General features: G+C 41.8%; 1 protein-coding gene and 1 long non-coding RNA gene across 2 annotated transcripts; one reads left to right on the forward strand and one right to left on the reverse strand.

Moving 5' to 3' along the window:
- Window positions 1–3,949: 3,949 nt before the first annotated feature.
- Window positions 3,950–8,622, reverse strand: LOC117519521. Its single transcript, XR_004563323.1, has 3 exons — window positions 8,461–8,622; window positions 8,011–8,088; window positions 3,950–4,011 (listed from the first exon to the last, which is right to left on the reverse strand). It is a non-coding gene; the product is annotated as an uncharacterized LOC117519521 (long non-coding RNA).
- A 12,335-nt stretch (window positions 8,623–20,957) lies between these two features.
- Window positions 20,958–57,810, forward strand: zmat3 (zinc finger, matrin-type 3). The gene is made up of 6 exons (XM_034179477.1): window positions 20,958–21,249; window positions 38,730–39,481; window positions 39,832–39,972; window positions 49,609–49,772; window positions 51,978–52,081; window positions 57,050–57,810. The coding sequence occupies exons 1-6, from the start codon at window positions 21,126–21,128 to the stop codon at window positions 57,256–57,258; spliced, it is 1,494 nt and encodes a 497-aa protein (XP_034035368.1). The 5' UTR covers window positions 20,958–21,125; the 3' UTR covers window positions 57,259–57,810.
- The last annotated feature ends 9,348 nt before the right edge of the window (window positions 57,811–67,158 follow it).

The raw sequence follows: 67,158 nt of genomic DNA on the forward strand, positions 1-67,158 counted from the left end.
AAATATCCCTGTCTTTGAAGGTGATCCATTAGAATATAGACTCTTCATTAGGGCATTCGAGAATGGTGTGGAGAGTAAAACAGAGAGCAGCAAGGACCGCCTGTACTTTATGGAACAGTACACCAGCGGCCAGCCACGAGACTTAATTCGGAGTTGTTTGCATATGGAACCAGATCAGGGTTACGAGGAAGCAAAGAAACTCTTAAAGGAGCATTTCGGAAATGAATATAGGATCTCTGTGGCTTACATTAACAAGGCTTTAAGTTGGCCTGCAGTCAAGGCAGACGATGAAGCTCTTAATACGCTTGTTCTCTCTCTCACCAGCTGTGGAAACGCAATGATGGATATGGAGTATATGGAGGAGTTGGATAATATCGCCAACATGCGTGCCATTGTCAACAAGCTTCCATATAAGTTGAGAGAGAAGTGGAGAAGCGTTGCTTTTGACATTCAAGAAACAAAGTCTCAAAGACCAAAGTTTCAAGCCCTTTTGAAGTTTATTAACAAACAAGTCAAGGTAGAACTACATCCTGTGTTTGGAGATATAAAGGATATCAGCAAAGGACAAACCAAGTCATCAGCCATCCTCATGGCAGAAAGGAAAACTAGGAAAACAATTTTCACCACAACTGCGACACCTGTGACCAATCAGACAGGTGTCAGCACAGAGGTCAAAGTGAGCAAGAAGTTTCCATTCAGTTCTGACAGTGCCTTCACAAAACCCTGTCTTTTTTGTCAAGGTGAGCATGGTAAGGCAAACTGTAAGAAAATGAGAAAAACCCTTCACAAAGAGAAGTTAGACTTTCTTCGTGAAAAAGGATTATGCTTCAGTTGCTTGAAACGAGGGCATATGAGCAAGCTCTGCACAGAGAAACTAAGCTGTGAACTGTGCCTATTGACACATCCCACTTTGTTGCACATGAAGAGTAAAGAAAAGTTAACAGTGAAAGAAGACTCCCAAGCTGATGCTGAGAAACTCTCTGTAACTAGTGGGTTTGTGAGTACAGCTAACACATTCTATTTGGGTACAGGGACCGGTGACACAGACAGTATCCTAGCCATCGTTCTGGTTCAAGTAAAGGCCAAGAAGGGTAGTAGAGTGGTTCATTCCTATGCTTTCTTGGGTCCAGGCAGTACTGCCACATTTGTACCGAAGAGCTAATGAATGTGCTAAACCTTCATGGAAGAAAATCAACATTCTCTTAACTAGTATGGGAGAACAAAAGACTGTTCCCAGCCATCTTGTATCAGGCATAGAGGTGAGCAATATGGAAGGCTGCAACTTCATAGAGCTACAAGAAGTCTTTTCTCAAGTCACAATACCAGCTGATAAAAGAAACATTCCACTACAAGGACAAGGATGTCGACAGATGGCCTCATCTGGGGGGTGCGTATCCCTCACATTGATGCAGAAATAGGTCTGCTGATTGGAACAAATGTGCCAAAGGCTATGGAGCCAGAAGAGGTCATCAAGAGTGTTAATAACGGGCCTTACACAGTCAGAACTATTCTTGGCTGGACAGTGAATTGACCTTTGAGAGAGGGCAGCTGTGAGGTAACAAAGGATGGTATAGTACATGTTACATCAAACAGGATATCTGTAGCCAAGCTGGATGATGTGGAACCAACAGTTCAAATATGACTTCCCTGAGGGTAGCCCTGATGAACAGCAGGAGATGTCACAGGAAAACCTCAGATTTATGGACAGTGTCTCACAGTCTGCCAAACTGATAGAAGGTCATTACTGTATCAACTTACCTCTGAAAAACAAGGAGCTCTGCATGCCCAGCAACCGCGCTATGGCAGAGCAACATGCCTTGAACATGAGGAAAAAGTTTTTCAATAACTCTTCTTTTCGTGAGGACTATGTCACCTTTATGAGTGATATGATCACAAAGGGCTATGCTGTGAAGATTCCGGATGTTGAAATCAGCCGCAAGGATGAAAAGGTCTGGTACATTCCACACCACGGAGTGTACCATCCTAAAAAACACAAGCTACGCGTGGTGTTTGATTGCTGTGCTTCGTACCAGGGAACCTCTCTTAATGACCAACTACTTCAAGAGCCAGACCTCACCAGTACCCTGATTGGAGTCATCACCCGATTCCGCCAAGAACCAGTGGCTCTCATGGCTGATGTGGAGGCCATGTTTCATCAAGTAAAGGTCCCACCAGATGATACTGACTTGCTGCGGTTCCTATGGTGGCCAAATGGTGACACAAGCAAGGATTTGGAGGAGTACAGAATGGTTGTGCACTTGTTTAGGGCCACCTCCTCACCAAGTTCTGCTAGCTATGCATAAGGCGATGTGCTGAAGACAACAGGGATCTGTTTGACACTATAGTAGTTGACACTGTATTGCACAACATTTATGTTGACGACTGCGTCAAGTCAGTCAGCTCTAAAGAAGAGGCTGTCTTGTTGTGCCACAACCTGAAAGCGATCTGTCAGCAGGGAGGTTTTAACTTAACAAAGTGGATTAGCAACTGCAAGACAGTTCTTGCAGCCATACGCCATGACGAGATAGCTAAGGAAGTGAAAGATCTCGACATGGATCAAGACTCACTCCCCACAGAGAGAGCATTGGGAGTACAGTGGTGCATCCAGTCTGACCAATTCAAATTCAGAATAGTCATCCAAGACAAAGTGCCCACCAGATAAAACATTCTGTCCATGATAAGTTCCATCTACGATCCACTCGGAATACTGGCACCAGCGATTTACCAGCAAAAAAGATGTTGCAAGAGCTGTGCAGGCTAAAGTTGAACTGGGATGATGTACTTCCATCTCATTTTGCTCAGCAGTGGTCTAACTGGATACAGCAACTTCAGCTGCTAGCCGACTTTGGAGTGGACAGGTGTTTCAAACCCATACATTTTGGAGATCCATCACTTTCTCAGCTTCATCATTCTGTGTGTAGTGAGGAGGGCTATGGAACAGTGACCTACCTTGTCCAGCAAAACAGTACCAACCAGGTCCATTGTGCCTTTGTAATGGGAAAGGCTAGGGTTGCGCCACTCAAGCCTACTACCATTCCTCACCTGGAGCTAACAGTAGCAACCATGGCTGGATGATGGACAGATGTTAAGAAGAGAGCTTCAGCTGCAGCTTGCAGACTCTGTGTCTGGACAGACAGTACATCTGTGCTGAAATATGTTAACAATGAGAGGACAAGGTTCCGCACATTGTGGCCAACCGCGTGTCAGAAATACTGAAGATATCTTCAGGGTCTCAGTGGAGGCACGTCAGCTCAGGTTTAAATCCAGCCGATTATGCTTCGAGAGGACAGAAAGTAGAGGCCTTTGTGCAAAACCGAACCTGGATTTCGGGACCAGACTTTCTCACAGCGTCATCTGAAAGCTGGCCAGAAAACCCAGATCACCTGAAAGACCTCACAGCAGTAGATCCTGAGTTAAGAGAAATGCAGCAGTCAATGTGTTGCACTGACACAAAGCATGAATGCTATGACACAATTAACAGAGCATTATTCCTCATGGACCCACCTTAAGAAAGCTGTAGCATGGATCCTCAAGGTGAAAGACACATTGCTGTGTTTAGCAAAGAAGAGAAAGGAGCAAAGATCAGAGATCGGGCCATCCACCAGTGACAACCAACAGAAACAACAGCTTCACAAAATTATGGTGAGCTTCAAGGCAAGTCTGAGCAAAAGGATTCTATTTTGGTCCTTTGAAGTCAAGCGTGGAAGAGTTACTGGGAAGAGATATGGCGCATCTTTACCTGTTTAACTATTCAAGCTATCCATTTGGAGGTTGCAGCATCCCTTGACCCTGACTCTTTCATACACGCACTCCGTAGATTCATCGCAAGAAGAGGCCAAGTGTCAGAGTTGCGTTCAGACAATGGGACCAATTTTGTGGGGGCAAAGTGGGAACTCAAAAAGGCCATCCAAGAGTGGAATACCTCCAAAATAGAGACCACTTTGCTCCACTGGGAGGCATCGTCCTGTTTGTCTCCCTGATCAGTCACACAGATTAGCTGCAGAGTGCAACCTGAAAGAAAATCACAGGTCCAGCATATGTAAAATAAAAGAACTGTAGTCAAAATAAGTAGTTTTGCCATTGCATGAAGTTGGCACCGCTGAGGAGAAAAAATAAAAAAATAAAATAAAAATAAATCCACCGAGCTACTGAGTCACTCACTGAAAAGCACATGAATAAAGTAAATTGTGGTACACTTGCACTTTAACCCAACCCAGTAGTATTACAGATATAATGTGAAGTATGTATTTATCAACTTAAAAACGAAAACAAAAACATTTGGTTGGCTTTATTTTGTCATAAAAAAGTAGCTTGCCACAAGCTGAAAATGTTTTTCTGGGTTCAGTGTTTTTATTGCAATTAATTAGTTCATTATTGCCTTATTATTTTTATTAGTATGGCATTATTGTCATATTAATGAGGAGGAAACAAAATTTTCACTCACAAAGAATTTAAAACAAAGCACACACTGAGGCAGATCTCTAATCTGTGACCCTGATCAGGATGCTGCAAAGCACTTTTGGACAAAAGAGGAAGCGTCCTCAAAAAACAGGAAGTAGGCGAGGGTGGATGCTGGCTGAGACACAAGCTTGCTTTGAAAACTGAAACAATTACAACTAGGCCATAAATCTCAGGCCTCAAAGTCCCACGTCGGCCTCACTAACAACCAATATGCTTCCAGTTGTACTATATTACAAGACAAAGTGGTTTTAAGTTTACTCATGAAACAGTGATTGATTTGAGCAAAAAATAATCACAGCAATTTACAAGATCAATCAAACAAAGAACAAAAACTACCTTGTTGTGATGGTTAGTTCCAAAACCAGGATACAGACAATGGTGAAATAATTAAATCCTTAGTTTGCAGAAAATCAATCAACAGTAGTTTTAACTATAAACCTGCCTAGTCCATGTTTGTCAACCTGAAAGACTGAGCCACAAGTGTTTGACGAAATAAAATATATTTGTCAGTTTATCCACCACATGTACCACACAATATTAAAGGATAAATCAAATCAGAAGCTTGTGCATTTCCAAAACTGGCCACAAATTCTGGAAAGGAGAATTGTAACTCGACTATAAGGGGATGTCTCAGCTGCCTAGGATTTTTCGGTTTCTTAACACCTATCGTACAGTAAACTGAACATCTTTGTTTTGTGAATATAACAAGACACTTGAAGACAACATCTTGGACTTTGAGAAAATCTGAAAGACATTTTCAGCATTTTCTGACTTTTATGGGCCAAATAACTAATTGATACAGTAGAGAAAATAACCTACAGATTAATTGATAATTAATAATCATCAGTTGCAGTCCTAATTCAGTAGTGGCCACATATCAAAAATGACTAAAAAACAAAGAAAGAAAGAAATAACATCCCAAACACTTATGCTCACAATTGTACGAAGATGACTAGTCAACTAGAAACAAGTACTGTACTTTCTGAGGTATAAGTCATACCAGAGGATAAATTGCAGTGGAGTATAAGTCACACCTGTTTTCTGTATCATCAGCTCTTAAATGTGGGATTTTTGTCTATTGTTGAAGTGCACTCTGTATTATATCATATACCTATAAATGATACGCCAATAAGATTGGATAAAACACTAAAGAATAAATAGTAATACACCCTTTTCGCGGATGGATAATATTTTTCATACCACCCGAGTAATCAGCCAATCAGGAGCGGAGCGGCGCCACGACGAAGAGGCGTGGTCAGAGGAACTGTGAAATACTGGTGAGTCACTATTCATAATTTCTTACGTGTCTAACCTCGTAGGTTGATCGTTAAAAAAATTTGTTAGTTCTAAAAGCCATCATAATTATTTATAGGAAAACGTTCTACTTTTTTCTACTAACGTTTGAACTTTGAGTGGTTACACAGGACAGAAAAGTGAGAAAATGTTAATGCTTGTTTGAGAAAAGTGTATAAAGTGTGTAGTGAGGGTGTTACAGCCTTAAAACATCTATAATAATTGTAAAAAAACACTGACTACTTCGCAGATTTCGCCTATCGCGATAAATGAAGGACCACTGTATATGATAAAATCGTTATCAAGTTGTTCACCAATGAATATGGCTTTTTACACCCTTTAGAAAACCATACAACATTTATCATTTATAGGTATATGATAAAATTATCAAGTTGTTCACCAATGAATATGGCTTTTTACACCCTGACTAAACCATACACCGAGGCCGAAGGGTGTACGGTGGTGTAGGTGTATGAACTTGATAACTGATAATATGGCTGCGATGCTATGCGCACTGATTGACTGATTACCGGTCGGATATTTTCCCATATCCGGACCAGTTTCCATGACAATCTGTCCGCAATGCATATTTCTGTTACAAACCAGGAAGCTAAAAGCACAATTAGAAAAACGAAGTTGGGCATGTACATGATACATAAATAACAGCATCAGAAAAAAAACACACACATATTGAAAGCTTACCAGCTAACAACCGGACCATCTGTGAGCAAGTCATGGACGTGAAGAAAGTGCAACACCATCAGCAGTATATTCAGGTGAGACTGTAAGTTTGTGTGTTTATATATATAAAACAACCATATAAAAACTATATCTTGCTTGCTCAGTCTGTACGGGGATATCAGACCTTAGTGTTTTCACACAGACCTCACCAACGCTCAGTCCGTACTTACACCTCAGTCTGATATTTGCCCATACAGACCTCTCGTCAGTTAATAATCCTTTATTATTTCTGCTTATTCTTTTATTATTACAGTTTATTTTGTTAGTGCTTTGATTCCTGGGAAAGCCCTATTTAAATAGTGATTCTAATTATTGTTACTATTATTAACAATAAATGCATGATTTGTCTGGATATAAGTAGCACTAGGGGATAAGTCTAAGTCGCAAGACCTCCCAACCTCTGGGGGGGGGGAATAAAAAAAACAAAGCGATAAATACTGCAGAAAACAAGGTACTTCTTATTTGAGAGACTCACTGTCAAATCACATTTTCATTATCATTATTATCATCTCGAATATAGCTGCGCCCCTGAAAGAAAGTTATATGGTCAAAATAAAAAAATAAATAAAACACATCAGTCTCAGGTTGCATGATTGTGAAAAGTTTACGACGTTCCATAGACTTTCATTTGCGCGGTGGATAGCGGGCTTTACTCTTGTTAACCAAAATGAAAAGACATCAATAAAACAATGAAGGTTGGAACACATTTAAATGCATACTGATACTGACAGGCACATTTATACTCTGAAAAAACATACTTATTTTTTATTTATTAATTATGTTGTCCAGTATTTCTTTTCTGTTCCAGCGACACCCCCCACCCCCATGACCCTTAAGTAAGCAGTTGAAGATGAGTGAGTGAGTATATTACTTTTCTCAATAATTTGAGGGGGAGGCAGGGTGCACCCTCTAGTGACCAGCCACCCAGTTTAAGCACAGATTACATGATTTCAGGCATCAATGGGTTATCCCATTTTTATTTATTTTGTTAAAATCACAGACAACTGGCTATCAAAAAAAATTGCTAATGGGAGACAAGCTTAATGTCAGTTTGCTAACATCGGCTTCTTCAATAGCACTGCCTGGGTAGTACGACACCATTTAATGCAGTTGTTTCATTTAACAATGAAAACATTCTAAATTAGAAATTCTCAAGACGCACATGCAAGACCAGAACTTGTGTAAAACTAGCATGTAGGTGGTTCAATATGGTTCCATAAATTTAAAGAAATACATATTTTTAAACAACAACAACCACTAAAAAGAACAGCTCGGTAAAAATAGCCAAGGTGAAATCATTGTGTGCCCAAACAAGACAAGTATTTTAAAATATTTTAGTTTGCATAGACAACATATTCTGATAAACACTACTGTATATTTGAATATGGACAGTGTGGCAATGTGAGCCCAAATTAGTCTTTTTAATTCTTGATTATACAATGAATTAAAAAAAAACTTTTTTAATAATATTTGCAGCACTTTGTGAGAGAGAGAGAGAATATTGGTAATGTTAACCTGAGAGGAGCAGCTCTCTTATTTTGATGGGACGGTTCCAGCTTCCATGTTTCAATCCATCTTCAGTTCACACAGTCACTGAAATAAGTGTTAGAGTGACAGAAAATTAAAACACTGTTGTGCATTATATATATATATATATATTTGTGTGTATTATATCTCCACACCGGCTAGCAGTAGGTTAGCTAACGTTAGCTGTTTGGCAATGACAATTCAGGGATAGCAAATACAAAAACAATCCGTAGAGGATTTTGAAGGCAGTGACGAAAACCAATAATTAGACTACGAAGTAAGATGAAAAATAAATTCTACATTTTCTGTTCTGTTTCGCCAGCCATCCTCGGGACAGGTTAGCTTGCTAACAGCCTGTCATTAATATGCTGAAAATTGAAAATTCACGAAAATTTGTGTGGTAAAAGATACAAGTGGAGCTGATGTGACATATCCGACCTTTTCTTGCTGAATGGATGGTCCAACACCAGCCCGCCAGCTAGCTACCTAGCTAGCCGGCTCCTTCGGTGCCAGCGGCCGGGGAGCTGGCGGCTCCCGGCGGCTGGCAGAGCGAGTTCTTCTCGTTCGGCTCTCACAGTCTCTGCGCCTGTTCACGCTGACAGCAGACCCCTACTCTCACCCACCCACATAAATTATCCGCTGCCGTTGTGTTGTTGGTAATTAACAAGCAGAAGACAAAGATAATTAGTTTGTGTCCGTGTCCAGTCAGGGGCTCAAACTGAGAGACAGTCAGCCGAGCGGCTGCGACAAAGCAGCAGCCCACGCTGCTCTGCGGCTGGGCCTCCAGACGAACGATTGATTATTCGATAACCAACCATCGCCATCGAGTCATTTATCAAACAAGCATTTTCTGGTTAAGGCTTTTCAAATTTAAGGATTTGATGCGTTATTCCTCCTCTGTCTTAAAAGAAAGAATTGGATATCCAGTTTGGACAAAACTTTATGTCATAAGTAATGTTTTGAAGTAAAACAGATTATCTTAAAAATATTTTAATTTATATTACAACACGAATGGAAAATTCAGTTATTTCATTAGCTTTATATTTAGTTACTTAGGCTTTTATTTAACTTTAAATGTACTTATTTTTACTTTAGCTTTATCCATTTATTTCAGTTATGGCTTTATTTCAGTTATTGTTTATTTCAGTTATGGTTTCGCTGCTTTTATATTAAAGTTGTGTTCCAGTTACATTTCGTTACATTTATTACATTTATTTTCGGGTATCTTTATTACTTCCATTACTTCTATACTCAATACTTATATTTATTTACTTTTATTTATTTACCACAGCGGACTCCCCCCCACCTCCATGGTACAACAACCAATCCAATCTACCTCCATATATACAAGGTTGGGTAGGATTACTTTAAAAGAATACATGTGGATTACATGTATGTACATACATTTGGATTACTTGTAATCTGATTACTTTTGGATTATATTTCAAAGTAATCCTACCCAACCTTACACACACACATATATACACACACCACACACACCACACACACACACACCACACACACCACCACACACACACACACACACACACACACACACACACACAACCCCAATTCCAGTGAAGTTGGGACATTGTGTAAAGTGTAAAATATAAATTAAAACAGAATACAATGATTTGCAAATCCAATTCAACCTATATTGAGTTGAATACACCACAAAGACAAGATACGAGGTCTGTCAAAGTATAGGTCCTTTTTATTTTTTTCAAAAACTATATGGATTTCATTCATATGTTTTTAAGTCAGACATGCTTGAACCCTCGTGCGCATGCATGAGTTTTTCCACGCCTGTCGGTGACGTCATTCGCCTGTGAGCACTCCTTGTGGGAGGAGTCGTCCAGCCCCTCGTCGGAATTCCTTTGTCTGAGAAGTTGCTGAGAGACTGGCGCTTTGTTTGATCAAAATTTTTTCTAAACCTGTGAGACACATCGAAGTGGACACGGTTCGAAAAATTAAGCTGGTTTTCGGTGAAAATTTTAACAGCTGATGAGAAATTTTGAGGTGATACTGTCGCTTTAAGGACTTCCCACAGAGCGGGACGTCGCGCAGCGCTCTCAGGCCCGTCGTCAGCCTGTTTCAAGCTGAAAACCTCCACATTTCAGGCTCTATTGATGCAGGACATCGTGAGAGAACAGAGAAGTTTCAGAAGAAGTCGGTTTCAGCATTTTATCCGGATATTCCACTGTTAAAGGAGATTTTTTTAATGAAAGACGTGCGGGCGGATTGCAGCATCAGCTCGCAGCCGCTGCGACGCTCCGCCACAGGAAAAACCTCTGTTGGAAGCCTTAAGGACAAGTTGGAACATGTCCAGCTGTTAGACAATTTCTCATATACTCACTCCACTGAAAGCCATCAAAAGCCGCCTGGATTTTACAAATGGTTATCAACACGGAGGTGTTTTTCCTGTGCCGCCGCACCGCGCCGGCTGCGTCCCGACGCGCGGACCCGTCCACACGTCTTTCATTTGATCAAACAAAGCGCCAGTCTCTCAGCAACTTCTCAGACAAAGGAATTCCGACGAGGGGCTGGACGACTCCTCCCACAAGGAGTGCTCACAGGCGAATGACGTCACCGACAGGCGTGGAAAAACTCACGCATGCGCACGAGGGTTCAAGCATGTCTGACGTAAAAACATATGAATGAAATCCATATAGTTTTTGAAAAAAATAAAAAGGACCTATACTTTATTGACAGCCCTCGTATTAATGTTCAAACTGATAAACGTTACTGTTTTTGTGCAAATATTTGCTCATTTTGAAATGGATGCCTGCAACACGTTTCAAAAAAAGCTGGGACAGTGGTATGTTTACCACTGTGTTAAATCATCTTTCCTTCTAACAACACTCAATAAGCATTTGGGAACTGAGGACACACATGATTGGGTATAAAAGGAGCATCCCCAAAAGTCTCAGCCATTCACAAGCAAAGATGGGGCGAGGATCACCACTTTGTGAACAACTGCATGAAAAAATAGTCCAACAGTTTAAGTACAATGTTTCTCAATGTTCAATTGGAAGAAATTTAGGGATTCCATCATCTACAGTCCATAATATAATCAGAAGTTTCAGAGAATCTGGAGAACTTTCTACATGTATGCAGCAAGGCCGAAAACCAACATTGAACGCCCATGACCTTCGATCCTCGGTGGCAGTATGCATAAAAACCGAGATCATTGTGTAAAAGATCTTACCGAGTGGGCTCAGGAACACTTCAGAAAAACTGTTGGTCAATTTAACACAGTTTGTTTGCTATGTCCTACAAGTTGCAAGTTAAAACTCTACCATGCAAAGCGAAAGCCAAACATCAACAACATCCAGAAACGCTCTGCCTTCTCTGGGCCAGAGCCATTTGGAAATGGACAGATGGCAAAGTCGAAAAGTGTGCTGTGGTCTGATGAGTCCACATGTCGAATTGTTTTTTTGGAAATCATGGACGTCCGGTGTCCTTGCAGGGTGGTGGCCAAGTGGGTAATGCACTTGGTTTCAGTTCGGAGGGTTCTGGGTTCAATCCCACCCCTGCCATGGTGGAGTTGCGTCGAGGAAGGGCAATCCGGCGTAAATCCTGTGCCAAAATCAACATGCAGATCCACCTTGGATCTGCTGTGGCGACCCCGAGTGCAAATAAGGGAGCAGCCGAAGGGACTTACTATGGACGTCGTGTCCTCCAGAAAAAGAGGGAAAAGACCATCCAGATTGTTACCAGAGCAAAGTTCAAAAGCCAGCATCTGTGATGGTATGGGGGTGTCTTAGTGCCCATGGCATGGGCAACTTACACATTTGTGATGCATCATCAATGCTGAAAGGGTCCATCTGCACTCTTTACGTGTATTAATTGCACCTGTTTGAACTTGTTACCTGTATAAAAGATACCTGTTCACACACTCAATCAATCACACTCCAACCTGTCCACCATAGCCAAGACCAAAGAGCTGTCTAAGGACACCAAGGACAAAACTGTAGACCTGCACAAGGCTGGGATGGACTACAGGACAACAGGCAAGCAGCTTGGTAGAAGACAACAACTGTTATGATATTTACTAGAAAGTGTTAGAAACACAAGATGACTGTAAGTCTCCCTCGGTCTGGGAATCCATGCAAGATGTCACTTTGTGGTGTAAGGATGATTCTGAGAAAGCTCAGAACTACACAGGAGGACCCGGTCAATGACCTGAAGAGAGCTGGGACCACAGTCACAAAGATTACATTAGTAACACATGATGCTGTCATGGTTTAAAATCCTGCAGGGCAGCACATGTCCAGGCCCGTTTGAAGTTCACCAGTGACCATCTGGATGATCCAGAGGAGGCATGGGAGAAGGTCATATGGTCAGATGAGACCAGATAGAGCTTTTGGAATCAACTCGCCCTCTCGGCTGAATTCCTTTGTTTCACATGCTGCTCGAGACGGCGCGCGTTGCTTATCAACAATTTTTTCTGGACCTGTGAGGAATATCCGAGTGGACACTTACAAATGGTTTTCAACACGGAGGTGTTTTTTCCTGTCGCGACCCCCCGCGGTCAGGTCCGGCCCGACATGCGACTCTGTCCGCACGTTCTTTCATTACAAAATGTCCGTTAACAATGGAATGTACGAATAAACTCCTCATGCCGACTTCTGCTGAAAGTTCTCTGTTCTCTGATGACTTCCTGGATCAACAGAGCCTGAAATGTGGAAGTTTTCAACTTGAAACGGTGAGACGCTGCCGCCTCGAAGCGCAGATCGCCGTCAGGCACCGTGGGCCATCCTTACAGCGACACTACCAGACCAAAATCTCTCATCAGCCGTTAAAATTTTTACTGAAAACTTGCTGAATTTATCGAATGGTGTCCACTCAGTTGTGCCTTACAGTTTTGAAAAAAATTTTGATCAAACAAAGCAGCAGTCTCTGAGCCATTCCTAAACATGAAAAAACGACGAGAGGGTGGGCCACTCCTCACTCAAAGACTGCCCACAGGCGAATGACGTAACCGACAGGGCATGAAAAAAACTCTTGCATGCCCACGAGGGTTCAAGCATGTCTGATGTAATCACACGTGATTCAAATTCATATGGTTTTTGAAAAAAATAAGGTCGGATACTTTTCTAATAGACCTCGTATATATATATATATATATATATATATATATATATATATATATATATATAATCCCAATTCCAATGAAGTTGGGACGTTGTGTAAAATGTAAATAAAAACAGAATACAATGATTTGCAAATCCTCTTCAACCTATATTCAATTGAATACACCACAAAGACAAGATATTTAATGTTCAAATTGATAAACTTTAATGTTTTGTGCAAATATTTGCGCATTTTGAAATGGATGCCTGCAACACGTTTCAAAAAACCTGGGACAGTGGTATGTTTACCACTGTGTTACATCACCTTTCCTTCTAACAACACTCAATAGTGTTTGGGAACTGAGGACACTAATTGTTGAAGCTCTGTAGTTGGAATTCTTTCCCATTTGTGCTTGATGTATGACGTCAGTTGTTCAACAGTCTGGGTCTCCATTGTCGTATTTTGGGCTTCATAATGCGCCACACATTTTCAATGGGTGACAGGTCTGGACTGCAGGCAGGCCAGTCTAGTACCTGCACTCTTTTACTATGAAGGCACGCTGTTGTAACGTGCAGAATGTAGCTTGGCATTGTCTTTCTGAAATAAGCAGAGACGTCCCTGAAAAAGACATTGCTTGGATGGCAGAATGTGTTGCTCCAAAACCTGGAAGTTTATCAATCAATCAATCAATCAATCAATTTTTTTTTTATATAGCGCCAAATCACAACAAACAGTTGCCCCAAGGCGCTTTGTATTGTAAGGCAAGGCCATACAATAATTATGTAAAACCCCAACGGTCAAAATGACCCCCTGTGAGCAAGCACTTGGCTACAGTGGGAAGGAAAAACTCCCTTTTAACAGGAAGAAACCTCCAGCAGAACCAGGCTCAGGGAGGGGCAGTCTTCTGCTGGGACTGGTTGGGGCTGAGGGAGAGAACCAGGAAAAACACATGCTGTGGAGGGGAGCAGAGATCGATCACTAATGATTAAATGCAGAGTGGTGCATACAGAGCCAAAAAGAGAAAGAAACAGTGCATCATGGGAACCCCCCAGCAGTCTACGTCTATAGCAGCATAACTAAGGGATGGTTCAGGGTCACCCGATCCAGCCCTAACTATAAGCTTTAGCAAAAAGGAAAGTTTTAAGCCTAATCTTAAAAGTAGAGAGGGTGTCTGTCTCCCTGATCTGAATTGGGAGCTGGTTCCACAGGAGAGGAGCCTGAAAGCTGAAGGCTCTGCCTCCCAATCTACTCTTACAAACCCTAGGAACTACAAGTAAGCCTGCAGTCTGAGAGCGAAGCGCTCTATTGGGGTGATATGGTACTACGAGGTCCCTAAGATAAGATGGGACCTGATTATTCAAAACCTTATAAGTAAGAAGAAGAATTTTAAATTCTATTCTAGAATTAACAGGAAGCCAATGAAGAGAGGCCAATATGGGTGAGATATGCTCTCTCCTTCTAGTCCCCGTCAGTACTCTAGCTGCAGCATTTTGAATTAACTGAAGGCTTTTTAGGGAACTTTTAGGGCAACCTGATAATAATGAATTACAATAGTCCAGCCTAGAGGAAATAAATGCATGAATTAGTTTTTCAGCATCACTCTGAGACAAGACCTTTCTGATTTTAGAGATATTGCGTAAATGCAAAAAAGCAGTCCTACATATTTGTTTAATATGCGCTTTGAATGACATATCCTGATCAAAAATGACTCCAAGATTTCTCACAGTATTACTAGAGGCCAGGGCAATGCCATCCAGAGTAAGGATCTGGTTAGACACCATGTTTCTAAGATTTGTGGGGCCAAGTACAATAACATCAGTTTTATCTGAGTTTAAAAGCAGGAAATTAGAGGTCATCCATGTCTTTATGTCTGTAAGACAATCCTGCAGTTTAGCTAATTGGTGTGTGTCCTCTGGCTTCATGGATAGATAAAGCTGGGTATCATCTGCGTAACAATGAAAATTTAAGCAATACCGTCTAATAATACTACCTAAGGGAAGCATGTATAAAGTGAATAAAATTGGTCCTAGCACAGAACCTTGTGGAACTCCATAATTAACCCTAATCTGTGAAGAAGATTCCCCATGTACATGAACAAATTGTAATCTATTAGACAAATATGATTCAAACCACCGCAGCGCAGTGCCTTTAATACCTATGGCATGCTCTAATCTCGGTAATAAAATTTTATGGTCAACAGTATCAAAAGCAGCACTGAGGTCTAACAGAACAAGCACAGAGATGAGTCCACTGTCCGAGGCCATAAGAAGATCATTTGTAACCTTCACTAATGCTGTTTCTGTACTATGATGAATTCTAAAACCTGACTGAAACTCTTCAAATAGACCATTACTCTGCAGATGATCAGTTAGCTGTTTTACAACTACCCTTTCAAGAATTTTTGAGAGAAAAGGAAGGTTGGAGATTGGCCTATAATTAGCTAAGATAGCTGGGTCAAGTGATGGCTTTTTAAGTAATGGTTTAATTACTGCCACCTTAAAAGCCTGTGGTACATAGCCAACTAACAAAGATAGATTGATCATATTTAAGATCGAAGCATTAAATAATGGTAGGGCTTCCTTGAGCAGCCTGGTAGGAATGGGGTCTAATAAACATGTTGATGGTTTGGATGAAGTAACTAATGAAAATAACTCAGACAGAACAATCGGAGAGAATGAGTCTAACCAAATACCGGCATCACTGAAAGCAGCCAAAGATAACGATACATCTTTGGGATGGTTATGAGTAATTTTTTCTCTAATAGTTAAAATTTTGTTAGCAAAGAAAGTCATGAAGTCATTACTAGTTAAAGTTAATGGAATACTCAGCTCAATAGAGCTCTGACTCTTTGTCAGCCTGGCTACAGTGCTGAAAAGAAACCTGGGGTTGTTCTTATTTTCTTCAATTAGTGATGAGTAGAAAGATGTCCTAGCTTTACGGAGGGCTTTTTTTATAGAGCAACAGACTCTTTTTCCAGGCTAAGTGAAGATCTTCTAAATTAGTGAGACGCCATTTCCTCTCCAACTTACGGGTTATCTGCTTTAAGCTACGAGTTTGTGAGTTATACCACGGAGTCAGGCACTTCTGATTTAAAGCTCTCTTTTTCAGAGGAGCTACAGCATCCAAAGTTGTCTTCAATGAGGATGTAAAACTATTGACGAGATACTCTATCTCACTTACAGAGTTTAGGTAGCTACTCTGCACTGTGTTGGTATATGGCATTAGAGAACATAAAGAAGGAATCATATCCTTAAACCTAGTTACAGCGCTTTCTGAAAGACTTCTAGTGTAATGAAACTTATTCCCCACTGCTGGGTAGTCCATCAGAGTAAATGTAAATGTTATTAAGAAATGATCAGACAGCAGGGAGTTTTCAGGGAATACTGTTAAGTCTTCTATTTCCATACCATAAGTCAGAACAAGATCTAAGATATGATTAAAGTGGTGGGTGGACTCATTTACTTTTTGAGCAAAGCCAATACAGTCTAATAATAGATTAAATGCAGTGTTGAGGCTGTCATTCTCAGCATCTGTGTGGATGTTAAAATCGCCCACTATAATTATCTTATCTGAGCTAAGCACTAAGTCAGACAAAAGGTCTGAAAATTCACAGAGAAACTCACAGTAACGACCAGGTGGACGATAGATAATAACAAATAAAACTGGTTTTTGGGACTTCCAATTTGGATGGACAAGACTAAGAGTCAAGCTTTCAAATGAATTAAAGCTCTGTCTGGGTTTTTGATTAATTAATAAGCTGGAATGGAAGATTGCTGGTAATCCTCTGCCTCGGCCCGTGCTACGAGCGTTCTGACAGTGTGACTCGGGGGTGTTGACTCATTTAAACTAACATATTCATCCTGCTGCAACCAGGTTTCTGTAAGGCAGAATAAATCAATATGTTGATCAATTATTATATCATTTACCAACAGGGACTTAGAAGAGAGAGACCTAATGTTTAATAGACCACATTTAACTGTTTTAGTCTGTGGTGCAGTTGAAGGTGCTATATTATTTTTTCTTTTTGAATTTTTATGCTTAAATAGATTTTTGCTGGTTATTGGTGGTCTGGGAGCAGGCACCGTCTCTACGGGGATGGGGTAATGAGGGGATGGCAGGGGGAGAGAAGCTGCAGAGAGGTGTGTAAGACTACAACTCTGCTTCCTGGTCCCAACCCTGGATAGTCACGGTTTGGAGGATTTAAGAAAATTGGCCAGATTTCTAGAAATGAGAGCTGCTCCATCCAAAGTGGGATGGATGCCGTCTCTCCTAACAAGACCAGGTTTTCTCCAGAAGCTTTGCCAATTATCTATGAAGCCCACCTCATTTTTTGGACACCACTCAGACAGCCAGCAATTCAAGGAGAACATGCGGCTAAACATGTCACTCCCGGTCCGATTGGGGAGGGGCCCAGAGAAAACTACAGAGTCCGACATTGTTTTTGCAAAGTTACACACCGATTTAATGTTAATTTTAGTGACCTCCGATTGGCGTAACCGGGTGTCAATACTGCCGACGTGAATTACAATCTTACCAAATTTACGCTTAGCCTTAGCCAGCAGTTTCAAATTTCCTTCAATGTCGCCTGCTCTGACCCCCGGAAGACAATTGACTATGGTTGCTGGTGTCGCTAACTTCACATTTCTCAAAACAGAGTCGCCAATAACCAGATTATCAAGTTACCAGATTATTATTAAGTTTATCAATTTGAACATTAAATATCTTGTCTTTGTGGTGTATTCAATTGAATATAGGTTGAAGAGGATTTGCAAATCATTGTATTCTGTTTTTATTTACATTTTACACAACGTCCCAACTTCATTGGAATTGGGATTTTATATATATATATATACGAGGTCTATTAGAAAAGTATCCGACCTTATTATTTTTTTCAAAAACCATATGAATTTGAATCACGTGTGATTACATCAGACATGCTTGAACCCTTGTGGGCATGCGAGAGTTTTTTCACGCCTGTCGGTTACGTCATTCGCCTGTGGGCAGTCTTTGAGTGAGGAGTGGCCCACCCTCTCGTCATTTTTTCATTGTTTAGGAATGGCTCAGACTGCTGCTTTGTTTGATCAAAATTTTTTTCAAAACTGTAAGGCACAACTGAGTGGACACCATTCGATAAATTCAGCAAGTTTTCAGTAAAAATTTTAACGGCTGATGAGAGATTTTGGTCTGGTAGTGTCGCTGTAAGGATGGCCCACGGTGCCTGACGCCGATCTGCGCTTCGAGGCGGCAGCGTCTCACCGTTTCAAGTTGAAAACTTCCACATTTCAGGCTCTGTTGACCCAGGAAGTCATCAGAGAACAGAGAACTTTCAGCAGAAGTTGGCATGAGGAGTTTATTCGTACATTCCATTGTTAACGGACATTTTGTAATGAAAGAATGTGCGGGCAGAGTCGCATGTCGGGCCGGACCCGACCGCGGGGGGTCGCGACAGGAAAAACACCTCCGTGTTGAAAACCATTTGTAAGTGTCCACTCGGATATTCCTCACAGGTCCAGAAAAAATGTTGATAAAGCAACGTGCGCCGTCTCGAGCAGCATGTGAAACAAAGGAATTCATCCGAGAGGGCGAGTTGATTCCAAAAAGCTCTATTCTGGTCTCATCTGACCATATGACCTTCTCCCATGCCTCCTCTGGATCATCCAGATGGTCACTGGTGAACTTCAAACAGGCCTGGACATGTGCTGCCTTGAGCAGGGGGACCTTGCTGCCCTGCAGGATTTTAAACCATGACAGCATCATGTGTTACTAATGTAATCTTTGTGACTGTGGTCCCAGCTCTCTTCAGGTCATTGACCAGGTCCTCCTGTGTAGTTCTGAGCTTTCTCAGAATCATCCTTATACCACAAAGTGACATCTTGCATGGATTCCCAGACCGAGGGAGACTGACAGTCATCTTGTGTTTCTAACACTTTCTAGTAAATAATCATAACAGTTGTTGTCTTCTACCAAGCTGCTTGCCTGTTGTCCTGTAGTCCATCCCAGCCTTGTGCAGGTCTACAGTTTTGTCCTTGGTGTCCTTAGACAGCTCTTTGGTCTTAGCTATGGTGGACAGGTTGGAGTGTGATTGATTGAGTGTGTGAACAGGTGTCTCTTATACAGGTAACAAGTTCAAACAGGTGCAATTAATACACGTAAAGAGTGCAGAATAAGAGGGCTTCTTAAAGAAAAATTAACAGGTCTGAGTGAGCCAGAATTCTTGCTGGTTGGTAGGTGTTCAAATACTTATTTGCAGCAGTAACATACAAATAAATTATTAAAAAATTATACATTGTGATTTATGGATTTTTTCTTTTAGATTGTCTCTCACAGTGCACATGCACCTAAGATGAAAATTTCAGACCCCTCCATGATTTCTTAGGGCCCTGTCCCACTGGCGTTTAGGAGGATTTGCGGATGGAATGCGCACAAAAGTGGCCCACATCCGCCAAACAACCGCAATAACCGTGTAACATTCCTGTATGAGTCGGCCGCCATCCGAACACGTCCATGATCATCTGTATCACGAATGTCCGCAGCCAGGATTTTTGAGCGGCTCAAAAATCCTGCTGCGGATGAGATCCGCATCACTGCCTGAACACATACTGGAGACATACGCAGGACATACACGACCAACGTGCCGCATATCCCCTGTCATCCACTGATATCCGCAACCGACGGGTTGGCGCGGCTTGGCGGCGGACCGGGACAGCGTGCAAAACAGATATGACACGTGCCCAGCACGGCCACATCACGGTCGCAAATGGTATGTCGCACATGCAGACAGAGTGGGCACGGATGAAGCGAGTGCATCACGGCCACTGTGCCCCTCATGGGGGCGCCTCCGCAGTCGCCTTCGCTTCTGTTCCCTGTTATATCCGCTTTTCTTCCTCATGTATTCGCTGATCCACCCCGGGACATTTGTCATTTCCGCCCACCTTTGTTGCAGACGCTCAGCTTTTGTCTCCTCATTTCATGCGCAAATCCTCCTAAACGCCAGTGGGACAGGGCCCTAAGTGGGAGAACTTGCAAAATCACAAGGTGTTCAAATACTTATTTTCCTCACTGTATATATTAGTATACAGTACATAGTTCATATTTAAACATTTTTTTTGTGGTGTATAAGATGTCTTGTTTCTTTTGTGGTGTACAGCAGCTCTACGAGAACACCCCCGATTTCATTGTACGCACCCCCCTGGTACAATGACAATAAAGGCTATTCTATTCTATCCTATTGTATTCTTGGACTTCTGTGACCTGTGTACATAATTTCATTGACACTCTATCATGGGGAAAAGAAAGAAAGAAAGAAAGAAAGAAAGAAAGAAAGAAAGAAAGAAAGATAGATAGATAGATAGATAGATAGATAGATAGATAGATAGATAGATAGATAGATAGATAGATAGATAGATAGATAGATAGATAGATAGATAGATAGATAGATAGATAGATAGATAGTGATTAGGTGCAGGCAGCCCTATACTTTGTATTTTTAGGGTGGCTCTGGCCCCTGAGCGCCACCTCCAGTGGTGCCGCCACTGCAATGCAGGTGCATCTACCTTCTGATTGTGATAGAAATTTGCCTGCAAAGCTGTTTCTCGGGACCAGCATTCGGAAGCGTGGGCCGAGGCGGCTGCTTTCAGAGTGTGCCACAGAAGTGTAACATATTTATTCACTGTGTCATGATTTGCCACCCAGGCAAATCAGCGGCGGCAGCATCGGAAACGGACCGTACCAACCAGAAAAAAAGGTGCACCGGGGCAAACACATCGCAAAAAAAAAACTCAAATTCCCCTGCAGGACACTTCTTTGTAAGCATAAAACGTGATATCCAGCCTATGTTTTATTCTGCAGTTGGGGATGTGTGCGCTTTAATGGTGTGGTTTTCTGCGTAGGTTTCGTTCCTGTGCGTAAATCCCCCCCTCAGCTGGCGCCGCTGCTACTGCTGCTGGCTGTCATCCCGTCTGACCGCCTGGATCTTTTTTTTTTTTTTTTTGGAGAGGGAGAAGTTGGAAAAAGGAGATGCAAGTGCGATGATGGCGCTGCAGCTGAAGAGCGGGGATGCCGCGTACTATCACAGTGCCGAATTCTGCAGAACTTACGCCTCAGCGCCCATCAGCTACGGGGACAGCAGCCATTATCTCACCCGCTTACCAGGTAAGGAGGCTACCCGCAGGCTGCCAGCGCTCTGTGCGCACGGATGGAGAGAAATCTAAGGCAGTGATATCTGCAGATTGCACAAGGGAGAGCGATTGTCCCGGTGCTGCTGCTTGCTGCTGCATCAGCAGCAGCAGGATCGAGGTTCCATTCTGCAGCTTATAGATGCTGCGACTCAAAATCAGAGACCCTGGAGAGCTGTGCGCCTCACAGAGGTCTGATCAGAGGTCGGGCTGCAACCTGAAACCGATATAAGAACCTTTTGCTTCTGCACAGCTGATGATGACATGTGGCAACTAGAAAGGTACTCAGAGAGCACATATTCTTTAGCCGAGGCTGAGAAAACCTGGAAAAGAGAACTGGGGTTAAATGTAATGTAGTTTATGTCACCCCAAGCTGTATAGGAGTTTTCACGTGTCAAAATCCAACCCCTTGTCTGCGTTATGACACCTAGGTAATGGCTCAAGTACCTGTTTGGGTAATATACAGCCACAACGTGGCCACTACTGTAGCCACGAAGGCTCAACAGGAAGCCTGAACAGGAGTCAGTTAACAGCGTTCTGGTGAAACAAGAAGTTCACAATGGGGAATCAGGTGGAGGAAGTGATGGGTCGTAATCCAAGGCTGCAGCAGCTCCTCAGACCCCAATCGGTTGGAATTTCCCAGGCATCGGACCAGGCTAAGGATCTGTCAAGGGCAATGTATTTGTTGTTGGGCAACGTTTTTCCCACAGTAAACAAATCCATGCACAGTTGTCTCTGGATCAGCCTTGGATGCAGAATCCTGTCCGGGAATTGACCAAGAAACGTTTCCTCACCACCGAGGGATTGCCACATTATTTCACAAACGGGTTTCAGTAAATGAAAGTAAAGTATGATCAGTGTAAATTTTAAGAAATTGGTTGAATTAAATCCAAGATCAAGTTGCAGGAGCCTATCCCAGCAGTCATAGGGCGTGAGGCAGGACAGGACGCCAGTCTGTCATAGGGTCACAGGGTCACATATAAACAAACAAACACACTCAAACCCACACACACACCTGCAGACAATTTAAAGTTTCCAGTCCACTTAACCTGCATGTCTTTGGATGTGGGAGGAAGCCGGAGCACCCGGAGGGAACCCACGCAAACACGGGGAGAATACGCAAACGCCACACAGAAAGACCAGAGGTGGGAATCAATCCCATGACCTTCTCGCTGTGAGACAACAGTGACCACCAACAGCCACCATGCTGCCCTCGAAATAAACAAGTGCATCTAAAACAAATTTAAATATCGCTGAAAAAGTTCACTAATTTTCAGGTATTTCAGAAAGTGAAAATTATATTTGTTCTAGATACTTTTTTTTATACCCACGTATTCCAAGTGGGTCAAAGGGCTGCTGGAGCATACCCCAGCAGTCACAAGAGGAGAGACGGGGTACACCCTGGACAGACTGTTAATCTGACGCAGGGCCACATATAGACAGACAAACACATTCACAGTCTATTTAAAGTCACCAATTCATTTAACCTGCATGTGTTTGGAAGCAGGAGGAAGCCAGAGCACACGGAGGGAACCAACGCAAACACCACACAGGAAGGATCAGGTGGGAAGGGACCCAGAACCTTCTTGTGAGACAACAGTGCAGAGCACTAAGCCTCATTATCATCCATTTTCTATACCCGCTTACACTAATTAAGGGTCACGGGGTGGGGGGTGGAGCCTATACCAGCAGTCATAGGGCGTGAGGCGGGCTACACCCTGGACAGGACGCCAGCCTATCACAGGGCCTAGACTCATTATATATAAACTAAAATGTTTCAAGCATTTTTTTTTTTTTTTATATATTTTAATTTGGATAATTGTGGTCTACAGCCCCATAAACAGACAATATTGTAATATTATAAGATATGGGTTTTTTCCTACTTGTTTTTAAAAAAATGTTAATAGAGCTGTGGCCATAATGATCAAAATTAAAATAAAAAATGCTTGAAACATTTTAGTTTATATGTAGAGTTTAGAATATGCAAAATATCCAATTTTTGAAATAGCTGACAAAAATATTGAATTTTATTCAAGATATTAAATTTTTCTGAGATGCACCTGTATGTATAGCCCACCTCAGCATGTCTGGTTATCAAAAATAAGAAGACCCATAATTTACATCTCCATATCCAGATCCCGATCCAAAGCAGCATTTATGTGGTTCTGCCTGTCAGTAAGATTGGTCGTTCCACCAGGTTTTGTGGAGATCAGCAGAAAACTTTTTCAGAAACTGATCAAAAAGTTAGATGCAAAAAAAAGGCCCATCAATATAAATAAGCGTATCAAAAAATGATCCATAACCACACCTGGATCCTGATCAATACCAGTATTTATTTGGTTCTACCTCTAAGTAAGACTGATAATTCCACAAGCCTTTGTGGAGATCAGGTGAAAACATATTGAGAAATTGATCAAATTATTGCGGCAGTTGGGGGGGGGGAGTTGGCATTTATGTCAATCAGAGTAACCAAAACTAATCCAGAATCCAAACCGTCACATAGGAGACCAGATTCCATCAAGAGGATCCCCCGGTAATTGTAATTATTCCACCGTGTTTTAGAGTGGAAGGAAAACCATTTGATTAATTAAAAAAATGTGTCACAAAACAATCAAGTAAGTAAAATCAAATTTTAGAATCCTAATTCAGATCCTGAACAATATAAAAAAGTTTATTATGGCTTGATTAGAATGATCGTTCTGCCAAGAATTTGGCAGTACATACAACCAGCCTCACAACCGCAAACCACGTGTAACCACACCAGCCCAGGACCTGCACATCCAGCATGTTCACCTCCAAGATCGTCTGAGACCAGCTACTCGGACAGCTGCTGGAACAATCGGTTTGCATAACCAAAGAATTTCTGCACAAACTGTCAGAAACCATCTCAGGGAAGCTCATCTGCATGCTCGTCGTCCTCATCGGGGTCTCGACCTGACTCCAGTTCGTCGTCGTAACCGACTTGAGTGGGCAAATGCTCACATTCGCTGGCGTTTGGCACGTTGGAGAGGTGTTCTCTTCATGGATGAATCCCGGTTCACACTGTCCAGGGCAGATGGCAGACAGCGTGTGTGGCGTCGTGTGGGTGAGCGGTTTTCTGATGTCAATGTTGTGGATCGAGTGGCCCATGGTGGCGGTGGGGTTATGGTATGGACAGGCGTCTGTTATGGATGAAGAACACAGGTGCATTTTATTGATGGCATTTTGAATGCACAGAGATACTGTGACAAGATCCTGAGGCCCATTGTTGTGCCATACATCCAAGAACATCACCTCATGTTGCAGCAGGATAATGCACAGCCCCATGTTGCAAGGATCTGTACACAATTCTTGGAAGCTGAAAATGTCCCTGTTCTTGCATGGCCGGCATACTCACCGGACACGTCACCCATTGAGCATGTTTGGGATGCTCTGGACCGTCGTATACGATAGCGTGTACCAGTTCCTGCCAATATCCAGCAACTTCGCACAGCCATTGAAGAGGAGTGGACCAACATTCCACAGGCCACAATTGACAACCTGATCAACTCTATGCGAAGGAGATGTGTTGCACTGCATAAGGCAAATGGTGGTCACACCAGATACTGACTGGTATCCCCCCCCAATAAAACAAAACTGCACCTTTCAGAGTGGCCTTTTATTGTGGGCAGTCTAAGGCACACCTGTGCACTAATCATGGTGTCTAATCAGCATCTTGGTATAGCACACCTGTGAGGTGGGATGGATTATCGCAGCAAAGGAGAAGTGCTCACTATCACAGATTTAGACTGGTTTGTGAACAATATTTGAGGGAAATGGTGATATTGTGTATGTGGAAAAAGTTTTAGATCTTTGAGTTCATCTCATACAAAATGGGAGCAAAACCAAAAGTGTTGCGTTTATATTTTTGTTGAGTGTAAAATAGATCCAGAAACCCCATGCCAGTTGTAACAGTGCCAAAAATCAATGGCTTCCTTCTTCCCATTAAAATGGCTGAAAGCGTTTTGAAATATTGATTGAACGATCATTGATAGGTCAGGTTAGGTATATGATCGGCATTTGGCCCACGTGTTTGCTGTTATTTACAGTGACACACTCACATTTCAAAATCAAAATTCAATCCAAACTTTTAGTGGACAACAACACACTCACAGGCTCAACGGCACTGCCAAGCAACTCACGGAAGAAAGTGTTACACCAGTCGGTCAGACAAGAAAGTGCAAAAGTGTTATAAAGTTTGTGAACAAACTTTTAGGTGCATACAAGATTGATACGTTCATGCATCCAGTATGACATATGAAACTGACACGGTTCTACGGTGAAACTGTCACACTAGCAGACAACCACAGGAATCTTCACTGGCAGTGCCAATGGCTATGACAAAGCACTGTGAATTCATGCCTTGAGGAGGTTTGGATGTTTTTAGTCCTTGTATTTTGCTGCATTGCGATATTTTACTAATCTCTTTTATCACATTGCAAGATCGAGCATTGGTGGAGTACACTAATAATTGTAGTTACAGCAAGATGATATACTATACAAGGCATTATACTACAGTACAATGCCTTGTCCACACGGAAACGGAACTTTCCCTATAGTCTTTTTCTTTGTCGTTTTCAGAAAGTGTTCCGTAAACACGGCACCATTTCACATAATATCAGTGCACACACAAAACCACGGAAAATGACTGAAAACGCTGTAATACATATACCAGGCCTGTATGTGGTGCTGTAAAGTGGGCGAAGTTCTTCGGGGCAACGAGAGATGCTCTGGATATATGGACATTCTCCCCCCATTCATTGACACATTGTCCCACAACTGCTGGTTCCACCAGGTCTCACCCAAAGTTTTCTCCTTGTTGCCCTTCTGGTTGCTAAACTCAGCAGTTTCTGAACACAAGTCTGTAGCCCACCATCATTGTTGTTGTTACGTGATGTCTTGCGGTCGAGGTTGAGTATGAGGTTAGCGAAGTGAGGCTATGACGTTATCATTTCACAAAAGTTGTGCATTGGTTGTACACACGAAAACGCAAAGGTGGCGTTTTGAGATTTATCCACTCTGGGACCCGTTTTCGGGCTCTGAAAACAGCGGTTCGAAACGAAACACCGATACAACACGAAACCTTTGCGGATACACCTAAACCCGTCTCCATGTGGACGGACCCTAAGTGGTACAACATGCATATTATCCAGCCTTGATAGTCTTCCCTGATATGGACTGGACATTTACTTGTATCACAAGATCTTGTTCAGTTGATGAGGGTCCAGAGTTCTTCAGAGGCGGGCAGCAACCACAGCTCAGTTGGCAGAAAGGGGGTTAGGGGATTAACACCCGGGTACTGGAACTCAAAATGGTCTCAGTACTCAGATCAGCACTTTACCTGGAAGCTCCTGCCTGTGTGACAACCAGCCACTTTGGATGATCTTGTCTGAATGCAAATTAATGTCAGGTTTCATGTGAACTTTGCCCAGTTCAGACCTCACTTTCACAGGATGGTGATGGCGTCACTGGTCCTCCGTGATCCCTTGCCCAGTCGAGCAGATGGAATTAAGTGCAGGAGGCATGTGCTTCTCATTCCTTTATAATTGATGTGATAGAACGCAGTACTGCAAGAGAAACTCCAGAGAAAACGATCACTTGGCCTATTTAAAGATTCTCAGCTGAGGACGGGGAGATTATTACGTTCTAGGACAGGAGAGGCTTTTTTTTGTGCCTCAGTTACACCATCCAACCAGCAATCTGTCATGTCTCAGAGGTCTATAACATTTGAGGCTTGTTCAAGCTTTTAAAAATTGAGTGTGTGCATTTATCCCCCCACCCCACCTACACACACACACACACCTCTGCCAAATTCAGTCGAGGCATGAAGAAAAATACATTTTTTCATGTTGCATTACCAATGGGATACTAACGGCATTTCACTTAACTTTTTTCTCCATTCTGATTAGATTAGATTAGATTAGATTAGAACTGGCTCTTCATCAGGGTATAGTGAGCCTCCACTAACTACCATATTTTAGTAGCTGGCCCCCCTCATTGAGGATAAATGTTGTCTGGTTTTTTTCTCCACCAGATAATGTTTTGCTTTGTACATTTTTCACACTCACTTTAATTTCAAATGTACCGTTCTGCCATTATTGCTTTCTCGTCATGCATTACACATCATGATGCAACCCTCTAAGATCACCCTCCATGGTTATGCAGTTTCATTTTTGTTTTTTTGCCCTGTCCACCGGCCAAGCGGCAAAGCAGGGAATTGTAACTGGTCCTGTACGTGTTTGTCTGTTTTAATCAAGATAAATAAAAAAATAGCTGGATGGATTTTCACCAAACATGGTGGGAACATTGCTTGGACAGATATCTTGAGGTGATTAACCTTTGGAGAGGATTGGATAAAGGTCAACCTTAAGGTCAACAAAAGATGTGAAAACACATTTTCCACTATATCTCCACAACCAATAGAGAGATGATCTCAAATTTATATTGATCATCAAAATATTTGTGATTAATTAGTATAAGTGGTGTCCAGCTGAAGTCCCAAGGATGCCATAAAAAGAAGTCAAGTTTGTTCTAATGTACATCCCGGTGTGTAGCGTGCGAGTGTGCAGGGGTTTGCATCAGCCTGTCTTTGGCTACACAAGTGTACCTAATGAAGTGGCCAGTGGGTTCATGTTCTGCAGCCTGCGATGTGGAAAAGGCTCCATTTGTGGGAGCCTATCGATGTGCTGTGCCATTTGTATATAATCTTTAAACTCCTGAATGTTCATGTTTTTTTAGGTCATATTCACCCTCTCTTGGATATTAAGAAAATATTTTGTTCCATATGTAATATAAATCCAAGCTGTCACTGCAAGATTTCTATAAAAGGTGACCAACAGCACCAAAATAAACAGTATAATTAAGCATGAACTCCCACATTAGGAAAGGGGGTGTTGCGTTATGACAGCAGTGGGTTAAAACAGATTAACTAGTATCCCAGAAATACATTGCAAATTATTTGTTATTTTACAGCATCTCTGTGTTGTTTCCACAGAGACAATCAAATGATTCAGACTGAAAAAGTCACAAGTAGAGAATGAATAAAAAAGTTAATTGATTTTAAGTTTAATCAGTTTAACACTTTCTGCATTTTAGACATTTAAGCTCTAAAATGTTCATTTTATTGTACTTCATACGTACTCCAGCATTTTAGAAATGAATACTTTCTGTTTGTACACTATGAAAAGTATTTATCCTTTTTCGAATTACATATTTATTCTTATTTATTTTATATATTATATATAGTATTTATATATTTTATTTGTTTCATAACACATTTTTAAAAATATATATAATTTTTAAAGGATGCTGTTTAATGTGAAAGTAAAAAGAATTTTGTGACTGAGATGAGATAAAAATATAAAATTTGTAATCATGGATGACGTAGAGTTAAAGTGTGACTTTAATGACGTGTAGGAGATTTGATCTGTGTAGTTTTTGGGCATGTTGTGGCGTCTCTGGATTGTCCAGTTTGTGATGACTCAGTATTGTGAAAAAATGTTTTCATCATGAAGACAAACAAACGTCCAGGAACTCCATGATAAGAGGATGGACGCTAGAAAATTCCCAACTCACGGAATATCTCACAGCATTCCATTAATTCAACCATGAGGGAATGTTGAAAGCAGAACTTAGTTAAAACAACTTCTGTCCAAAAAAAAAATCAATTCTTTTTCCCCTCCGCCAGATACAGATCAATATGCGGATTTGGTTCGCAATAGTCCTACGAATATACAATCACGGGATCTTGACAATCACCTTTATTCCCAATTATGACCTTCATCCTGCAATTTGTTCCTACTCACTCAGCTTTGACAGAGAATACTGAACTTTGATCTTGATTGCTGAATATTCAACCTGAACACTGATCTTTGGTCGTAGTCACAGAATCTTGATCCTAGTTCCTTACTTTTGATTCTGACTGCAGATTTTTTAAAAATCCTGATCACTCATCTCTGGACAGTCTTCCTGATCATTGATCCTGAATGTTGACCTTCTAAAGTTCGATTTTGATTGCTGACTTTTCAATCGAGACTTTCATTCTAGTCACCAATTTTTTTCCTGATTGCTGACCTTTGATCCTGACTACTAATTTGTGATCCTGATAACTCATCAGGATCACACTTTCACTTTTCCTGGCCTCTGATCCTGAATACTGAACTTAGAACCTGAGTAACATGAGTGTGAAACTTTGGTCTTGATTGATGACATTTGATCCTGATTACAGAATTTTCATTGTGTTTGCTGAATTTTTATCTTGATTACTGACTTTTGATTTTGAACTTAGATCCTGTTTTTAACTTTGAACTTGATTGGTGAATTTTGAACCTGAATGGCAATCTTTGATCCTAATCGCTGAATTTTGATCACAATCACTGAATTTGATCCCAGTTACTGATCTTCGATGCTGATCTCTGACTTCTGATCCAGATCACTTTTCCTGGCCTTTGATCCTGAATACTCAGTTTACATCCTGATAGCGTATTCCCTATCAAAATCATCCACGTCTCTTGATTCAGATGTACACTAAAATTTAATGGGTTGTCCCTTGGCCAATGCCGCACACCTCCTCCACGTCTCAGTAAAAATGGTTCATCCATTTTTGGGTAAGCCTGCAAACAAACCACCAAACATGTAAGTAACCCATGGTGATCACATGACCTTCTCTATGGCAGTAACTAGTTGTTTTGGATGCAAATATTGTAGTCAGTAGCAGCAAAATAAAGTAGTGCAGGAGCAGAAATACATTTTGTGCCAGAAACATCCACATGTTGGAAATGTTGCTTTGTAAGTGAAGTGGAACGAGTGAACGCTCAGTGCAGAGGAGAAGAAAATGTATGCAGTCGATTCTGCTGTGCAGTGGAAGTGCTTAATGTGAAAATGCTCCTATGTGATGCTGCAGGGAGGTTTGTGAGCTGCTGCACAGTCTGACTCCATCAGCAGTGGAAGGCTCCCACGAGCCAACTGCTGATGGGAGTGAAGTGGATCTGGTTCAATGTGGCCTCAGTATTGGTCTCTGAGACTTCAGGAGGAGTCTGGATGCTGAGAAACGGACTTTTCTCATACAGTGTGGCTGTTTTTTCCTTTATAATATTATTAATATTAGTATCTTACGTCGCTGGAAGTGTATTTTTCTGTCACCGTAAGCTGTTTTATGTTTTCTTTCTGGTGTTTCTGCACCACACTTGTCAGAAATCACACCAGGTTTTGGGTTTTGCCTTAAGAAATATGTCATCTCATGCTGAGATGATCAGCCATTTCATCCATTCATCATGATTCAGAAAGAACAAATTAAATTGACGTGACTCTGGCATATATATATATATATATATATATATATATATATATATGCGCTTTTGAGAGCAAGGTGATGGGGGTCTCAGCCACGCTGCTTGATAGCATTGGAAACATTGCCACTGGAAGGCCTTCTGCTGATTCTGCTGTACAAAACTGTGTAATGACACCATTTCCAACATCCAAAGTGTTTTTTCTGGATTCTTTATTGTCAAAAATAACCCATATAAGCTGATATTATATAACGCCTGAATAGATCCTTGTCATTTGATTGGTGGTTTGTATGTCACATGATATTGATCATTCGTCCCATTTGCCATTGTGCTCCATTAAGCGTGTAATTTTGGTTCCATGTAGCGTGCAAATTTAGTTCCATATGATTTCTACCATTGCTCGAAGCGCACTACACATGAGCGACGATGGCACGTTAGCAACTTATTGATGGTCGCTGCTCATTCTTCTAACACAAAAGAAAAAAAACAAATCCAGTATGACGGAAGCCGTTTGGAGGCATTTGCAATATTCGCTGGGACGTATCTAGCAAAAGAACTGCTGTTGGATGAAAAGCTCGACACATTTCTGTCGCAAATTTTTGCTGGACTGAGAAAAGCAGAAGTACCCAAAGAAGTCAATGCACAGCATCAGCTGGGGACTACACCATCAGGATTGGTTTTGAACTATCTGAGTGTTTTTGCAAGTTGACTGAGAACAATTCTGGATTGGATTGGACTCCTACTTAAAATTTGTGTTGGAGTGTTTGGAACTTGTTGACGTCAAAAGACCAGTGATGCACACCAAAATGTAAGTCCCTTTTTTGTTTTGTTTTTAAATGAATGAAATATGTACAGTTGTGCTCAAACGTTTATATACCCTGGCAGAATTTTTGCTTTTTTGGCCATTTTTAAGAGCATATGAATGACAACAACTTTTTTTTTCACTCATGGTTAGTGGTTGGGTGAAGCCATTTATTGTCAAACAACTGTGTTTCCTCTTTTTAAATCAAAATGAGAAGAGAACTACCCAAATGAACCTGCTCAAAAGTTTACATACCCTGTTCTTAATACTGTGTATTGCCCCTTTAACATCACTGACAACTTGGAGTCTTTTGTGGTAGTTTGTGGACGAGGCTCTCTAATGGTAAAGCTGCCACCGAATATGTTTCGGACTTTATTTACATCAATTACAAGGAAATACAAACAGTATGTCACTCTATGGTAAATCTGCATGGAGTAGACAGTTCTCAAAAACTGAGTGACTGTGCACCACGTAGAAGAGTGAGGAAAGCCACCAAGACACCCAGACAACCCAGAAGAAGTAATAGGCTTGCGTGGCTGTGATTGGAGAAAATTTTGACAATAAATGGCTTCACCCAACCACTAACAATGAGTGAAAAAAAAGTTTGCGTGTTGCCATTCATATTCTCTTAAAAACTGTCAAAAAAGCAAAAATTCTGCCAGGATATGTAAACTTTTGAGCACAACTATATAAAACAAATGGAGTGTTTTTTCATTCGATCAACGTACAAATATTTCATGAGGTGAAAGATGGAATGTTCCAATCAACAAGGCACAGCCTCGACGAGAACTATGACTGTTTTTGCAAGTTGACTGAGAATAATTCTGGATTGGATGGGACTGCTCTTTAAAATTGTGTTGGAGTGTTTGTTCCTTTAATGTTCCATTATGTTCCATTAATGGAACATTCCATCTTTCACCTCATGTTATGGATAAGACGCGGATTGAGGAGCGGTCTAGTATCTGACTGAACCCAGCATGAAATAATCAGAAGCAGTTCCAAAAAGAAAACACATTTATTTTTCTCCCTTTGTGCTATACATGAAATACTAAATAATTACAGTTCTGGTGAGGTGAAAAGACGGCGCGCTCTCTCAGCATCTCAACAGTCGGAGTCCGAACGTTCAGGACTCAGGAGTTCCGCCAACACCCCCCCCAGGTGACTTTCCCAGACTGTACTCTGCGAAGGAGGAACAGAGATGAGATTATTCAACACTTATTACTACGAAATACTGTTTAGAGGCAAACTTATCAGCTACACGTTTAGGTCTGGTTTCAAACTTAGTTCAAAGAGGCTGCTGCTCACAGCTAGTGGAGGATCATTAATCCGCACGCCACTGCCGTGAGGAGCACGCCAAACAATTTCCACCAATAATTACTTATAGCTGCGTATAAACGCCAATTTACATTCACGGATAAACTTTTCAGAATATTCACCTCTGTCGTGTGCTGACAACGTTTGTCTCTCACCCTCGTCCTCCTTCACAGGCGCGATGTCAGACTCTGAAACGGCCCTCAGCGTCCCCACACGGTCGTCATAAGGTCGTATTCTCCGGCAATCTTATCCAACTCACTGCTGGTTTAAATGTAGTTCTTCATCACTACATTGGTACCAGCTGGAAGTCCTCAGATCTGCACGTGAACATCACAGGTGTCGTGGATTGTCCTGATAGAGAGCCGCACGAGAATGCAACAGGTGCAGCCAATCATCGTAACAGAGGAGAGAGACTCTTCTGCAGCACATTTTCCTCAGAGAACAGCCCCAAATCACCTGGGAAGGAAAATAAACACAAAACAACCCAACCTTGTCCAGCCAAACCCCCCCCAACACACAACAGTACCCCCCCGTCAACGGGAAGCCTCCCGGCGACCGCACAAACCAGACCCAAAAACAACCCCACACATCAAAGGCCAAAGCAGAAGGAGGGCAGAGATCACAGCAGGCAGCAGAGCCGGGAGATGCGGTAGAAAGGCTGGCCGGCATCAAAACAAACAAAAAAAACATCCCGAAACAACCCCAAACACAAAAACAAGACACACAAAAAAAAGGCCCCCAGCATCCCCCCCAGAGAGTACCACAAACATACCCCAGGGAAGCACACCGGGGTAAACACAAAAGAAAAACACAATACCCAACCCAACACCACCCCCAGAGGACCGTCCCATCAAACCCTGGGGAGGAACAAAAAAAACATAAACCCAAAAACCCCAACAAAAACCCCCCAACACACTAGAACACAGGTCAAAGGAAAAAACAAACAACGCCCTCCCCTAACATGTGGAGCCCGACTTCCCCCAGGGGACCTCGTCGTCAACCCCAGGAGCAACGACCATGGCAGGAGCCATCCAGGAATCCCCAGGCATACACGGGAGCCTTAACGTCCCCCAGAGGACCGTCCCATCAAACCCCAGGAGACACCCCCACAACCCAGGAACCCCAGCCCAACACGGCCGGTCGGCCCCACAGTCAACCTCCCCCCCAGAGGACCGTCCCATCAAACCCCGGGGGGAAACAGGAGGAAACAAAAACCCCAAACCCCCAGGGATTTCCAAAAACCACCCCAGGAGCAAACAAAAACTACAGAAAGCCCCATTGACCTCCCCAGCACCCCGAAAGACCCTCCAGGTCCATCGGGAAACACGTCGTGGCAATCGGCACAGGACTACTAAGCCGGAGAAGCCAATAGGAAAAACACAACCCAGCTCCACCCCCAAGGGCCTTGGAAAACCGGCAAGACGGCCGGTGTCGACCCCCCGACTATACTCCAGCCTTCCGGGAGGGGTGGGCAGCGGAAAAGGCGTACGGCACTGATTGGCCCCACCGCTCCGACTGGAGTAAATCCCCACTGCCCGACACCTCAGCAATGCCAATGGCGAACGGTCAGAGGCACGCTGAGGCTGGAGAGGAACCGGGAAACAACTAAATCTAAGAAAAGAGCCCTGGACCCCCCCCAGGTGCAGAGGTCCTCATGGGAATGCCCAGCAACCAACCTGCACCACCCCACAACACCAAAGACGAACGGCCAGAAGTGTGTGAGGCTGGGGTTAGGGGACAGGGAAATAAAAAACAACAAAATAAAACGACCCATTCTGCTAACAAAAATTAAATAACTATAAACAATAAAAAAAAAAAACATACGCTTACCTGAGTCCAAACAAACTCCGACCAGCCAGCCTGTTCACCCCACCAGAACTACCTCAAGTGCTATACACAAAACCTGGTTTACAAAAACTCCCGTTTATATCCCACAAAAATGTCCATAAAACACCTGGAGCCATGTTATGATGCTGTCTCCTGACGCTCGTTTGACCGGGGCAATATGGCTGTTCTGACCCTTTCAAGTTGCATTGGCTCGTCCAAAGTTAGTTGGCAATCACAACCCTGTAATTATACACCAGCAACCAATCACACAGGTGCAATCGTACAAATATCTTGGTGTCTGTATAGACAGTTCCCTTACATGGAACACTCATGTTGACTGGTTATGTTCCCGCTTGAATCAACGACTCTATTTTCTACGGCGTTTGCGTTTTCATGGAGTCAACCAAAAAATTATGTTACTGTTTTATCAGGCAGTTCTTGAAAGCATTCTAAGATATGGCATAACCACTTGGTTTGGGAACCTTCCTGTGTCCCTAAGATCAAAATTAAACTAACTTGTTCTCACAGCAATGAAAATCATTGGTTTGAAACAGTATAACAATCCTCAGTCAATTTTTGATCAGTGCGTGATGAAGCAAGCGGACAGAATTCTTTCTGACTCCTCCCATGTTCTGCACACGCAATACGAGTTGCTACCATCGGGCCGGCGTTTCAGAGTCCCCCATTGCAGACTGAATAGATATAGGAACTCTTTTGTTCCTATATCAATCATAGCCCTTAACAAATATCATAATAAACACCGCTAACAATCAGGCACATTAGGAGGTTTTAGTACTTGTATGTTTTTTTATTTATTTTTATTCTCTATTTATGTATTTATTTATTTATTGTTATGAACTGTTTATGTCTTGTTCTGTATCTTTGTATGGGTCATGATTTTTGAGAAGTCCAAGACAAATTTCCCCATGGGGACATTAAAAGTATATATCTATCTATCTATCTATCTATCTATCTATGTCAGACTCTGAAACGGCCCTCAGCGTCCCCACACGGTCGTCACAAGTTCGTATTCTCCGGCAATCTTATCCAACTCACTGCTGGTTTAAATGTAGTTCTTCATCACTACATTGGTACCAGCTAGAAGTCCTCAGATCTGCTCGTGAACATCACAGGTGTCGTGGATTGTCCTGATAGAGAGCCGCACGAGAATGCAACAGGTGCAGCCAATCATCGTAACAGAGGAGAGAGACTCTTCTGCAGCACATTTTCCTCAGAGAACAGCCCCAAATCACCTGGGAAGGAAAATAAACACAAAACAACCAAACCTTGTCCAGCCAAACCCCCCCCAACACACAACACCTCATGAAATATTCGTACCATTGCACTCATAAACATTCATTATTTGTATATTATTGGAAACACATTTTAATTTTTGAAAAATACAACTAGCAAAGTTTGTGTTATGGATGTTTTAACCTTGAAAAAATGGGCTAGAAACAGCAGTATGACTGAGTTTTAACACTTTAACCTTTAGACCTGTATAAGTGTGTGCGTTTTTGCTGTTCTCCCACATGGCTATGCATGACCCGCATGGTTGACTTCACAGTCTTACTTTGCAGCTGAGGGGACAACAGTAAGGTCACTGCTTTTGTGCAGCACATCTTTCTGCTGAGGTCACTGAGGCCACAAGACGGACAGACAGACTGACAGCAGGCGTCACTCGGAAACACAAACACCTCACGTTGTTATTTTGAGTCCATGAATCACTGCTACAGGGCTTCCAGTTGGAGTGCAGATGAAAGCTCGTGGGGTTTGTCGCAGCTGCTGTCTGACTCGGCGAGTCTGTGTGTAGTTATACAGCTTGCAGGAGTGCCCACGTGCACACAAACTGTCTCAGAAGACGGCACAGAGGATTTAAACTTTTATTTTCAGTCTTGTTGCTCATGCATGTATGTAACCCTGCACGCATGTGAGTGCAGAGGCTGCAGGTTCAGTGTAACCGGTGCAGTGTAACGAATGTCTTGCCAAAAGTCTTTACAGCGCTGCTGCGTCCAGGCTCCAAGAAATGAGTCATTGCTCCTCATATCACAGACTGTTTATCGCTGGAATTTAATATCATTTCCTGTTTTTTTTTTGTTCTTGTGCATCAGTTTAATGATGTGTCACCAGACACTAGCCATTAAACTCTGCTGAATTAACTTGGTGTTTCCATGAGATGTCCAATCCAGCACAAGTCAAATATATCTCTATATATCTCTACCAAAGAGCTTATAAACAGTTTGTTTGTTTGTTTATTTGTAAGGAGGCTCGAAACTATGTCATACAGTGCATCCGGAAAGTATTCATAGCATTTCACTTTTTCCACATTTTACAGTTGTATGTTTGGGCACCCCTGATGATTTCCATGATTTTCCTTTATAAATCATTGGTTGTCTGGATCAGCAATTTCAGTTAAATATAACAAACATAGTGATATTTGACAAGTGAAAAGAAGTTTATAGGATTTACAGAAAGTGTGCAATAATTCTTTAAACAAAATTAGGCAGGTGCATAAATTTGGGCACCCCAACAGAATAAATACATCAATATTTAGTAGATCTTCCTTTTGCAGAAATAACAGCGTTTAAATGCTTCATATAGCTTCCAATGAGAGTCTGGATTCTGTTTGAAGGTATTTTGGACCATTCTTCTTTACAAAACATCTCAGGTTTGTTGGTTTCCAAGCATGGACAGCCCGCTTAAACTCACACTACAGATTTTCAATAATATTCAGGTCTGGGGACTGAGATGGTCATTCCAGAACGTTGTACTTGTTCCTCTGCATGAATGCCTTAGTAGATTTTGAGCAGTGTTTAGGGTCTTTGTCTTGTTGAAAGATCCAGCACCGGAGCAACTTCAACTTTGTCACTGATTCATGAACATTGTTCTCAAGAATCTGCTGATATTGACTGGAATCCATGTGACCCTCAACTTTAACAAGATTCCCAGGACCTGCACTGGCCACACAGTCCCACAGGATGATGGAACCACCTCCAAATTTGACTGTAGGTAGCAAGTGTTTTTCTTGGAATGCTGTGTTCTTTTTCAGCCATGCATACCGCCCCTTGTTATGTCCAAATAACTCAGTTTTAGTTTCATCAGTCCACAGCACCTTATTCGAAAATGAAGCTGGCTTGTGCAAATGTGCTTCAGCATACTTCAAGCGACTCTGTTTGTGGCGTGTACACAGAAAAGGCTTCCTCTGCATTACTCTCTCACCCAGCATCTCCTTGTGCAAAATGTGCTGTATAGATGCACAGACATCTGCAGCAAGATCATGTTGTAGGTCTTTGGAGCAGGTCTGTGGGTTGACTATGACTGTTCTCACCATCCTTCACTTCAGCTTATCTGAGATTTTTCTTGGCCTGCCACTTCGGGCCTTACTTTGCCTGTGGTCTTCCATTTCCTCACTGTTCCTCACAGGGGAAACTTACAGCTGAAATCTCTGAGATAGCTTTTTGTATCCTTCACCTAAACCATGATGCTGAACAATGTTTTCAGGTCATTTGAGAGTTGTTTAGAGGCTTCCATGTTGCCACTCATTAGAAGATATGCAAAGACGGGAAACATTTGCAAATGGCCACCTTAAATACCCTTTCTCATGATTGGATTCACCTGTGTAAGGAGGTCAAGGGTCAATGAGCTTACCAAACCAATTTTGTGTTCCAAAAAGTAGTGCTAAATGTATTCAAATCAATAAAATGACTTTATGCATCTGCCTAATTTTGTTTAAATAATTATTGCACGCTTTCTGTAAATACTAGAAACTTCATTTCACTTCTCAAATATCAGTGTGTTCGTCTGCTATATGGTATATTTAACTGAAATTTCTGATCCAGACAACCAATGATTTATAAAGGAAAATTATGAAAATTATCAGGGGTGCCCAAACTTTTGCATACAACTGTAATTATAGAAGATTTTTTTAATAAACATCCGTGACATTTTTTCTTGAGAAATTCATGAAAATGCACCAAAACTCCCCCTTGCAATATTTAAAAATCATATAAATATTTAAAAGACTGAAATGGTTAAGAAAACATAACCTCCATAGTTCAGGTAAGGTCTGCAAGCATGCTGTTAGCTGTGCAAGTCCTGCACATTCCATTATTGTAACACTGAATATCTTATGATTTTCCCTTTAATTGATATAATTCTGTGTTCAGATCTATTTATGTGTATTCACTTCACACAATCCTCTCTCACCAGGTCCAGAGACCATCCTGAAGCATCCTTTGAGTCTCTTCAGTCACCCTCAGCAGCCATTCCATCATGTTGATTCACTGCACCAGCTGGGACCTCCACCAATGGTGCCTACACAGCCTCTCTGCCCTCCACCCCTCGCCCCTGCTCAAGCTATTGGCCCCCCTGCTATGGTTCCCACCCAGTCTTTGGGGCCACCTCCCATTACTGCCACACACACCTTAAGGCCTCCTCACATTACCTCAGCACACAGGTTGGTGCCCCCTCCCATTGCCCAAGTACAGCACCTAGGGCCTCCGCCAATGGCACACACTTTGGGACCCCCACCTGTAGACCCTGCACAAGTAATAGTGCCTCCAGCCATCAACCTCACACAGCCAATGAGGCCTCTGCCTCAAAACCCTGCTCAAGCACCGGTGCCCCCACCTGTGGTCGCACCTGGAAGTGGCCGATTCCCTTTCCCTCCAAGTCCACTGTCTTCCCCTCCTGCTCCAGGCCCAGACCCCTCACAACTCCCCTCAAGACCCCCAGTACATGCCGTTATCCCGGCTCCAGTATCTGGTTTCATCCCTGGTCCTATAGCAGGTCAACCAGCCCCAGTCAGCGAACAGCCTGAGCAACCCCCGGACGAAGGCTGTCTGCTCGGAATGGAGGAACACGAGGACTCTTTGGGGCTGGAAGAACTGTGTAAACCATTGTACTGTAAACTCTGCAACGTTACCCTCAACTCCCCTCAACAGGCACAGGCTCATTATCAGGTCAGTCAGAATATGTACATACATACATCTTCAACCACTTATCCGGGATCGGGTTGCAGGGTCAGAATATATGTATAGTTCAACTTTATTGTTGTCATATTCAACAGCAGCCTGTAGCCAAGGTTGCTGAAATGGAACAATATCTCCATCTGGTGGACATTTAACTGTTACTTTTAAATAATGTCAGTGCAAATAAAGAAGACACTCTGTTTGACTTGACACGTGAATTATTTGGTAACATGAATGAATCTGTGGCTTTGGGGGAAATTTAGTTCGAAAGCTTTTAGCCAAAGTGTATGTAAAAGTATGGGCTCCACTGTATTTGTGTGTCTGTCTGTCTTTCTGTCTAGGGGAAGAACCACAGTAAAAAGCTGAGAAATTTCTATGCTGGCAGTCAACAGCCACCAGCCATAAGGATCACCGAGTCCCCGGAGATGGTTGGACAGGCAGCCCTCAGTTCAGGACCCAGCAACAGCGATACAGCCAAGCAGGTCAGGCCTGGAGACTACATTCAGAAACCTTACTAAAGTCTAATGTGGTGATGGCTTGGTTTTACTCTTGTGAAGGCTTGGAGGTATTTCTCAGAGTAGTCCCTGAGCCCGAAGCCAATTTTGACCTAATCTGTTAAACTTAATGGGACTAAACAACACTTAGAATTCATCCACAGTTTACCATGGTCTAGACAAAAATGTATGGTGGCCACCACAGCGATAGCCAGGTAGGAGTCAATGAAAGATTACACTGGGGTCTACATTTAAAAATGCTCCACTCATACTGAAAAGTATACCACATTACTTGCCTGGTCATAAAAGGTATAGTTTGGACTATCTATGACCGAATGTTTTGGAGTTATGGGGTAAAAACAGCACAAACGGTAACATATGTCATAGAATCCAATACGACCCCAATTCCAATGAAGTTGGGACGTTGTGTAAAATGTAAATAAAAACAGAAGGCAATGATTTGCAAATCCTCTTCAACCTATATTCAACTGAATACACCACAAAGACAAGATATTTAATGTTCAAACTGATAAACTTTATTGTTTTTGTGTAAATATTTGTTCATTTTGAAATGGATGCCTGCAACACGTTTCTAAAAAGCTGGGACAGTGGTATGTTTACCACTGTGTTACATCACCTTTCCTTCTAACAACACTCAATAAGCATTTGGGAACTGAGGACACTAATTGTTGAAGCTTTGGAGGTGGAATTCTTTCACATTCTTGCTTGATGTACGACTTCAGTTGTTCGACTGTCCGGGGTCTCTGTTGTCATATTTTGCGCTTCATAATGCGCCACACATTTTCAAATGGGTGACAGGTCTGGACTGCAGGCAGGTCAGTCTAGTACCCGCACTCTTTTACTACGAAGCCACGCTGTTGTAACACATGCAGAATGTGGCTTGGCATTGTCTTGCTGAAATAATCAGGGACATCCCTGAAAAAGACATTGATTGGATGGCAGCATGTGCTGCTCCAAAACCTGGATGTATGAGACAAGTTCTGATTGTTGTTTCTTTTATAAGTTCAAGACTGCATATTTCTTCCTTTATTCTATGTTCAGCATATTTTAGAATTATTACGCTTCTGTTAATAATAACAGATTATTGCTACAACTCAAAACTTTATTTTTGACATAATGTGTAATTACAGTTATTTAGTTACTGTAGCTTTAAGAAGGGACTTCGTGAGGTTCGTAATTATTTTTTGCAGTTACGCAGGGCAGTTGGAAGCATACCTGTTAAAGCACTACTTCAGCAGAATGACTCAGAAGAAGCCATGAACAATGATCAGCAGAACTGGTTTGAACCAAAGGCAACTGTATTTAGAGACTTTTGTGATGATGTGACCTCTAGTAATACTGTGAGAAATCTTGGAGTCATTTTTGATCAGGATATGTCATTCAAAGCGCATATTAAACAAATATGTAGGACTGCTTTTTTGCATTTACGCAATATCTCTAAAATCAGAAAGGTCTTGTCTCAGAGTGATGCTGAAAAACTAATTCATGCATTTATTTCCTCTAGGCTGGACTATTGTAATTCATTATTATCAGGTTGTCCTAAAAGTTCCCTAAAAAGCCTTCAGTTAATTCAAAATGCTGCAGCTAGAGTACTGACGGGGACTAGAAGGAGAGAGCATATCTCACCCATATTGGCCTCTCTTCATTGGCTTCCTGTTAATTCTAGAATAGAATTTAAAATTCTTCTTCTTACTTATAAGGTTTTGAATAATCAGGTCCCATCTTATCTTAGGGACCTCGTAGTACCATATCACCCCAATAGAGCGCTTCGCTCTCAGACTGCAGGCTTACTTGTAGTTCCTAGGGTTTGTAAGAGTAGAATGGGAGGCAGAGCCTTCAGCTTTCAGGCTCCTCTCCTGTGGAACCAGCTCCCAATTCAGATCAGGGAGACAGACACCCTCTCTACTTTTAAGATTAGGCTTAAAACTTTCCTTTTTGCTAAAGCTTATAGTTAGGGCTGGATCAGGTGACCCTGAACCATCCCTTAGTTATGCTGCTATAGACGTAGACTGCTGGGGGGTTCCCATGATGCATTGTTTCTTTCTCTTTTTGCTCTGTATGCACCACTCTGCATTTAATCATTAGTGATCGATCTCTGCTCCCCTCCACAGCATGTCTTTTTCCTGGTTCTCTCCCTCAGCCACAACCAGTCCCAGCAGAAGACTGCCCCTCCCTGAGCCTGGTTCTGCTGGAGGTTTCTTCCTGTTAAAAGGGAGTTTTTCCTTCCCACTGTAGCCAAGTGCTTGCTCACAGGGGGTCGTTTTGACCGTTGGGGTTTTACATAATTATTGTATGGCCTTGCCTTACAATATAAAGCGCCTTGGGGCAACTGTTTGTTGTGATTTGGCGCTATATAAAAAAATTGATTGATTGATTGATTGATGTGGATAAATGGATAAAGGATGTTTATGAGCGCATGGAGGAAGCTAGGAAAATAAATGAAGATGTGCACCCCACAGACAGCATATCAGTAGCAGCATCCGGAAAGTCCAAAAGATCTAAGTCAAGTTCTGTCCATTCGCGAACATCCTCTGCCTCTTCTGCACGTTTGAAGGCTGAACTTGAAAAGGCTGCACTTATAGCACAAGCAGCAGGACTCAGACAAAAACATGCTTTGGAAGAGCAAGAAGCTAAGCTCAAGGCTGAGAAAGAAGAGCTTGAGATCCAGACTGCTTTGGCTGCTGCAGATGCTAAACTCAAAGTTTTGAGGGATTAGATGATGAACGAAGTGACGATTCAGAGCATTCAAGGAATACAGGCCATGTACGTAATCCAAGGCCACTCTTCAGTAATCCTGCTCCATTAAGACCTCAAGCCGCAGTTGAAGTCTATCACTCCGACATGTTAAGTAACCACTCTGAGGACACAGCAAACCCTTTGGCCACTGTGATGCAGCGACAAAATGATATCACAGAGTTTCTTGTGAAGCATCAAAAGCTTTCTACTCTACCACCTCAAAATATCCCTGTCTTTGAAGGTGATCCATTAGAATATAGACTCTTCATTAGGGCATTCGAGAATGGTGTGGAGAGTAAAACAGAGAGCAGCAAGGACCGCCTGTACTTTATGGAACAGTACACCAGCGGCCAGCCACGAGACTTAATTCGGAGTTGTTTGCATATGGAACCAGATCAGGGTTACGAGGAAGCAAAGAAACTCTTAAAGGAGCATTTCGGAAATGAATATAGGATCTCTGTGGCTTACATTAACAAGGCTTTAAGTTGGCCTGCAGTCAAGGCAGACGATGAAGCTCTTAATACGCTTGTTCTCTCTCTCACCAGCTGTGGAAACGCAATGATGGATATGGAGTATATGGAGGAGTTGGATAATATCGCCAACATGCGTGCCATTGTCAACAAGCTTCCATATAAGTTGAGAGAGAAGTGGAGAAGCGTTGCTTTTGACATTCAAGAAACAAAGTCTCAAAGACCAAAGTTTCAAGACCTTTTGAAGTTTATTAACAAACAAGTCAAGGTAGAACTACATCCTGTGTTTGGAGATATAAAGGATATCAGCAAAGGACAAACCAAGTCATCAGCCATCCTCATGGCAGAAAGGAAAACTAGGAAAACAATTTTCACCACAACTGCGACACCTGTGACCAATCAGACAGGTGTCAGCACAGAGGTCAAAGTGAGCAAGAAGTTTCCATTCAGTTCTGACAGTGCCTTCACAAAACCCTGTCTTTTTTGTCAAGGTGAGCATGGTAAGGCAAACTGTAAGAAAATGAGAAAAACCCTTCACAAAGAGAAGTTAGACTTTCTTCGTGAAAAAGGATTATGCTTCAGTTGCTTGAAACGAGGGCATATGAGCAAGCTCTGCACAGAGAAACTAAGCTGTGAACTGTGCCTATTGACACATCCCACTTTGTTGCACATGAAGAGTAAAGAAAAGTTAACAGTGAAAGAAGACTCCCAAGCTGATGCTGAGAAACTCTCTGTAACTAGTGGGTTTGTGAGTACAGCTAACACATTCTATTTGGGTACAGGGACCGGTGACACAGACAGTATCCTAGCCATCGTTCTGGTTCAAGTAAAGGCCAAGAAGGGTAGTAGAGTGGTTCATTCCTATGCTTTCTTGGGTCCAGGCAGTACTGCCACATTTTGTACCGAAGAGCTAATGAATGTGCTAAACCTTCATGGGAAGAAAATCAACATTCTCTTAACTAGTATGGGAGAACAAAAGACTGTTCCCAGCCATCTTGTATCAGGCATAGAGGTGAGCAATATGGAAGGCTGCAACTTCATAGAGCTACAAGAAGTCTTTTCTCAAGTCACAATACCAGCTGATAAAAGAAACATTCCACTACAAGGACAAGGATGTCGACAGATGGCCTCATCTGGAGGGGGTGCGTATCCCTCACATTGATGCAGAAATAGGTCTGCTGATTGGAACAAATGTGCCAAAGGCTATGGAGCCAGAAGAGGTCATCAAGAGTGTTAATAACGGGCCTTACACAGTCAGAACTATTCTTGGCTGGACAGTGAATTGACCTTTGAGAGAGGGCAGCTGTGAGGTAACAAAGGATGGTATAGTACATGTTACATCAAACAGGATATCTGTAGCCAAGCTGGATGAGCTGTGGAACCAACAGTTCAAATATGACTTCCCTGAGGGTAGCCCTGATGAACAGCAGGAGATGTCACAGGAAAACCTCAGATTTATGGACAGTGTCTCACAGTCTGCCAAACTGATAGAAGGTCATTACTGTATCAACTTACCTCTGAAAAACAAGGAGCTCTGCATGCCCAGCAACCGCGCTATGGCAGAGCAACATGCCTTGAACATGAGGAAAAAGTTTTTCAATAACTCTTCTTTTCGTGAGGACTATGTCACCTTTATGAGTGATATGATCACAAAGGGCTATGCTGTGAAGATTCCGGATGTTGAAATCAGCCGCAAGGATGAAAAGGTCTGGTACATTCCACACCACGGAGTGTACCATCCTAAAAAACACAAGCTACGCGTGGTGTTTGATTGCTGTGCTTCGTACCAGGGAACCTCTCTTAATGACCAACTACTTCAAGAGCCAGACCTCACCAGTACCCTGATTGGAGTCATCACCCGATTCCGCCAAGAACCAGTGGCTCTCATGGCTGATGTGGAGGCCATGTTTCATCAAGTAAAGGTCCCACCAGATGATACTGACTTGCTGCGGTTCCTATGGTGGCCAAATGGTGACACAAGCAAGGATTTGGAGGAGTACAGAATGGTTGTGCACTTGTTTAGGGCCACCTCCTCACCAAGTTCTGCTAGCTATGCATTAAGGCGATGTGCTGAAGACAACAGGGATCTGTTTGACACTATAGTAGTTGACACTGTATTGCACAACATTTATGTTGACGACTGCGTCAAGTCAGTCAGCTCTAAAGAAGAGGCTGTCTTGTTGTGCCACAACCTGAAAGCGATCTGTCAGCAGGGAGGTTTTAACTTAACAAAGTGGATTAGCAACTGCAAGACAGTTCTTGCAGCCATACGCCATGACGAGATAGCTAAGGAAGTGAAAGATCTCGACATGGATCAAGACTCACTCCCCACAGAGAGAGCATTGGGAGTACAGTGGTGCATCCAGTCTGACCAATTCAAATTCAGAATAGTCATCCAAGACAAAGTGCCCACCAGATAAAACATTCTGTCCATGATAAGTTCCATCTACGATCCACTCGGAATACTGGCACCAGCGATTTTACCAGCAAAAAAGATGTTGCAAGAGCTGTGCAGGCTAAAGTTGAACTGGGATGATGTACTTCCATCTCATTTTGCTCAGCAGTGGTCTAACTGGATACAGCAACTTCAGCTGCTAGCCGACTTTGGAGTGGACAGGTGTTTCAAACCCATACATTTTGGAGATCCATCACTTTCTCAGCTTCATCATTTCTGTGATGCTAGTGAGGAGGGCTATGGAACAGTGACCTACCTTGTCCAGCAAAACAGTACCAACCAGGTCCATTGTGCCTTTGTAATGGGAAAGGCTAGGGTTGCGCCACTCAAGCCTACTACCATTCCTCACCTGGAGCTAACAGTAGCAACCATGGCTGGATGCATGGACATGATGTTAAGAAGAGAGCTTCAGCTGCAGCTTGCAGACTCTGTGTTCTGGACAGACAGTACATCTGTGCTGAAATATGTTAACAATGAGAGGACAAGGTTCCGCACATTTGTGGCCAACCGCGTGTCAGAAATACTGAAGATATCTTCAGGGTCTCAGTGGAGGCACGTCAGCTCAGGTTTAAATCCAGCCGATTATGCTTCGAGAGGACAGAAAGTAGAGGCCTTTGTGCAAAACCGAACCTGGATTTCGGGACCAGACTTTCTCACAGCGTCATCTGAAAGCTGGCCAGAAAACCCAGATCACCTGAAAGACCTCACAGCAGTAGATCCTGAGATTAAGAGAAATGCAGCAGTCAATGTTGTTGCACTGACACAAAGCATGAATGCTATGACACAATTAACAGAGCATTATTCCTCATGGACCCACCTTAAGAAAGCTGTAGCATGGATCCTCAAGGTGAAAGACACATTGCTGTGTTTAGCAAAGAAGAGAAAGGAGCAAAGATCAGAGATCGGGCCATCCACCAGTGACAACCAACAGAAACAACAGCTTCACAAAATTATGGTGAGCTTCAAGGCAAGTCTGAGCAAAAGGATTCTATTTTGGTCCTTTTGAAGTCAAGCGTGGAAGAGTTACTGGGAAGAGATATGGCGTCATCTTTACCTGTTTAACTATTCAAGCTATCCATTTGGAGGTTGCAGCATCCCTTGACCCTGACTCTTTCATACACGCACTCCGTAGATTCATCGCAAGAAGAGGCCAAGTGTCAGAGTTGCGTTCAGACAATGGGACCAATTTTGTGGGGGCAAAGTGGGAACTCAAAAAGGCCATCCAAGAGTGGAATACCTCCAAAATAGAGACCACTTTGCTCCAGCGTGGTATTAAGAGGATGTTCAACCCACCTGCTGCTTCACACCAAGGAAGAGTATGGGAGCGTTTAATCAGGTCCATCAGAAAAATCCTTACTACCACTTTAAGGACCCAGAGTCTGGATGAAGAGAGCCTTCACACGCTTCTTTGTGAAGTTGAAGCCATCTTGAACAGTCGACCCATTACCACACCCTCCAGTGACCCGTATGACCTAGAACACTTACCCCCAACCACCTCCTGTTATTGAGGACTAAATCATCTTTACCTCCAGGACTTTTTCAGAAAGAGGATCTTTATGCGCGAAGAAGGTGGCGACAGGTCCAGTACATGGCAGACCTATTTTGGAAATGATGGGTAAGGGAGTACCTCCCTGAGCTTCAAACATGTCAGAAGTGGTCATGTGTGTCTCGAAATTTTATGACAGGAGACATCGTTTTACTTGTGGATGACACTGCACCAAGGAACTCCTGGGTGATCAGCAAGGTCATCCAGTCGATACCAGATGAACATGGACTAGTTCGCCGAATTCGTGTTAAGATGAAGACAAGTGAACTAGATAGACCCATCACGATCTGGCTTTTGAACTTTGCGCTGGTAACAATATGGATGGTCTTTTTCCTCTTTTGTCCAGAGGACACGATGTCCATGATTTCCAAAAACAATTTGAAATGTGGACTCATCAGACCACAGCACACTTTTCCACTTTGTGTCTGTCCATTTCAAATTAGCTCAGGCCCAGAGAAGGTGGCTGAGTTTCTGGATGTTGTTGATGTATGGTTTTCGCTTTGCATGGTAGAGTTTTAACTTGCACTTGTAGATGTAGCGACGAACTGTGTTAACTGACAATGGTTTTCTGAAGTGTTCCTGAGCCCACGCAGTAAGATCCTTTACATAATGATGTCGGTTTTTAATGCAGTGCCACCTGAGGGATCGAAGGTCACGGGCATTCAATGTTTGTTTTCGGCCTTGTCGCTTACGTGTAGAAAGTTCTACAGATTCTCTGAATCTTCTGATTATATTATGGACTGTAGATGATGGAATCCCTAAATTCCTTGCAATTGAATGTTGAGAAACATTGTCCACTGTCCCAGCTTTTTTGAAACGTGTTGGAGGCATCCGTTTCAAAATGAGCAAATACTTGCACAAAAATCAATCAATCAATTTTATTTATATAGCGCCAAATCACAACAAACAGTTGCCCCAAGGTGCTTTATATTGTAAGGCAAGGCCATACAATAATTATGTAAAAACCCCAATGGTCAAAACGACCCCCTGTGAGCAAGCACTTGGCAACAGTGGGAAGGAAAAACTCCCTTTTAACAGGGAGAAACCTCCAGCAGAACCAGGCTCAGGGAGGGGCAGTCTTCTGCTGGGACTGGCTGGGGCTGAGGGAGAGAACCAGGAAAAAGACATGCTGTGGAGGGGAGCAGAGATCAATCACTAATGATTAAATGCAGAGTGGTGCATACAGAGCAAAAAGAGAAAGAAACACTCAATGCATTATGGGAACCCCCCAGCAGTCTAAGTCTATAGCAGCATAACTAAGGGATGGTTCAGGGTCACCTGATCCAGCCCTAACTATAAGCTTTAGCAAAAAGGAAAGTTTTAAGCCTAATCTTAAAAGTAGAGAGGGTGTCTGTCTCCCTGATCCGAATTGGGAGCTGGTTCCACAGGAAAGGAGCCTGAAAGCTGAAGGCTCTGCCTCCCATTCTACTCTTACAAACCCTAGGAACTACAAGTAAGCCTGCAGTCTGAGAGCGAAGCACTCTATTGGGGTGATATGGTACTATGAGGTCCCTAAGATAAGAAGGGACCTGATTATTCAAAACCTTATAAGTAAGAAGAAGAATTTTAAATTCTATTCTAGAATTAACAGGAAGCCAATGAAGAGAGGCCAATATGGGTGAGATATGCTCTCTCCTTCTAGTCCCCGTCAGTACGCTAGCTGCAACATTTTGAATTAACTGAAGGCTTTTCAGGGAACTTTTAGGACAACCTGATAATAATGAATTACAATAGTCCAGCCTAGAGGAAATAAATGCATGAATTAGTTTTTCAGCATCACTCTGAGACAAGACCTTTCTAATTTTAGAGATATTGCGTAAATGCAAAAAAGCAGTCTTACATATTTGTTTAATATGCGCTTTGAAAACAATAAAGTTTATCAGTTTGAACATTAAATATCTTGTGTTTGTGGTGTATTTAATTGAATATAGGTTGAAGAGGATTTGCAAATCATTGTATTCTGTTTATATTTACATTTTACACAATATCCCAACTTCACTGGAATTGGGGTTGTAGATGTCGACCTTGTTTGGAGACCAAGCATTGAACGTTGTCAAAACTATTCCATTTATCTGGCGATAGCTGCCACCTTGGAGCGCCCAGCATTCATTTTTGGAAAGGCCATTGTATATTGAGGCTAGACTGTTAGTTCCCTTAACTGGTACCAATTAGATCAAAATTGGCTTTGAGCACATTGACTATGAGATGTTACATTTATAGTTTCAGGAAATTCAAAAACATCTGTAGAAATGTGATAGGCTGGGTGCTTGCTAATTAGGACCCAGAGTAGTTCCATCACATAGCAGATGTGGCCATGTACGTCACCAGTGCATGCTTCCAGATCTAACCTGACCTGACAAATCTGTTCTTCACTTCTCTTTGGACTTTGTCTGCAGGCGCTGTACAAGGGGGCCACCCGAGTCATTTTGGCCACAGAGAATGACTACTGCAAGCTGTGTGACGCCTCCTTCAGTTCACCGGCAGTTGCACAGGCACATTACCAGGGCAAGAACCATGCCAAAAAGCTGCGCCTTGTCGAGGCTCAGCAAACCAATAACATGTAGGTTCTATTTATCGACTTAACTTATTTTATTCAATAGTGCCAAATTTTAGCAACATTCTTAAGGTGGAGAGCTGGATCTGGTTTCAAAAAGCAGTCTAAGCTCATACATGTCAACCTATACGGATTGTCAGTAAATTATACAAATTTTTCCGTGTTTCAGAGTCATACGGACGTACAAATAAAGTCTTACGGATATTCAGGGTTTTCTGTTGTTAATTTATTTTTTTACTGTTGTTTTTCTTAATTCCGCGGACTTTCGGCTAGACGTCCACCATCTTTGTACTCCTCATAGAAGCTGTGTGATGATGTGCGCAATGTGAGCATCCAATCGGAATTGGTTCACCGTCACATGGTTTTCCAATATCCAGTCGTAGGACAGAGCAGTCTCAGATGGTAGGGCCAAAGATTCTTAGGAGCGGTGATCTGTTACTCTGAGTTCTTGTTTCTGTAAAAATAGAACAGCTGTGTGACACTATATTTACGGGAAATATATTGAGTTTGTATAAAATACCTACAATGTACTTGTAGACATTGATTTTATTGACAGCAAGCAATTATACTGTGGAGCAAGAGGATTTAACTGTGGAGGACTTACACCATGAAAGAGCCCATGGAGATCCCTGGTGTTAGTTATTAATATATGGACAAAACCCCAGTTATGTGATACCGCTATGCAGTTGTGTGTACTGTAATAAAACTGATTTTGTTGTGATTTAGGGGGTTATAAGCATTTTGTGTTGATTTTATGGATTTTATCACTTGGTTATACAAGTGGACCCTCAAAGGGGTTGACATGTATGTAATCTTTTAGTCTAATTACTTAGTCAATTACTTAGTCAAATACAGTTAATCGCCCAAGATTATCCGTCTAATCTCCGTTTCACATCGACGGCTAAACTTGTAGATTATCTGTTTACGACAGTCAATGATTTTCACGGTCATAACGACCTTGCGAGTGCCATTGCCGAGAAATGCCTCCTATGCATGACAGTTTTGTTTACTTCCGGGTTGGTCCATCTGCGACAAACACGGCTGAGTCTGCCACAATAGAGGAGAAGCGTCCATAAACATATCCAGTGGATTATTCCAGTCCCAGAACACCCGCTTCTGCCGCAAGTCTCTCTTTCCTTCCTCCTCCATCAAGTGGTGGTATGATACCTGCCTTTTTTAAGGTAAGACACTGAAGTTTTGTCGACAAAAATAAGATTAGCCTCCTCTGTGGCAGGCTAAAAACTTTAGCCAACTAAGCACATTGTGCAACAATTAACATCAAAAGATCAGTCGAATAAGTGAGTTTAGTCCACTAAACAAGATTAGACTGATTTATGAAACCGGGCCCAGGTAGCTCAGCAGGACAGGACTTGGGTTACCAATATGTAGACTTGAGTTTGATTTTGTGGTCATGCTACCAGTGTCCTTGGACAAGACACTTCAGCTGCATCATCCCAGTTCACCCAGCTGTAAATGTATACTTGCTTTGGCTAGGGAAGTAATCTGACAAGGATGTTCAGGTGGAGTTGTAGACTAATCTGCTTCACACTATGGAATCTGTGGCTAAGCATCAAGGATCCTCTGGGCCTGTATAGGACTTGTCCTCAAAGAGTAAGGCCTAGCTTGTGCTCACCCCATGAGCAAGCATGCGGGCAACAATGGCAAGAAAACACTCCTGTTAACAGGAAGAAACCTGGAGTAGACCGGACTCAATGGGGTGGTCATCTGGTTTGACACTTCTATCAGTAATCATTGGGCAAGAGGTGGGGTATACCCTGGACAGGCCGCCAGTCTATCACTGATACATTCCCACCCATCTGCTGTCAATTTTAAGTCACCAATTCACCAAACCTGCATGTCTTTGGAAGTGAGAGGAAGCTGGAGCACCCGGAGGGAACCCATGCAAACATGGGGAGAACATGCAAACTCCACACAGAAAGGACCACGTGGGATGCAAACCTGGGACCTTCTCACTGTGAGGTAGCAGTGCTAACCACTAAGCCACCACGCTGCCCTCGATAAAACCCCAGATATTTAAAATACATCATGAAGTAGATTTTTGGTCAACCCCTCCATTATTACTAGTAGCAGAATACATGGTAACTCGACAGCCAAAGCTTTACTCAACAAGCTGATAATAACTCGGACAAGAATCGGTGAGTTCTACTTGATCTTTGTTGCAATCTGAAAGAAATTTTATTGTTATTTCAGTGAAAGCAGCACTGAAGCAGCTCCACGGAGAAACAGGAAAGACTGCAATGAGTACAGACTGGTGAAAAACCGCCGCACGCCACAGATACCTGCTTCAGTACCAGGTAACACTCAATGCCATTTAGGGATATTGCGGAAATATCCAATCCTGGTGTTACCTTACCGAGAGGTGTGTTCATAGACTCCACACAAAGTCAAACTCTTTCTTCTGGGTTTTGGATTCTTTCTCTAAGGACTGCACTTTCTGTTTTGTGGGCAGAATCTCAAGATGTAATCCTGTCACGGCGGCCTTTTGGGCTACATGTCTTTTGTAGATGATGTATTCCTGATGGCTTTCAGGATTGTACATCAAAAGTGCATGAGAACAGCTGAAACAAGCAAATGAGAAGCAGATGCTCGTGTTAGTCTGATTTATATTGACACAGACTGGTGATGTGGCACATTTCCCTGGGCATGAGATCCAGTCTGCAGGTGCCTTCATGTTGAGGGCCGGGCGGCTGGAGAAGACCAAGGGAACCCCCATGTTCACTTGCATGCAGTAGATAGATGGTTGCTTTTTTTGAGTTGGGGATGAACTGAATGTCTGCCTGGGTGGTTGCCTGCCAGGACCAGCACCCGCAGCACCAGCGCCCGCTCCGAGAATCCGCACTTTATATTTCTCCTGCTGACTCGCTGGCTTTGCACATTGTACAAGCGTTTGATCGGACAGCTTTACTTGAATGTAACATTTGTGCCTCAACTCACATCAAACAAATCAGGACAAATCAAACAGCGCATCGTTCCAGTGTCACACTGTCAGACACTCTATAACCTTCTGTTCCATTGCTTGTGTTTCTTGATGGACAAACTCCAAAAATAGTTGTTTTTATCTCTTGCCCCATTTTCCTTGTTTTTCTTCTCAGTTTGTACATTTTTGCATATCACTGGCTGTGTTTCCAACAGATTTGCACAAAAATTAAGGGATATTTTCAGAATGTCAACAACAAACAGTAGAAGAATGACAACGTTTCCATTGAGTGATGTAACGCTACTACTAGGTTTTCTCCTCTCATGATAATTGGCATTCCAATTCCAAAGACCACCTCATGGTGTACCTAGAAATTTTCAGAACTTCTCTGTTAGATTTTCAGTCTGCTGCTAAGAAAGCTAGAGCTAAGCATTATTCTGATATCATAGAAAAACACTCCCACCGGCCAAAAATGTTGTTTAATTGCATCAATTCCATTGTTAACCCCCAGGGGTCCCCAGAGGTCGAGGCATCCACTGACCTCTGCGACAAATTTCTGAAGTTTTTCATTGAGAAAATTAACCACATTAGGGCACAGTTTTCTCGTGTTGTATCTGATACCCTCCCACACTTCTTCAGTGCCACAGCTATCTTTGACCACTTTGAAGCAGTTTCATACACTGAATTGTGGGATATTGTTGAACACATGAAAACTTCAGCAGCTCCTCATGACCCTATCCCTTCCCAAATTATCAAAGATGCATTTGATGTCATTGGTCCAGGCATTCAAATCATCTTGAATTCCTGCCTTGCTAATGGTTTTGTTCCCACTTGTTTTAAGCATGCGGTAGTTCAGCCTCTGCTTAAAAAAACATAGCGCCATAGCACTGAGACAGTCTTGTTAAAAGTAACAAATGACTTGCTGCTCATTCTCAACTCTGGTGACAATGCTATCCTTATCCTGTTGGATCTGAGTGCAGCATTTGACACTGTAGACCACACAACTTTGCTGACCCGGCTTGAACAGTGGGTTGGGATTAAGGGTTCTGCACTAAAATGGTTCCACTCATACCTCCAGCAAGGAACCTTTTCTGTGTCTATAGGCCAGTACTCCTCACCCCCTGCCCCTGTGTCTTATGGGGTCCCTCAGGGGTCCATCCTGGGTCCTGTTATTTTCTGTTTATATATGCTTCCATTGGGGAACATAATCAGAAAATTTAATATTTCATTTCACTTTTATGCAGACAATTCTCAGTTGTATCTTCCTCTCAAATCTGGAAATTCCCTGCAGCCTCTCCTGGATTGCCTGAAAGAACTTAAAATCTGGATGGCCAATAACTTCCTCCAGTTAAATGAGGATAAAACTGAGGTTATAATTTTTGACCCCCCAAAATCCATTAACTCCATCTCCAGGAATGTTGGCTCCCTCACTCCATTTGTCAAAACCTATGCAAGAAACCTGGGTGTAATTCTAGACTCCCAACTCAATCTTGACAAACAAATCTCTTCTGTTGTTAAAACTATCAATTAAGAATCATTGCAAAACTCAAATCTGTTCTGTGTTACAGTGACCTGGAAAACGTTATCCATGCTTTTATAACTTCACATCTAGACTACTATAATTTCCTTTACTTTGGTCTCCCTCAAACACTGGTGTCACGGCTTCAAATGGTCCAAAATGCTGCTGCTAGGTTGCTTACTAACAGGAAAAAACATGAACATATCTCACCTGTCTTAGCCACATTACACTGGCTTCCTGTCCAGTACAGGATCCAATTTAAATTACTGTTAATGGTTTTTAAAGCTCTTCATGGCCTGGCCCCTAACTACATAGCTACTGTCATTCGTTCCGCTGTTGCTCCCAGGTCTCTGAGATCTTCCAGTAAAGGTCTCCTTCATGTTCCCTGAACTCACCTCAAGTTAAAAGTGGACAGAGCTTTTGCAGTCGCTGGTCCCCGACTGTGGAACCATCTGCCTCCTGATATCAGAGATGCCCCTTCTATTACTGTTTTTAAATCCAAGCTCAAGACACACCTTTTTACACTAGCATTCCCTACTAATTAACCGCTAACTGGTTATGCTATGTCTTGTCATGTTAATGATTGTTGTGTTTGTATCTTGCTGCTGATGTTGTATTCAGTTGTTTTGTTCTTTGTATATTTCCTGCCTATTTACTTATTTATTTTTAACTATGTACAGCACTTTGGTCAGTGTAAACTGTGTTTAAATGTGCTTTAGAAATAAATTTTACTTACTTACTTACTTAAATTCCAGTAGTCATAGCGACAGATGGGTACGTCATGCTAAATATTGGCTTTTCATTGTTTTTTATCCAATATTGCGGTGAAGTCATCTCCTTTAAGGTTTAACTTACTTTCTGTCTCTTACTAGGGAGGGGTGTTATTTCAAAAAATTTGGAAATCTATAAATGTTTGCATGGAATATGGAAATATACACGGAATAAACCATAGCAGGATAAATTTTGGGTCATTTGGTTCCAAAAACCCATATGGACGGAGCATTTGAAAATGTCAAGTAACGCGTGTGTCGTATATGTGCTGTTGACGTAGAAAATCACTCTGTTTCTTATAATTAGTTCCTTGTGGCCATGTCATTCTTTACATGTGATTATTATACTCAACTGATGTTCCTGAAATAAAAACTACATAGATTTTGTTTGTTACAATTGATCGAAACTGAAATTAGGTTTTTTTTTGTCAATTACTCTTAAAAAAAACACCAGATAGGCTTGGGGTCAAGCAACATTTGGAGCCAAATTTCAAGTCTCTAGGTGCAGCGGTTCACAAGATATGACATTTTCGTTGATATTTTTGGCAATTTTTGAACCCGATATCTTCACTGGCTCTGTCCATATGGGTTTTTTGGAGCCACATGACCCAAAATTTATCCTGCTATTGTTTATATATATATATATATATATATATATATATATATATATATTGTATATTGTATATTTCCATATTCCATGCAAACATTTATAAATTTCCAAATTTTTTGAAATAACACCCCTCCCTACTCTTATGCCAGCCAAATGTTCAACACCATGTATTTTAGCATGTCATGTGACTCTTTCTGAACATTAAGTCAAGTCTGGAAGCATGGACTGGTGCCATGATTCTCTGCGTCTATGATACCATGTAACCGTCTTGGGTCCGAGATGGCAACAAACCCAGGCAGACCACCAGTCTGTGGTCCATCCCCACATCTCTAAAATAACCATCTACCTGCCGGGGGCAGGTGAAGCATGAATGTACATCATATGACCTATAACAGTGGAAAACAGTGTTTCCATTGCAGTTTTGTGAAATATATATTTTTTTCAATTTTCTAGAAAAACCAAATTATGCGAGTATAAAAACGTTTTTGTGATATTTGAGAGGGTTTCTTCTTCCCAAAATATACATGTTTCCATTAAGTGTATTTTCAGTTGGGCTCTTCAAATTGCACAATTTGGAGGCTGATGGAAACCCCACTTATGAACACAAATTTTTACTTATCACATATAGAATTATCTCCACCAACCAACAGAAGAAGACAGACACATGTCAGGCAGTCATCCTCTTTTGAATGCCTTGATTACATTTTGGTGGTAATTCAGATGTGTCTCAGATTTCAGACTTTTTTCTTTTTTAATTCTTTTGTTATGTCATCAAGAAACCAGTGTTGTATTTTTTTATTATTTTTTTTTTTTTTTTAAGAATCACCTTTATGATGTCACAAATAGCTACCAGTGGAATGACTGTCAAACGGTTACTTAGGGAGACTCGGATGAGGTCACTTGCATTATGTGTGAACGCCAACTATTTCATTTTTTCCATGTGGCGCGTTTCTATATGCCCAATTGAGCATACTGATCCCTCAATGTTGAGGACCACAGCAGCTGGAGAAGACCAAGAGGATACCTACATTTCTCCTTCCTGCAGCAGATAGATGGTTGCTTTTGAGAGCTAAGGACAGACCAGATGTCTGCCTGGATGCCTCAGACCCGAGGCAGGTCCATGGTGTGGTGCATGTTGTACCAGCGCATACTCCATAACCTGACCTGATGTGATGTCACAAACATCTTTTACTATTTTGTTGAAAATCAGACTGTTGAGTCTTGATGGAGATAGAGCAGATCTGTATCACCTCTGCCCTGCTCCGTGGATCATCTCTCCAAAAGTGGTTGTTGAATTCCCTCCATTATTTTTTTAGACAGTCTCTTTGAGCAGAGAATATATCAACTCTTCAAAACATATTTCTAGTAACTTTGTGAATAATTTAGCCACCATGAATTTTTCTTCCACTGTGTCCTCATTTCTCCTCACTATCTTCACCCCTCCAGGGCCGTACTACAACCCCAGACCAAGGCAGCGTATTCCCAGAGACTTGGCCATGTGTGTGACTCCCAGCGGGCAGTTCTACTGCTCCATGTGCAACTGTGGAGCCGAACAGGAGACAGACTTCAGACAGCATTTGGAGAGCAAACAGCATAAGGCCAAAGTATCAGAGTTAAGATACCGAAATGAGATGGAGAACATGGGCTACAGCTAAGACAAATAAGGACTAGCAGGAAACAGCTGCTGCTCTGTGCCTGACGGGCAGATTTTGCAACGGGATACATGGTCTAAACTCTTAATTCCTCGTATCTGGCTACATATTGGTATTACTGCTTCAATATTTCAAAACATAATTTGAGTTGATTGATTGATTAGGTCTTAATGTTTTGGTGCCATTCATCAATGAGGACTTTCAGTCATCCAGGTAGAAGATACCAAGGCGTTTAATCAAAAGCAATTGGATATCTTCTTTAGTCTTCAAGATGTTTTCAACAGTGAGGACAGATGGTTTGACAGGGGTCTAAAAGAAACCAAGGTGTAAGCCCAAGCAAAGGAGGCAAGTGTTCCAAAGGCATTATGACAGGAGTGAAGCCCCTCAGAACATCTGGAGTTTCATTTAACCTCCTTTGGGGTATTGTCGATATCTAGGACAATCTCAACAACGGTCATAGTAGACTGAGCCACCATGATCAGTCCTCTAAAGAGGGAGATTTGTCTGGGAATAAAACCCTGCAGCACTGGACAGAAGGCAAAAAATGACAGGTACAGGATGGTACTCATCACTCCCCTCTGCATGTAGGTAGTGCTGAAGAATGGGCGGCTTCATGCTGAACTGAGGCAACAGAGTCATTTGGCAGCACTCTGAACAACTAAGCACCAATTTTCAGGGAAGTGTTTCTTGCTTCAAGAGGAGACAAGCCTAGTAAGGGTGGTCCAATCAAAGCTTACCTCACCTTTAATCCATTGGCCATAATCGCTTCCCTCAGCCCGTGTGGAGGACCATCAAGGCAATGGAATCCATGGAGGCATGTTGAACTTAAGGACTCTCAAGGGCAACATCATCTCCCAACATTGAGGCAAACAATCTGTTCACTAAAGATTGAAACAGGCACTCTAAAGGGCTGCCACATGAGCTGACTTTAGAATGAAGAGGCCTCTTGAAGGAGAGGTGAAACATCTTGAAAACTAAATAAGGAATACAGTTGCTTTGAACGAAACATTTAGAAATGGCAAAGAGCGAGAACAGGAACTGTCAAAGTCTGAGTTTTAATGTCTGAGATGTCCAAAGTGAATTTTAAGAGCATCACAAAGACCGGAGGCACTAAATGGATCCACAGCACTTTTTCAGGTCAGGTCAGATTACAAAACTGTTGCACTGTAACTCAGGATGCAGGTGAACGCAAATGAATTGCAGGGAAAATTCAGCAGGCGACGGGAGAAGGGGAACTGAAAACCCAAAGATATGCAGACGGGGTTGAAGAGCAAGACGTGAGGAACTATTTGAAAGAAACCAAAAAAGTTAAGACGATACGATGGCTAAAGTCAACCTGTTGGTTTAGTTTCATGCTTGTTTTTGGTATTGACTTTGGATAAAGAAAATCACAAGCAAACAAAGCACAAAAACATCACGCGGTAGAAGCAGCGATACTGTAAGCCTTAGCGGACTCTGTCCGGCCCTTTGATGGGAAACTGGCTCAGTATTTTTGCCCCAGTCAGCCTCGTTTGTGCCTTTAGCGGGAATCAAACTCAAGAGAAACCTCTGGATCACCGTCTATGGCAATGTAATGGAAACCAATCCATCATCTAAGGTTTCTAAATCCATTTCTCCAACTCTTTTTGTATTAAATCTACAGAAATCTGGTGTAAATACCCAGAAAATCCATTCAGAGTGTAGATACAGTATTATAGTATGATATACATATTCATAATGTATTTAGTAATTTTCAGGAATCTTGTACAGAGTGTGCACTGACTGAATGTTTGTATGGACATTTTACTCGGCACTCTTGCAGGGTTTATAAATTAACTCAGTCTTTCATTAAACCTCATGGGTTTGATTGTTACAGCTGCAATGGTATATTAGGGACATTCTCAGTTAAAAAAGGTGGGGTGAGGGGGCGGGGCAGTACTAAGAGAAAAAACTTGCAAAAAAATTTTGTGACTTTAATTTCTGCAAATTTATGATTGTGATCTCACAGAATATAGTAAAAAAAAAAAAAAAAGAAAATCACAATACCTAAATGCGTGTTTTTTTATGTTTTTTCTTGCAAATTTGACTATGATCTCAGAGAATATAGTTTAAAATTTGTTAGAAAATCATAACATGTAAATAATGCATGTTTCATAAAATCATAAAGTTATGCTTTTCCTTGCAAATTTGACTTTCTTGCAAATTTATGACTGAAGTCAGATAATATCAGAGAGGGTTTTTTTTTCCAAAACTTTACATATTTCTTTTCTAGCAAATTTCCAAATGTATTATATCAGAGAATATCTTGAGTTTTGTTCCACAAATTTGTGAGTTTAAACTTGGGAATTCTGCTGTTTTTCCTTTCCTTTTTTTTTTCTCAGAAATGACCCTTACAATGACCCTAATACACCATTGTATATGGGAGAATGAGCATCTGTGGATTTTAAACTCTGATCTGAATCCCAACAGAAAAACTGAGATGTGAAGGTGAAATGCAATGACTTACAACCCCTGGCAATAATTATGGAATCACCGGCCTCGGAGGATGTTCATTCAGTTGTTTAATTTTGTAGAAAAAAGATCACAGACATGACAAAACTAAAGTCATTTCAAATGACAACTTTCTGGCTTTAAGAAACACTATAAGAAATCAGGAAAATAATTGTGGCAGTCAGTAACGGTTACTTTTTTAGACCAAGCAGAGGGAAAAAATATGGAATCACTCAATTCTGAGGAATAAATTATGGAATCACCCTGTAAATTTTCATCCCCAAAACTAACACATGCATCAAATCAGATCTGCTCATTAGTCTGCATCTAAAAAGGAGTGATCACACCTTGGAGAGCTGTTGCACCAAGTGGACCGACATGAATCATGGCTCCAACACGAGAGATGTCAATTGAAACAAAGGAGAGGATTATCAAACTCTTAAAAGAGGGTAAATCATTACGCAATGTTGCAAAAGATGTTGGTTGTTCACAGTCAGTTGTGTCTAAACTCTGGACCAAATACAAACAACATGGGAAGGTTGTTAAAGGCAAACATACTGGTAGACCAAGGAAGACATCAAAGCGTCAAGACAGAAAACTTAAAGCAATATGTCTCAAAAATCGAAAATGCACAACAAAACAAATGAGGAACGAATGGGAGGAAACTGGAGTCAACGTCTGTGACCGAACTGTAAGAAACCGCCTAAAGGAAATGGGATTTACATACAGAAAAGCTAAACGAAAGCCATCATTAACACCTAAACAGAAAAAAACAAGGTTACAATGGGCTAAGGAAAAGAAATCGTGGACTGTAGATGACTGGATGAAAGTCATATTCAGTGAATAATCTCGAATCTGCATTGGGCAAGGTGATGATGCTGGAACTTTTGTTTGGTGCCGTTCCAATGAGATTTATAAAGATGACTGCCTGAAGAGAACATGTAAATTTCCACAGTCACTGATGATATGGGGCTGCATGTCAGGTAAAAGCACTGGGGAGATGGCTGTCATTACATCATCAATAAATGCACAAGTTTACGTTGATATTTTGGACACTTTTCTTATCCCATAAATTGAAAGGATGTTTGGGGATGATGAAATCATTTTTCAAGATGATAATGCATCTTGCCATAGAGCAAAAACTGAAAATATTCCTTGCAAAAAGACACATAGGGTCAATGTCATGGCCTGCAAATAGTCCGGATCTTAATCCAATTGAAAATCTTTGGTGGAAGTTGAAGAAAATGGTCCATGACAAGGCTCCAACCTGCAAAGCTGATCTGGCAACAGCAATCAGAGAAAGTTGGAGCCAGATTGATGAAGAGTACTGTTTGTCACTCATTAAGTCCATGCCTCAGAGACTGCAAGCTGTTATAAAAGCCAGAGGTGGTGCAACAAAATACTAGTGATGTGTTGGAGCATTCTTTTGTTTTTCATAATTCCATCATTTTTTCCTCAGAATTGATTCCATATTTTTTCCCTCTGCTTGTTTCTTAAAGCCAGAAAGTTGCCATTTGAAATGACTTTAGTTTTGTGTCATGTCTGTGATCTGCTTTTTTTCTACAAAATTAAACAACTGAATGAACATCCTCCGAGGCCAGTGATTCCATAATTTTTGCCAGGGGTTGTATTGTGCACCAGTTTCCCCCCATACTCACATTTCCTACAGGTATTCCAGAAAACCATCGTTGAAATCCTTGTCCATAACTTGGAAATCTTAAGAGGGTCCAGGACGGTGTCTGTGAAGGAACTGGGATAATCGGTCATTGTGCCCTAGTCTTGTTTTATGTTGTTAACTTTGACAGACTGTGGTAATTCCATGCATTTTCTTTTCTTTTTTTTTTTTTTTTTGGAGCCAGTAATGTTGTACACTACCGGGAGGTTTTCTGGAATACTACAGATATGATACAGTTGTTTTTGCACATCACATGGTACAAGTCTGGTATGTTGCAACATCAAAATAGATCACATTCGTGCACAACTGTGATGCTGGTTTTTCAGGTTATAGACTGTGTTCTTCTGGGATGCATATCAAGGAAAATGAGAACGAGGCTTTAGAAATCTAGAATATGCACAAAGCTCATATTTAATGATTCCCAGAAGGTGTCTGAAGCAGGTTTTAGAGCATGTCTGCATGGATTTAATCTGGATTGACTGTTTTTTTAACTCTATGAACCAGGTCGAGCCACATTTCAGTGCAAATGTAAAAACTGTTATCAGATATGATTTTCTCTTTCTGTCCCCCAGTTTCAAACCATTGAGCTTCATGTAGTCACAAGCAGCTTTAAGGTCAACTGCAGTTTGCCATTTCAACATACCATCTCATATTCCTACATATTCTTCACACTTAATAAAAAGGCTCAGTTTTGTTGATGGAAAAAAAAAATGTAATCTATAAATTTATTGTGCACAGCACAGATTTGAAATCAAATTGAGATGATTTGCAAAACTAGATTTCACCTGATCAGCCTAAAGTTGTGAAATCAAGTCACCCTCATATTTCAAATTTAATTATCTCAATAAAAGCAGCAAATAAATGAAATGCATTGGACGGCTCATGCAAACCCTGAATGCTCTCTGCACACAGGGATATGTCCATGTCTGATAGTTTGTGATGCCAATCAATCACAAATATTTTGCTGATCAGTATAAACTTTCACTCAGCTCTATCCGTATCAGTTGCTGAGATATTGCCAAAAGTATGTTTTTGTTCATGATGTTCTTCTTGACCTTGATCTTTGTCTGATCCTCTTCAAAAGATAACCATTTTGAGATACCTGTCCAGTCAACATTCCCACAAAGTTTAGTATAAATCAGGTCCAGCCATTTGTTTTAGCTATTTTGTTCATTTTAGACATGCACATCTATGCCGATGACAATACTCTGTTTCGCTGGCGTGCTGGGTCCCCTGTTTTTACCACAGCAGATCCGGTGTGTATCTGCAGAAGGTTTCCTGACACAACTGCACTTACACAAGGAGAATGGTGCATGAGCGAACTTGAACCAGGATCTTGTTTTTGGTCAAGCATGTTAACCAAATGCACCACCACTGTGCCCTAATAGCAACAACTAGTAATGGAGATTATATACGTATTTCACTCTGGACATTCTGAACATCAGAGGATTGATTCCTGTCATTCAAATCTTTTGAGTAGTTAACAATAAGAACTTTATATAGTACCTTTTGTACAATTCAGAGTGCAATTATGAGTAAATCTAAAAATGAAGGGACTGCCTACTTATAAAAATCCAGTCTTCTTTATTGGAAAGTTGAATGTGCCATTTGGCGATGTGTTGACTTGAGTGAGATTTTCATTGATAGTAGTTTAAACGTGATTTAACTGCATTCCAAAACACAACTGCAGACAGTTTCAGTTTAGTAACAGGAACAGTTATAAAGCGGGATTGAGGTTACTGAGTGAGAAACGCGCTCCCGATTGGTTCCTGGATGAAGCTGTGACAGCCAATTATTCTCCAGCTTGTTTTGGAAGGAGAACATTCTTCCAATTTCTATTAGCACTTGTTCCAATTCCCTTTGAATTTGCTCTCTGACTCCACGTGCACACGTGCAAATGTAATTTCATCAAAGGTTGGATGGGATCAGGTCTGGCTGCTGTGAGAGGAAAGCAGCATGCTGGATTTCTCTCTGCTTAGTTTTGTTGGCTGTGAAGAGAAGCAGTTGTTCATAGCCTACAAACCACGTGTGACTGTGCACGCGAGGGCGCTGGAGGCCAGAGTCCTGCAGAGGAGTTATAGTCCGTTAACAGCACTGACGAAGTACAACATTTGTTGAGGTCCTAGATTTAAAGTAGAGCCGGACAAGAACTCAACTCTCAAGAACAGATGGATTAAATGCCAACAAGCGTTTGCTCTGGATTGAACTGTTCTTGTCTGCGTGTTTGTTTCGTTTGCAGGTTTGCACAGAAGCTGAAGAACTGATGTGAATGAAATGAAGTTTGGGTTCAATATTGTCATTTGTCTCAGCTCCTTTGGGAACCCCATTATCATTTTTCTTCTACGGTTATTATTTCATGAACGTGTAGTGTTTCTTCAGTATTCGGATAATTTGAACGGACACTTCAAAAAAAAAAATCCAAGCAGCTATGGCGAGTTACAGATAAACTAGCATGATGTATCGTGCTTGTGTTGCTTGATGTGGGCGAATAAAGTAGCTGGTACCGTTAGCCTTGGCCATGAATGGTACTGTGCTAGTTGAGTGCTGACACACAACACTGTTCTGAGTCTGCTCCAAGGTGGGCAGACATGGTGGTTCTGTGGAATAAGAGTTGGACGGTCGATATGTAGACCAGGGTCTGGGTCTCTGGACAAGACATTTTTATCTGTATTGTCCATCCAGCTGTAAATAGATACTGGTCTTGGCTGGGGAAGTTACCTGAGACGGACTGTCAAAGGTGCTAACCCGCTTCATCCGCTGGTATCTGAAGATTAGCCCAATGGTCCTCAGGGCCGATATAGGACTTCCCTTTGAAGGTTAAGATGAGGTCTAGAGGTATAGTTTCACAGTCAACTACAAGACTACTCCATGAAACGCCCACTTCACAGCGTTCGGGTTCATTCTATCTGTTAGCTTTTCAAGGTTTTATTGCAGCAGTTCTGGCAGGAAGTGACATCAGTGGGTGTGTCGTGTAGCCTGAAGTGTAGTTAGACCCTAAACTATGACTACTTTTTTTACAACCCAAGTTATATGAAAACATTGCTAGCAATCAAGCGTCTGAGTGTTCGACTCATTTCTGACAACTTATTTGTTTCCGGAAAAATACTTGACGGAGCAAACTACCAGAAGTAAAAAAAAAAAAAGAATCTACTGTACTCTCAAAATAATGAAATCATGTTTGTGACCTTCTTTGTAATTATTGACAACCTCTACAGAAGTACAACTCGTACTCCTCCCAAGTCCCTTTGCTGATTTCTACCAAACCTGGCATTCCAGATTGAAGTGGAAATTGCCCATAAAAAATTCATTTGGGTGAAGGTCAAGGTCCGTCGTAGCTCTTACTGTGTTCATACCCATGGATACTAGCACATAGTACTTGGGTAAATTAATTGGTGTTTTACTGTGATACACCTTCTTGAAAGAAGTGGTTGACAACACTGTAAATCCTAAAAAGTTGAATTTGCTTGAAGTTGGGAAACTCATTGCATCACTTTCCCCACGTGAACTTTGATGTAAAATTCAAATTACGTGATTCACCCAAGTAACTTAGGTTTAACTTCTACATTTACATGGAGAAAGTGACTCAATCAGTTTCTGGATTTTTATTCTGCAAATCCAACTTGCTCGGGTTTCCACTGCAGTCGACCCCTTCTTTCACAAAGGCAAACCACTTTGTCTTGACGTGAATGCTAATGTACTAGTACTTGCGATGTCTCTGGGATTAGTTTTTCATAACTCTGTGGTATAACTCACAAACTCGCATCTTAAAGCAGATAACCCGTAAGTTGGAGAGGAAATGGCGTCTCACTAATTTAGAAGATCTTCACTTAGCCTGGAAAAAGAGTCTGTTGCTCTATAAAAAAGCCCTCCGTAAAGCTAGGACATCTTACTACTCATCACTAATTGAAGAAAATAAGAACAACCCCAGGTTTCTTTTCAGCACTGTAGCCAGGCTGACAAAGAGTCAGAGCTCTATTGAGCTGAGTATTCCTTTAACTTTAACTAGTAATGACTTCATGACTTTCTTTGCTAATAAAATTTTAACTATTAGAGAAAAAAATTACTCATAACCATCCCAAAGACATATCGTTCTCTTTGGCTGCTTTCAGTGATGCCGGTATTTGGTTAGACTCTTTCTCTCCAATTGTTCTGTCTGAGTTATTTTCATTAGTTACTTCCTCCAAACCATCAACATGTCTATTAGACCCCATTCCTACCAGGCTGCTCAAAGAAGCCCTACCATTAATTAATGCTTCGATCTTAAATATGATCAATCTATCTTTATTAGTTGGCTATGTACCACAGGCTTTTAAGGTGGCAGTAATTAAACCATTACTTAAAAAGCCATCACTTGACCCAGCTATCTTAGCTAATTATAGGCCAATCTCCAACCTTCCTTTTCTCTCAAAAATTCCTGAAAGGGTAGTTGTAAAACAGCTAACTGATCATCTGCAGAGGAATGGTCTATTTGAAGAGTTTCAGTCAGGGTTTAGAATTCATCATAGTACAGAAACAGCATTAGTGAAGGTTACAAATGATCTTCTTATGGCCTCAGACAGTGGACTCATCTCTGTGCTTGTTCTGTTAGACCTCAGTGCTGCTTTTGATACTGCTGACCATAAAATTTTATTACAGAGATTAGAACATGCCATAGGTATTAAAGGCACTGCGCTGCGGTGATTTGAATCATATTTATCTAATAGATTACAATTTGTTCATGTAAATGGGGAATCTTCTTCACAGACTAAGGTTAATTATGGAGTTCCACAAGGTTCTGTGCTAGGACCAATTTTATTCACTTTATACATGCTTCCCTTAGGCAGTATTACAGCATTGCTTAAATTTTCATTGTTACGCAGATGATACCCAGCTTTATCTATCCATGAAGCCAGAGGACACACACCAATTAAACTGCAGGATTGTCTTACAGACATAAAGACATGGATGACCTCTAATTTCCTGCTTTTAAATTCAGATAAAACTGAAGTTATTGTACTTGGCCCCACAAATCTTAGAAACATGGTGTCTAACCAGATCCTTACTCTGGATGGCATTACCCTGACCTCTAGTAATACTGTGAGAAATCTTGGAGTCATTTTTGATCAGGATATGTCATTCAATGCGCATATTAAACAAATATGTCGGCCTGCTTTTTTGCATTTGCGCAATATCTCTAAATTTAGAAAGGTCTTGTCTCAGAGTGATGCTGAAAAACTAATTCATACATTTATTTCCTCTAGGCTGGACTATTGTAATTCATTATTATCAGGTTGTCCTAAAAGTTCCCTGAAAAGCCTTCAGTTAATTCAAAATGCTGCAGCTAGAGTACTGACAGGGTCTAGAAGGAGAGAGCATATTTCACCCATATTGGCCTCTCTTCATTGGCTTCCTGTTAATTCTAGAATAGAATTTAAAATTCTTCTTCTTACTTATAAGGTTTTGAATAATCAGGTCCCATCTTATCTTAGGGACCTCATAGTACCATATCACCCCAATAGAGCGCTTCGCTCTCAGACTGCAGGCTTACTTGTAGTTCCTAGGGTTTGTAAGAGTAGAATGGGAGGCAGAGCCTTCAGCTTTCAGGCTTCTCTCCTGTGGAACCAGCTCCCAATTCGGATCAGGGAGACAGACACCCTCTCTACTTTTAAGATTAGGCTTAAAACTTTCCTTTTTGCTAAAGCTTATAGTTAGGGCTGGATCAGGTGACCCTGAACCATCCCTTAGTTATGCTGCTATAGACTTAGACTGCTGGGGGGTTC

The sequence above is a fragment of the Thalassophryne amazonica genome, chromosome 10 (assembly GCF_902500255.1).
Source record: "Thalassophryne amazonica chromosome 10, fThaAma1.1, whole genome shotgun sequence".
NCBI lineage: Eukaryota > Metazoa > Chordata > Actinopteri > Batrachoidiformes > Batrachoididae > Thalassophryne > Thalassophryne amazonica.

Excerpts from the sequence above, each read along its gene's own strand:
- zmat3 (XM_034179477.1), top strand. The coding sequence starts at position 21,126 with ATGATGGCGCTGCAGCTGAAGAGCGGGGATGCCGCGTACTATCACAGT. Across the intron at positions 39,482-39,831 it reads AGGCACAGGCTCATTATCAG|GGGAAGAACCACAGTAAAAA; the intron begins GTCAGTCAGAAT and ends CTTTCTGTCTAG. Across the intron at positions 52,082-57,049 it reads GATACCTGCTTCAGTACCAG|GGCCGTACTACAACCCCAGA; the intron begins GTAACACTCAAT and ends TCACCCCTCCAG.